General features: G+C 39.8%; 3 protein-coding genes and 1 long non-coding RNA gene across 10 annotated transcripts; 2 read left to right on the plus strand and 2 right to left on the minus strand.

The window, feature by feature from the left end:
• The first annotated feature begins 15835 nt into the window (after positions 1 to 15835).
• On the plus strand, positions 15836 to 22045 carry errfi1a (ERBB receptor feedback inhibitor 1a). Of its 4 annotated transcripts, none has more exons than XM_003459579.4 (4): positions 15836 to 16039; positions 18562 to 18746; positions 18915 to 18994; positions 19252 to 22045. In XM_003459579.4, the coding sequence occupies exons 2-4, from the start codon at positions 18610 to 18612 to the stop codon at positions 20244 to 20246; spliced, it is 1212 nt and encodes a 403-aa protein (XP_003459627.1). In that variant the 5' UTR covers positions 15836 to 16039; positions 18562 to 18609; the 3' UTR covers positions 20247 to 22045. The 4 variants fall into 4 exon arrangements, with proteins under 4 accessions (XP_003459627.1, XP_005469799.1, XP_005469800.1 ...); XM_005469742.4 differs by having other exon boundaries at positions 15837 to 16039; positions 18912 to 18994; XM_005469743.3 differs by lacking the exon at positions 15836 to 16039 and having other exon boundaries at positions 18703 to 18824; positions 18912 to 18994.
• A 2355-nt stretch (positions 22046 to 24400) lies between these two features.
• LOC102076431 (mucin-3A) lies at positions 24401 to 42908 on the minus strand. Of its 4 annotated transcripts, XM_019359276.1 has the most exons (12): positions 33520 to 33810; positions 31438 to 32922; positions 30229 to 31131; positions 27295 to 28743; positions 26522 to 26988; positions 26208 to 26326; positions 25989 to 26053; positions 25683 to 25885; positions 25389 to 25554; positions 25098 to 25262; positions 24913 to 24983; positions 24401 to 24773 (listed from the first exon to the last, which is right to left on the minus strand). In XM_019359276.1, exons 1-12 carry the CDS (start codon positions 33678 to 33680, stop codon positions 24724 to 24726), a joined length of 5304 nt encoding a protein of 1767 aa, XP_019214821.1. In that variant the 5' UTR covers positions 33681 to 33810; the 3' UTR covers positions 24401 to 24723. The 4 variants fall into 4 exon arrangements, with proteins under 4 accessions (XP_019214821.1, XP_025763028.1, XP_019214823.1 ...); XM_025907243.1 differs by having other exon boundaries at positions 31438 to 33810; XM_019359278.1 differs by lacking the exons at positions 30229 to 31131; positions 31438 to 32922; positions 33520 to 33810 and adding an exon at positions 42859 to 42908 and having other exon boundaries at positions 27295 to 29359.
• Positions 42909 to 47576: 4668 nt separating this feature from the next.
• On the minus strand, positions 47577 to 51570 carry mrps16 (mitochondrial ribosomal protein S16). The gene is made up of 4 exons (XM_003454523.4): positions 51407 to 51570; positions 51195 to 51225; positions 48658 to 48924; positions 47577 to 48136 (listed from the first exon to the last, which is right to left on the minus strand). The coding sequence occupies exons 2-4, from the start codon at positions 51205 to 51207 to the stop codon at positions 48009 to 48011; spliced, it is 408 nt and encodes a 135-aa protein (XP_003454571.1). The 5' UTR covers positions 51208 to 51225; positions 51407 to 51570; the 3' UTR covers positions 47577 to 48008.
• A 58-nt stretch (positions 51571 to 51628) lies between these two features.
• On the plus strand, positions 51629 to 60722 carry LOC112846981 (uncharacterized). The gene is made up of 3 exons (XR_003220235.1): positions 51629 to 51765; positions 58817 to 58890; positions 60236 to 60722. It is a non-coding gene; the product is annotated as an uncharacterized LOC112846981 (long non-coding RNA).
• The last annotated feature ends 4051 nt before the right edge of the window (positions 60723 to 64773 follow it).

The following is a 64773-nucleotide window of genomic DNA, read 5'->3' on the forward strand; positions in this document are numbered from 1 at the left end:
TGTGTGTGTGTGTGTGTGTGTGGGTGTGTGTGTGTGTGTGTGTGTGTGTGTGCGTGTGTGTGTGCGAAGGGTAAAGTGGATGGTTGACTCCACTGGAATGTGGCGCTGACTCAGTCCGTCTGTCAGCCACGGCCACGTTTGCTCTGTGGACTTATTCACACTCTACGACCCTTTCAGGGGGACAGCATGTTGCCTCATGTTGGATTTCCGGCAGGACTCTTGGAATTTCAGGGAAGTTCTGGAAAATGGGAATTGTTTTTGTTTAGATTTTCCCATCCTTTCATGAATACAACAGATCTATTGTTTTTATTTATGGGAGAAATACTTAAAGATCGGTGCTATGCGTCTTTTTCTGTTGGTTGGACAGTTTGCATCCTGGTAAATAGTTTTAAACGCTGCGTGTAGGATATAAGAGTGATTAAAATAGATCAGTGCATTGAAATCCAGCTGCTTCACACAAACATCATCTCCAAAGTGGTGATGGAAACACTGTCACTAGGATGTCCTTGCCTTTATAAATAGAACAGAGCTTCACTTTTTAACCAGTTGTTTGGTTTGGTTTTTACTTGATTAGCACACCACTGGAAATCCCGAGCTCCCAGAAAGCATGGCTGCTTTTATTTTAAGACCTACTCTAAAGATTTCACTAAATTTCCTGTGATGACAGATTTTTCTCCCAGTGGGACACTGTGCTAGTTTTGTACATGAGTAATGAAACACTAACAACAAGGTGAAATTTACTGTTGCCCAGACACAGAGTTTAAGACTTTAATAACTAGCTGAGACAAGTCTAATGTTTTTTCTATGCTTTCCAAAAACAAAAGCACAATACATATGAGTTGTTAAAAGGACAAAGTATGACAGTGAATGAGTATGAAGTTTAAAATGGTGACATTAACATGTTCCTAATATAAATTGCTATATGTTTCACACTGAACTATTATGCATGTTAGTGATAGGTATGTAGCAATGCTAAATGCTAAATTTTTAAAATGACATTTTCATTATAAATTAGCATGCATAATTGAAATAAATGTGACTTTAGTGGCAAAAATGAGTAAGTTGGGTTTCAACACTCATGTTTCACTCAATCTACCTGCATCAGTCGTACTTGAACACGTAAAATGATAAAAATTTAAATGGAAAATCACACCTTCAAAGTGGAATTGATGTCACTGATGAATAACTTGCACAGCTCATGGAATCAGAGGGAAAGGAGAAAATGTTTTGTGTTACAGGCCCACAAATCCCTGGTCTCACTCTCTCCAGGAAGGCAAAGATCTGATGCCCGTGTCTTCATCTGTGGGCTGATCAGACTGATCCAGCCTACTCTACATGCTGGTCAGGGAATACGATAAAACCAGCACAGGGTCTTATCTTCTCCTCAACTAATCTATTCAAAGAAACAGCCTGGAGGAAATACTCCTTTCTTATGCAATGTGCTTATCCAGTGTTACCTTTGAAGCTGTTTGGTTAAATTTTCATGTAAGTTTTTGCATTAGCAGTTTCTGGATTGTTGAAGCAGTGAAGTGCACTTGCTTAAGTTTTGTGTTGAACTATACTTTGTGAACTATTTTATAAAAGCTATTTTAAGTTTAATGATGTCTTATCAAATTGATTACTTTTAAAATTCACTTGATAAAAACATATACTTCTCTAGTCTGTTTTTCTCTGCCTCTGGTGGAGTTCAGCTGGATTTGTTTTACCAGCCAAACTGTGTTGAATTTCTCACACTATAGTGCTGAACTGACTGCCTTCACTTCCGCTGGTGTGCTCAAGTGTCAAGTGCACAGAGACTAAATCAACCAGATAGACTTAAAATATGTCCATCTGCAATTGATCCCGAGGGATCAGTGTCCACCCCCAAGCAAACAGCAGTTTCTCATAGCGCTCACTTCCACCAACAGCCAACCAGCACTGTTGATAGTATGCGCGGACACAGCCACATTAATCATGCTACTGTGTAACTTGTCCTTTTAAAGCTCTGTATATCACATACAGTGAAATACAGAGCTTTACAAATGTAAGGTGCACACTCACACACACATCTACACAGCTTGTGTGTGTGTGTGTGTGTGTGTGTGTGTGTGTGTGTGTGTGTGTGTGTGTGTGTGTGTGTGTGTGTGCGTGTGTGTGTGTGTGTACCTCTAGCTGTCGCCAGTACAGAACTATGTGGCAACAGTTCTCCTCTAACAGAATGTAGTTTGTGGCATGAAAGACAAACAGCTCACACACACACACACACACACACACACACACACACACACGCACACACGCACACACACACACACATACACACACACAGACACACACACAATTCAACACTACTTGAACCCTGGGGCAGAATGCCAAAGAGCTGGAGGAATGCGACCTGGTGACCTTGGCTTGCAGACTTCCACATGGAGACCGGACACTGGGATGGTGTGCATCGGAAGAGGTGTTCAGAATAGCTCCGGTGTCCAGTAACTAGAGGGAGACCTTGTTTGTAAACCGTGGCCATATGACATACTCACACACAAGGCTTCTTGCATATGCACAGACATGCAGGTGATGGAAACACATATACACATGTTATGATGGGTGTTGGGTGATGATGGGTGACATGAAGGGGTTGGGGCGATGGGGGTGCGTGGGGATGGGTTGAAATAATTTTGCATAATTTCTTTTGTACAACACTGGGTTAACCTTGCAGCCACACATTTTTCTGCTCTCATAAATCCTGACTTTCCTGTTTGACCTTTCAAGTTTTTTTTTTCTTTTTAATTTTCTTTAAAATCATACCGAGAGGCCAAGAGTGACTCATTAATACTTCAATCTCCAAAACTGACACTAAAACCAAATGTGAAACATGATGACACAAAAACACTAATGCACATACTGCACATGCATACTCGGTGCAGTCTTTACATATGGTTCTGCACACAGCTCCTTACACAACATGACGCACTCCACTCTCAGTGCCAAATAGTTGCACAATATGCTGACCTGTTTTTTTTTCTTCCTCCAGTGAGTGCATGCAGTGGGGATCCAAGTCATGCATCAAAAGATGGTGAAGATAAAGCGTACCACAGCTGTCAAAAATAAATCTGACACTCTTAATAAACTAAACACTGTGTATTGTCATAGCATCACAGTAAGAGTCAGACCACTATACAATTAATGAACTAAATGAAAGTAACTTATTCAATTTTTAAAACAATATGCTTTTATAGAGAAAGAGGAAAAAAGGAGAGCAATTGTTCAACTATATGGACAGAGGTGCTTAGTGCTATCCTTTTTTTTTTTTTTTAACTCTACATAGACAGGCCATTTTAAACCCCACCCTCTTTGCTCAACAAGAGGACAGAGATACATGTGACAGATCAGGTCCAACCAGTCACAGATGGCAAACCTTCAGCGTTGTTCCACTATTATCTGGCAAAGTGTTTGAGTTCTCTGCAAGTCATTGTCTTTGATTTCATGATAATGCAACCAACCTCTTTTTCAGTCTAAGAGTTTCTCCTTTTAATTTGAATCATATTAGATTCATGACTCGTTAATAAGACAGTTCCCTGCAAAATTCGTGAATCATTGTTTTAGAATCGAATGCAAGCGTTTGTAATTTCTTAATGAACTTCCTTGCAAACGTTTATGTTCATCTTGGGAGAACAATAGCGAGCTTACTGGTGTTTTAAAGGTGAGACTGCATTGTCTGGATTGATCCCATTCCCCACTTTGCACTTACTCATAAAGTACCTGGCTACTCTGACTCAGGAGACAGTCAGCTTTGAAGCTTAGGAGTCTGTCTGCAGACCTGTGTGTAGTTAGTGCCAGTCATATTGAACACACAGGTGCAGATCTGACCTGATGCAGACGGCCTGGTGCCAGTGGGTTGTAAAGCAATTATACGGCAGTAACATCCCTCCACCTATCAAACAGCTAACAAAGTTTTCAAAAAAACTAACAGTGCAGAAACAAACAGCATTCAACAACCACTCCTTCCCCGTTGGCCCAGGATGATCTGCTTTAGTCAGGCAGACTCGCATGATCCACTTGACACAGGGTAGATTTACCAATCAAACACTCAGCACTGGCATTGGCCTAATTGTGACCTTAATTATGGGAAAGGTCCTGCTGGAGACAAAGCTTTGTCAACAGCAGTGCTGAAAGTGTATATATGCAGCTGCCAGTAAATCTTAACAAAGATGACACTGTATACTTAGGCTACCAAGAGTAAACAAGCCCAGCAAGATTTATTTCTATAGTAGACTACATATCTGATTAATTAATAGTCCCATAAGTTTACAGAAGCAAAGAGAATAAAGCTGTGCCCCGTGCTGCCCTCACAACATTTATTCAGGCCAACTACTGAGGGATGCCACTATCACCAGGGCAACAAGTAAAACAAACAATGTGTGGGTTTTGTATGCGTATGAAATACTAGACTCAAATCAGTGAGCCACACAAAATGGAGTTAGTGGGAACAGAGGAAGGTCTGGGCCCTGCTCAAGCTGTATTTTCAACCACGTCCTGACTTTACGAGACAGTGTGGGTGGTGGGAGTTTAAAAGCTGTCTGACTTTTGTAAAAATCCGTGTTTACCGCAATGGGAAGCTCTGTAAACACGTGGGTTTGCCACAACATTATTCCAACAAGCCAGCACGCTTAGATCCATGGCTCACTGAGGTCTTTCCAAAGAGGAGCTGATTGGACTCTTGGATGAGCTGGCTCTGAACTGTTTAACTTTTCCCAGGCTTTTGGGGCACAGAACAATGACCTGGCATAATATTTTTGGGACAATGTTAGCGTAATCGTCTTAACGTTTCAGTCTTTTGAGCTTTTTGCTCAGGTGTTTAAACTGAAATGTCACTCTTGTATAGTTCTTGTTGATTTTATAGTTTCTGGCATCCAGCCAACTGTCTGAATACTAAAGCTTTTATCTGCTCTTATTTCAATATAGTGGTGGCAAACACTCGTTGATCTTCATGCTACTGAGAAACCATGTCAAACAGCCTGCACTCCAGGAAGGTTTTTACACTTCCTTTTTACACTTACAATTCCTTTGCAAACAAAGAAAAAAGAAAAATCTAAAAAAAAAAAAAAAAAAAAAAAAAAAAGAGCATATCGAATCAGGAAGCACCCTTAAGGCTCAGGAGAGCTGGTAATAACAGGTTTATACGTGCCACTGTTATGTACATAAAGAGTGCAGAGTAAGTATTCTACCTGTCATTATCACTGTCTCTTATCTCCCAGAGAAGGGAGGGTTTTATCAGCTTGGAAATACAAACTGGAGGGAGACAGAGTGTACACTGAAGGGCCAGGGACACTGTGACATGAAAACAGGAAAGAGAAGCAAGGAGCGAGGGAAAAAAACAAACAAATGAAACATCAGGTGTTACATGCAGCATGATTACAACCAGTCAGTTTTCTGCTTGCAAGAACAATAAATACTCAGAAGGCTGATTGCACCACAGTTTGCTCAAAACTTCTCTCTGAGTTCTTGGTGTTTGAAAGAAAGTGATATCCCTGTCTAGAATAACTTCTCACTCTGACCCTGTTATGCAACATGAAAATGAGAGATTGCAGGAAAAGAGTATTAACAAGAACACACAGTGCAAACAAACTATATAGTAGTTATATAAGACTACAAGACAACCAAAGAACAGCTGCGTGCAAGGAATAATGGTGAAAATCAATGCTGGATGCCCTTCGGGCACTCAGATGGCACTGCATTAAAAACAGACATGATTCTATCATGTAAATGACTGCATCGGCTCAGAAATGCTCCCAGAAATTACTGTAGGTGAAAACAGCTCACTGTGTCAAAGCTGTCTCATGCCAAGAAGAAGCCATATGTGAACATGGCTCAGAAACACTGATGTCTTCTCTGTGCCAGCAGACTCAGAGATTTATCCAGCAAAAAAGCTGCATCTCTGAAATGGCACCAGCAATGCCGATTTACAGGTTTTAGAGCAACATAATATGACAAGTTTTTCAGGGAAGGCTTTTATTATTTTATCAAGATGATGCTAAATAGCACTGTACTGCATCTACAAAAAAATCATTATTTCTTAGAAGAGTTTGGATACTCTTCTATGAAGAGTACCAAAAGGCATAGGTCCTTGGAGTAACATGTTATTCATCACTTTTTCAAATGTAAAGTACATTTTAGATGTGAAATGATCAGAAACAGAAGTATTGCAGAGCACATGTTCACTGGAATAATAGTATGGTCTGTGCAGGGTGAGGTGTTATAATTAAAGACAGTTAGCTGTTCTCTAATCAGCCAGCAGTTACTGTGGCTCCAAGGTAAACGGTCTGGGGCGCTCCCGTCTGCTCTCCCGCTCTGGCTCAGGGACAGGGAGGACATCCTGCAGAGGAGATCCACTATAACGTCCTTGTCCCACAGCCGTGTGCCCAGCAAAGCTCGTGAGTCAAGCCTTTGTGGTAAGTGTGGGTGGCTTCTCTCCTGTGACTACTCCCTGACCAAATTTCTCTCATACCCCCTCACACACTCTTCCTCTGTAACTCCCTCTTTCCATGTGAATCATCCAGCAAATTTGATGAAGTTTATCCCCACAAATGCCATTTCACTTCCTGACCACGGTTTGACTGAAGGTGCAAATATCACTAATACTACATCAGTTTGGGAAAAACATGACACAAGCTCTGTTTGCCAACTTGCTGCCCTGTCACATGAGGATTGTGTATTACATCATGTGGACGCAAGCCTGCGCAAACAGAAAAAGGCCAGCAGACTGCAAAGAGTAGTGCTCTCGCTCTTGTGCTAGTAAGGTGCTTGGAAAAGTTCAGCAGGTCCACCAGACTTAAGTCATTCCTATTAAAAAACCCATTCCCTTTCTGTGTCTGCTGTTGATGTGAGTAACAGTCGACTGGGGACTAGGAAAACACATCTAGTGTCATGTCTGCTTCTTCTCACGCCGAGTGCCAACATCAGCCTGCGCTCTGAGCTCTGCTCTTCATCCCATGATGACTGCATTTGTCCAACTCTTGCTTTCTGCGTTCACTGATGCAAGCCCAAGTGCATGTGAATATACCTGCATGTGAAAAGTCAACTCATAAACACAAAGTCAACATTCATAAATTTTCAAAACTTCCTCTTAGTTGTGTTTCCCAACACAGGAAACGAGCCGGAGGAAGCAGAGCCGTTCTTGTCTCTTTCGGCCGGGTGCTTCCTGTCCTGATAGAGGCCAAGTAGAGATATCCCTGAAAGGAGCTGTTGGAACAGGGGAGGAAGAGCTGGGTGTTTTGGCCCCTGTTCAATGACTCACAATCTTATCTGGCCTGAGTTTGGTATGCATCCACTAGTCAGAGCTGAGAAAGGTTTTGCAGAATGTGTTTCCCCTCTCTAGTACAAATAGTAAATAACTGGCAGGCTGCTGATAGCAGCACTTCACCGGACTCTCATATGAAAACACCTTTACATCCTGAATTCTATCCTACTTTCTCACCATACACACTCATTTAAACCAGTGCTTGTTTGACTCTTAATCTGAAAAGACAAGGACTGAAAGATTTAATTGGGATTTGTTTGGTCTTTCCAGCGTTCCAGACAGTCTTCAAAGGAGCTACTTTCAGCACTTTAATGAGCATGAACTTAATTAGCGGGTCCTGGTGGGAACTCTTTGCGAGCTCACATCAAAAACAGACAGCAGTCATGAAGGATAAGCTTAAAGCACGCTCTCATTGTACAGCAGCAAGTTGCTTTATACAAACAAGAGTCTGTAATTTCTACAGTCTTCATCTGCCTTAAAGTGTCTGCTTTTTCATAGAAACTATAATAATATAAAGTAGGTGATCACTTGTTGGCAAAGACAAACATTTTTGGGATGCTGACTTTCAATTCGAACGCAAATCTGAGTAATCATTTAAAGGCAAGCTGCTTCTCCATCTGCCTAGTCCCTTTCTCTCTGCGTGTTATTCTCCTGCGTGTTTATGACACCACAGTAGCCATAGAAGCTCAGTCTTTGGAAAAACACAATCATAAGTTTGTGGCGAGACTAATGTCAACAATAAGCTCCTCTTCCTCCTCATCCTGTCAGCAGATGAGGGTTACCGAAATACACACAAATAAATAATGAGCTGAGGAGGAAATGGTCCCCGGCTGACACTGCTGGCTAGAATAGCTGAGCTTATTCTTGTCAAGGAAACATGACTGGCAATTAGATGGTCAGATACTGTCACCTACAAATGAAGGACACAGGGACTCATGTCACTGAAGTCACATGCTCATGGAAAAGTCTCCACATTTTAATCTAAAGCTCTGTGCTCAAGTGTGTTCTGAGTTATTCCAGGGTATTAAAGCAGGGGAAGGCTTATTATCAGGCAGCAATTAGTCAAAGAGAGAGATAACTCTGATCTGCAGGAACCACATAATGGAAACTTTGTACGAGCTTTGGATGTTTTCTCTGTATTTCTCTGTTAAATTGTGTTCATTATGTGCATAAGTATAATTAAACATGGTATTAATAAGGGAAAACAAGCTTCAAAAATGACTTCTAAAGAAACACACCAGGGCTTGAATGAGACTTTGATACAAGCAGATGGTTACATGTGTCTTAAGCACTTTGACCTGGCCAAAGAATCTCTCTTCCTGTGCTGTGACCCTTCTTCAGTGAAGACGATTCAGAGACGACGCCAAATGATGGAGTAATTACGTCAGGAGCGTCTCAGTAAACACATTTTTAGTGGACGATTTGTGTGTAAAGGACTTCAAATACAGACTGTTGCTCTCAAGGTTTTGTTTGGAGTATAGAAAAAAATATGAAAATGTTTTGGTTAAGCACCAAATAAGAATGTCTGTTTCTCTGTCTGTTTGTCTGTTGCCCAAGTGTAAACTCGGATACGTGCAGACATCTTTCTATACTCAATTTTTTTTGCATGAGTCAATGTGAATTCATGTCCACATCTGTGAGTACAGCAAAGTCTGTTTTTTTACTCTCTTTACAAGGAAGTAACAAGCACAGTGTGCCCCATGAGCTCGGCGCACACCTCCCACACGCCTTCAGGCTCCAGAGGCCCTTGCAGTGTTTGGTCTGAGGCGGCTCCTCGGCTGATTTACTTCCTGTCAGGGACCACAGCGGTGTGGGGAGGACAGCGTCTTCAGGGTTAGCCGGAAGGTGGAACGAAGACATAAACTGACATGTTTGTTGAATGTTAAATCACAACAACTGTTAACTGTACATTTCATCCCCTCTTCAAAGAGAAGCTGTCTGTTTTACTGAATCCGTTACTGTATGCAGGAAAACTCCGGGACAAAGGATGATCTAGGTTTGAGATTCAGAGTCAGTCTGGCTTTTATTACACTGCTGTGGCAACCTCAAAAAACTCAAGCTTCACTTGTTACATGATTTAAAAATAAGTTGTGCAGTAGGGATAACCTATTATTTTTCTGCAGAGCTGAGAATAATCGGCTGGCTCCGAGATAATTACAGCCCTTATTTAAATAGACTTTGAATGTTCTTTCCATTCAGAGTTAAATATGCAACATGGTATAGAGACGCCATTGAAGCTCTGTTTTTGACTTCTGTTTTGCATTAGTCTCAGGATCATAGCAGAGAATAACCCATTTTCCATTGTTTTTATTGCTTTAGGAGTAAGTACACATTAGATATGAAATCTAAAGCATGATATAGCATTTGGGGTTTCAGCTTCATTGTAGCTTGTAAACTTTGAGTTCTGTCTATGAGTACATAGACATACCTAATTAATATGAGTGTATGAAAGATCCAATATAAATAAAGTCGAGACATTCATTTTCTTTTTGTTTCTACAATTCAAGGTTGCAAGGGAACTGTGGCCTGTCCCTGGTATCATAGGGCAAGAGGGATGCTACATCGTAGACAAGTCGCCACTCTATTGCAGGGATAAAGCAGTGAGACAGACAGCTATTCATACATGTAGTCAGTTTAGAAGCACAAGCTAACCTAACTTGCATGTCTTGGACTGCAGAAGAAAGCTGGGGTACCCATGCATGCATAGGGAGAATATGCAAACTGAACACAGAAAGGCCCTTATTGACCTGTGGATCCAAATCCAGGATTTTAACCATTATTGTACCTTTTTGTCATCAGAGGCAGAAACATGTCAGACTGCAATTTAATACATATGTTTTATATTTTAATCAAACTCTGCTCGTTCCCTTAAAGGGTATTTATTTTATTTTTCCTTCTTTCATGTATATAGTTACTGTATACCATTACAATGGTGCATTTTCATACTAAACATGCTGAAAGTCTGAAATAATGGGGTGTGTGCACAAGCTGTATGATTAGAACAAAACTGGCTTAAAAGGAGGCCGGGGGTTGGGGGGGGACTGTGAACCATGCAAACCTACTCTGGTAGCATTCATTAAAAACAAAAACTGGAAATAAGAATAATAGGCTTCCTTTAATGGAATCGAGTTTTGGTGACTGAAAAGCCTTGAAGAGAGTAAAAAACTCATATTTCCAGAGGGGACACATGCTGCAGTCTCTTGGTTGATAAACATGTATTTTAAACATAGGTTATATTCTAAAATTATAAAAAGGAAACATTTCTATACTATGTATGATGAGGAAGGTGTTAAAAGGTGTTGGTGAAGCTAGACCTGACCATAATCCCCTCTTTTCCAGTTTAATCCCAAAGTGTGACTTTGCATGAACCCTTAAGAAGGGGAACAATTGAATTTGTGCTTAAAATAAGACAGCAGTTTAGTTATTCATTTGGTTTAGTTTTCACCACATAGCCTCAAGGCTGTTATTGTGCCCTTACTGTTGAGTTTAGCACAAGACCGTACAAGGTTTTTTTCCCTGAAGCACTACATTTGGTCCCTAACATATGCGTCTGCACAGCCAACCTGCTTGTAATGTATGGAAAATGGGACATGGAGCTCAAATTTATTCTCCTGAACCCGATCATTAAGAGGCTTGTGTGAGCAGTGATCCAGAGCTCTACTGTTGTGAGGAATTAATGCGGCTGCTGCCCACAGCAGCTCAGGTAGTCTGGCTGATTTCATCAGGCATCCTAAATCCACATGTGAATGGAACAAAAGACACTCTCACAAAGCGCATACTCTGCCCTGAATGACTCAGTCCCTGTCATCCAGTTCTGTTATGCAGACATTCATACACAATCACTGACACACACACACACACACACACACACACACACACACACACACACACAAATGAAAAAATAGGCTTTATTGAGCTCAGTGACTGTAGCCCATGTTTGGACTGCATCCTTCATTGCACATGTGTTTTTCTGTCCTCTTGGTATACCTAGAGAGCAATGCTTTCTTAACCCTGTGGCTATAGATTTATGCCTCATTCATTACATGTGCCCGCCCTTTCATGGTAAACCTTCTGATCTCCTTGGTGGACGACATCTGAAATCTTTATCAGAAAACTGGGGAGCCTCAGGTCCCCCTGTGCACTGTGCTTCAATATTTCCCAAGAGTGAACCTGAAGCAGGAAATCATGGAAAGACAAAACTCCCCAAGCTATCAGTTGTTACTTAAGATTAATAGATTGCTACACCAAGTGAAGCTTAAACATTCTCCTCTTTACAGAAACACAGGAAACCTGGGATACTCGTCGGCTTAATGCCAGAAACGTCTGTTCAAAAGACAATACAGGTGTTACATTACAGGATACTGGTCATGTATTCCCTCGTAGGACCCTTGAGGATTCCCAAATACAGTCAGAGCAAAAAATGAAAATGTAGGAAAAAGATTGGTGATGTACAATGAGTGTTGGTTGTGATACATAAAACAGGGCGTACTGGGAGATACTTTCAATCTGTGTCAGCCAGTCCTGTTGAATTCCAGTGGAGGTGACTGTGAGCAGAATTGGCCTTGATTCAGTGGCTGGAGAGCAAGTCAAACTAGCGTGACATCCTCCATCATACCACAGCTGTCGTTTTCACAGCTTCTCCCTAAAACATCAGACACAAATCAGGCTGTTTGCGTGGGTTTTTGCGAATGAGATTATGTGTGAAAGCAGTCGAAAAGAATGTTCCCACATCTTAATACTGCCCAATATGTATATTTACCATAATAATTATTATTAACAGGACTTTGATTCAGTCATAGGACGAGCTTGCCAGCAACTCCCCCGGTCTCTGTCTAAATTGATCCTCAAATCCTGGAGACTAAACACACCCTGTCATCATCAAGGAGGCGGACTGGCTTGCTCCACCCATTAGTAACAGCAGGCTGTGGCTGCACTTGAACCACTCAACATAACAATGTTGAGGAGTGAGGCAATAATGACTCGTTATTGCTGCTTCAGATTACGTTGCACGCTGAAATAGAAAATACCTGTGAGTGACTCAATTGAAACAAAAAACCCTTTATTTCCCAGAAGTCTTTTTACCAATACAGGAAGTGATTAATGATGCAAGCAGCTGGATGACCCTCGGGAGTTTGGTACAGTTAATAACAAGAAGTGCTATAATATGGTTTTGTTTACATTGCAGTGATAAATGACAGCCTGTTGCCTTGGGATTTGTGTTTCGTTTCCACAGCATGAGCCAAGTGTGTGTGAGTCTGCCAGACCAAACCACGATCCAGCAGTATACACAGTGATGTGTCAGCCATGTGCTTTGGCTGTGGTGCTCACAGCTGCACTGACTGGAGGCACTTCTCATCTCCAGTATGAAAAGTGAGGGGACGATACAGTCAGGCTGAAATTAAAAGAGCATTTTTTCTCACTTTGCTCTGTGTACAATTAAGCATTAACTGAACTCATTAAAGCAAAAAAAAAACCCAAAAAACAATTAGCCTGAAAATGTGAAAAGAATTGTCCAAGATAATTCCCTTAACAACAAACAGGAACATTGTCAGGGATTTTATTTGTTTGCCTATGTTTTTATGATAAATATGATTAGTGATTAATGTTAAGATATATAACTGTGGTTAGAAGGTTTACATATACTCATCATAGGCATGACTCTCATGGCATTTTGGGGGCTTTTAAGTGTGTCTTAAAACTATTCTTTTTTCAGGCTGGACTTGTACAGCATAAATCTTTAATGACTGGGGCTTAACAGGTTAAAAGACAAAACTTGGGCCCGAAAAGACACAAAGTCAAAAATATACATACAGGTTCAAATATATAGATACAGTCCACTAATATTTAGTTAAATGTTCCTTATCAAGTTGCACCTCGATCAGATGCTTTTGGTAGCCATAAACACGGTTCTTCTAAATCTGGCTGTATATTTAGCCATTCTTCTTGGCAGAATTGGTAGAGTTCATTTAAATTGGTTTGTTTCTATGTTATCCATTCCCGAACCAGTTTTGATATATGCGTTGAGACACCCAACCGTGTCCAGGTTTCAGCAATCTAGCTGTTGATCTGAGGTGAAGTTGAAGAATTTGGAGATAGCTCTCCTTTTTCATTATTCCATCTACTTTGTGCAATATACCAGTACCACAAGAAGCAAAACAACCCCTTAGCATGATGCTGCCACCACCATGCTTGACAACTGGCTCAGTGTTCTTAGGTTTGAAAGCCTCATCTTTGCTTCTCTAAACATACAACTTGTTATTGAGGACAAATAGCTCAATTTTGTCTCATCTGACCATAAGGCTTTTCTCCAGAAGGCACTTTGCTTGTCTCTGTGGACAGTTTCAAATGAATATGGCAAACTCTTTGTAATCTGAAAGGCTCACAAATTACCACAGAAGTCAAAAGTTGCAGACCTTCCTTGCTTCTTCTTTAAAAGCTTGGTAAAGCTTGAATTTTAGTCTAGAGCAGCACCTGGAATCTACTACATGTTTACAAGCTTGATGTCACCACAACAATAAAGGTTGTTGCTCCTGTGTTTATATCAGTGTGAACTTTGGATTCTGTCTGGATATAGACGTAATTGAATTACCTCAGCAGGCAGGGGCAATCAATGCTGTGACCTCCACGCTGAATAAATCATTTACAGTAATATGCTTTTTATTTTTTTGTTGTTGTTTTTTTTACCTCATCTCCAACCACACTTAACTATCATAACTAACTAGCATAACTGACTTCTAAAGTATACCCTTGTACTGTAACTGAGCCACACAGGGAAATTCCTTTCTTTTACAAAAGCAGCTGAAAGGAAAATGAGCCAAAGGTGCTACTTTTTGAGGGGGAGATTACTGATTCCAGTGATTAAACTCAGTGTGAGTCATGGGGCTAAGTGAAAAGCTGTGTAATATTTCCTGAGAAGTATATTCTCTATGACACAAGTTCTTTCATTTGCTGTCTCTGCATGCTTATCTTCCACCCTGTCTTAGTTTTTTTTTTCCCTCTCCCTCTATAACTTTATATGGCACTTCCTGTGGGTGATGACATCATGATGTGGCTCACAGGCAGAGAGAGGAAGGAGGGCTGAAGTGGGAGGAGAGAAGTTTTCGGTGAAGTCTATTTATCCCAATGAATGTGTCTCTTTTGTGGAACATGGAAAGACAGATTGAGCGCACTCGAGCTGACATACACACAGACGCTTTTAACTTTGCTTGATTATTTTTATGCATCTTTCAACTCTTCATTTTTAGTTTTATCTTTTACATATGAGTATTTCCTGCAACATCTATCAATATATAGCTTGTATTTGAAATATTTTAATCCAAACTCTGGTGTTTAGGTAATTAATTCACCTTGCAAAACATTCTCTTTTCCCTGCTGGTCACAACTGGTCCGGAGGAATCCCAAAAATGTGCCTAAAATTCTAAAAGGGGGATTAGGGAGGGTCTGGTCCTTTCAAGGGGCAAATCTGTAACTAAAATCCTTTTGGGCCTCTCAGGCTGAAAGCAAGCAGTAAAGAATTCACAATTTCAAGCAAAAGAACAGTGTGTTCTCTCCACACACGCACACACCTCTGCTTTCTGTGACATACTGAGTCAACATACACGCTGTTTGTAGCTATTGTATCATTGTGTTTGGTTAGTGTGCATGTCAGTGTTGAGTTTGTTTAGCCCAGTTAGGTTTGGTCACAGTTAATGCAACACCACCTAAGGTTTAAATAGGCTAAGTAGCTGGTAATTGGAGGTGTGAGGGACAGCATATTCCAGATTACTCATGTATTTCCATAACAAGAAAAACAGTAGAATATTGAACTAGTTGCCTTTCCTCAGCGACTCCGCCTGATGTGAGCATTATCTCAGGTAAATAGAGAACAGGTCCTGCTGAACGAAAATGCCCAGGGTGATCTGATAAATGAGCAGCTAAACCATCTGAGCCCCATTCAGCTGGCAGGAGAATTACTGCAAAGATAAGAGGGGTTCTGGCTTTGTTTCTTTCCCCACTGTTTGTGTTATCCACTCTGAAGCCATCCCTATTAGTGCCTCTGTCTTTGTGCAGATCTGCACAGCTTACTTTTGGCGCAGTCTATTGTTTATGAAACAGCAAAGATGACACCTTTGTGTGCGGTATAACACAGGTCATAGAACGGAAAGTTTTAAAAGGCAGAACTTGCAGGATGGCATGTTAGTCCGGCACCAGTAAGTTTACGGCTTTAACTTTAGTTTATGCATACTTTTTCTAAAAGTTCTGGGGAAAATGTATCATTAACTGAACCATGATTGCATTTATTCATTGTGTGATAAATGTGTCCCAGTGGGACAGTTTATCACCTGACTGTGTCCTTGATTCCAGACCTGCCCTGTCCAGAGATATATGGAGCCCTGCAGACTTTCACTGCATCACATAAGTCAACCTATGTTAAGTCTTTTAAATCTATTCAAGGCTGACATGCAGTCCATATGCACTCAGTTTCTGTGCTTCATGCACACTGCAGACTGGTGGAAAGGAAGCCTGTGCCTTTAAGGAAGGCGGAGCCACTGGGTCGCCAGTGTAGTGAGCCTATAAGAGATAGCTCAATACAATAGACTAGTAGACTTATCTAGAAGTGTCACAGTAATGCCTGAGTGTCGCCAAGTCTTTGGCGACCTGTTCCTGATGCAACTGAAAACTGAAGATTACAGACTCAAATCAAACCCCGAAATAAACTGAGGGGCTGCATTTTACCAAAGAGGACTTTAGGGGTCAGTCAGCGGAGAGAACTGCGAAGTGAATTAGGTGAGTTCAAAATGTGAATTGAAATGTCTGTTTAGAGCCACTGTGTGGATCCATGTCTTGTCTGTCTGTTGTTTTGTATGTCGGTGCCAGCACTCAGACACAACTGCTTAATGCAACTTGAGATCTTATTCGGATTATTTTTTTAATTCATTTTATTTTTATTTCTATATCATATGGTGTGTTTTTGATTGTTTTTCACTGACAGAGCCATATACTAAGAGGAACAACGAGCCCTTTAGTCTAGAGCAAAATGATTTAAAAACTTCCAATATAATAATCTTAAAAAAAAACAGAGAGAAACGTGTGAATATGTATATATATATATTTGTCTATACTGATAACTATAAAGGGATACATGTTTTATATTCCTTATAGGTCTGCAATGGCACAAAAGTTATATAATCGTTTTCTTTAATTCTTATGCTGCAATATTAATGTAGGTCTTTTCCTCTTAAACAAAAGGGAAATGCAATTCAGTGTGTATCATCACTGCCAAATAGCTGACTTGTGTGTTGTGGTGTGAGTCACCTGCCCGCTGGAGGGCTTTTAACCATTATTATCTCAATCCGGTAAAGTGAGGGGGTGTGCGCGCTGTTTGCTTGCAGCACAGGTAGAGCGAGTATGGTTGCTCGGAAACCGCTGCAGGGGTGTCGTGAGCGGGGTGTGAACTCCTGTCAAGGTCTGAGCGTGACTGTCGTAAGCTTGAATTCAAGGCAAACCTGTGGTGTTTTACATCACTAGAAAGCTCAGCAGACCCCCTCCTTTCTCGAGCCCACTGCCACTGAGTTGTCTTCGTACTCAGCCTTGGCTTGTCTTCTTATTGTATAAACAGATAAGTCACATTTGACCATAAGAAGGCCCACATTCTCCAGTCGGATTATCTGAATTAACCGACTTGGAGATCTGCATGACTACATCATTTGTGTAATCCTGTTGCCTGTAAATGCTAATATGGTTAACTGCCAGGATGAACTGTCTTTGCACCTGTTGCAAGAGGAAGCACAAGCCCCTGGGGGTTCATTATCAAGGATCATGTTGCTTCCCGTCCCCGCCGAACCGAATCGATGGCCCTGGCCAGGGGGATTGCATGCCTTCTTGGGCAGTTTGGCTCAGACTGATGGCTCAGGCTTCCTGTTGTTTTAGAGCTTTGTTTCTCTCCAGCTGTCAGGCTAGCACATAAATATGGCTCATAAGAGACCAGGAACGAGGGAGCCGTGTTCTTTTCAGTCATCACTCCTACATTGTCAGGAAGACAGTGTGGCTCTAGCTGTGCACGCACCTCTTTAGTGGTTTCCAGAAGAGATGATTTGGAGGATGCATTGTAATCATGTAATAATGATGTCTAATTAAACTCAGCCATGCAACAAAAAGCAACTGCACTCACCCCTGATGCACTATTTTTTAAGGCTCATCTAAAACACATTTTATGACTTTCTAAGCTTTCTCCACTTGTGACTTAAACCCAGTTGAAACATTTAAACTCTGTTTGAGGCCATTTATTTTGCATTTACTCTATGTATGTCCCAGAAATATTAGATTTCTCCCCCTTTGAATAATGTACACATTGTTTATACAGCCCTGACACATAGTTGACATGACACGAGCATTCAGGTCATTTGGCGTGGGGGCGTTCTTGCAACATCAGGTATATCTGTGGTAACAGGAGGAGCCCCCTTGAACTTTCCCGTTCAAGAGGAACCGGATTGCAACACGCCAGCACAGCACAGTCCAGTTTTAAAATAAACTAAACTTATTAAGCGACGCAGTCTGTAGAAATTGAAATTCGAAAGTTGGTTACACAGTTCACACCCATGAATGCAATGCTGAACTCAAGCTCATGGAGTTTGCAAGACACAGGTGAAATGTAAAGCTCAGTACCTCTCTATAGGAAAAGAAAAAAAAATGGGTGTATTTTTTCTTCTTTTGTTTTCAGCTGACACAGCTACACCTTTGTACTAACACAGTAAATAAAATGTAAAACATGGAGGGTAATACAACTTTTTCATAGCATGTTTTGACACAATGTGTTAGCAATGACTTTAATGAAGGTCCTGTCCTATTATGATGCAAGATCTAAATTGTATGTTAGTAACACCTGTGTTTACCTTCGATTTCATGTCAGAATGCTTTTGTGATAAAGTAGTTCTACACTGGTTTTCCAAACCCACAGCAAGTGTGTTTACATGCCATTTAATTCAGGTCTACAAAAGCAGACATGACCAGTACTGACCTTTTTTTCCCACCATCTATTGGTTTCATGGTTTGAATGAGAAATACTGTGAATAGAACATTTTGAAAGGCACGTTCTCCAGGTGTGTTCGGACACCAGTGTCCCGAAGGCCATAGGAAATTGTTGTCACTCAAAAGCCATTATTAAATATCTGGTCTAATGAGAATCATCCTGGCTCTGCTTTTATAGTGTTTTTTAGTGTCCTATATGATGATCTGTTTCACTTGACCTACTTTTGATTTTATTTATTAATTTTTTTGCCAAATTCATTCATGGCTGTTTTTTAATATAGGTACACCAGAAGCAGCCAGCCGGGCGATCTGAGTGTTTCCTGGCTTTGATGCGACCCGAGGGTGTCTGGAGCATGTCCACAGTGGGCCTGACTGCCCAGGAGATCTCTTTTCCCATAGAAAAGCCCTTTCTCCGGGGCAGCTACTGTCACAGCATGGCTGGATCTAATCGCCATGTACTGGACAAGTGAGTGTTGTGGTGCACTTCATTAGAGAAAGATTTTAGAAAAGGATGTGTATGTCATGTTGAAGTTGCATGGTTCAGGTTAGTCTTACATTTTCTGTTAATTTCAAAATGTCACATTTCTGTGACGAAGCACTGCTGTTCTGAAATGTCATTCTTCTTCTCTAGCAGCTTCTACTTCAGTATGGACACGGCAAACATAGATCCCATCTATCGTGCCCAGCAAAAGGGGCCACTTCCAAGTTGTGAGAGTAAGTTAAATATCTTTATTTCCTTTTCTTTCTTTTTCGTACAGGATGTGCCTTTTAAACTACACAAATGCTGCATTGCATGAAATATCTTTCATTATTTGTTATTTCACATACTGGACATATTGTTGTAACCTGAATATTATAAAGTCAGTGTAGTATTATAGTATTAGATTTTTATTGTCTTTAATTTACTTTAATTATTAACAATCTGCCACTTGTCTGATGGTTATTATTTTTTCAACTTACTTTTTTGGCAGGACATAAACACAGTCCCAACTCACAGAGATTACACTCAAAGAAATCCCGGCCTTCCCAACTCTTCCTGTCCTCCAGCAATGAACCTTCCACCCCAAGTCCTGCTGATGATGACCAGGTGGTCCCCTCGTTCCAGATGCTGTCATTTAACGAGTTGAACAGCCCACCACAGACACCTAACAGATACTCTAAGCCTCTGCCCCCTATTCCCCCACAGACAGATATCTCCCATGAGCAGGCTATGGACAGTGAGGTAGAATTTTTCACAAGTTCAGACGACAGCTGCCGCCTGGTGTCTGATCAACTTTCTAAATCAGCTTTTAGAAATCGTCTATCTTGCCGACGGAGCGTCGAGAACGGTGGGCAGACTAACCCCGCTTACTACGATGGGCCATTAGGACCACAAAGCCAGCAGCAGCCCCAACAGCACCATCAGGCAAATCCTCCACAGGAAGTACGGGAACAGTATGAGCAGCAGCCACAGGAAAGACCCGCTCAGAGGAGGCTACGACGCTCTCTCTCTGGACCAGCTGGATCTTTACACAAGCTGCCACGACCCACATGCCCCAAAAGGCACCCCAACAGTGAGGATAAACCAGAGGTTCCCCCTCCTATACCTCCACGTAACGTCAAGACAGATTGCAGGCGCTGGTCAGCAGAAGTCTCATCTGGGGCTTACAGCGATGAGGACAAACCACCCAAACTGCCTCCAAGAGGCCATTTGTCGCACTCCCGCACTCCCAGCCCTAAGAGCCTCCCAACATACACTAACGGGGTGATGCCCCCAACCCAAAGCTTTGCACCAGATCCTAAGTATGTAAGCGGTCGGAGTTTACAGAGACAGAACAGTGAGGGCTCCCCATGTATCCTTCCTATTATGGAGAATGGCAAGAAGGCCAGCACCACACATTACTACCTTCTGCCTCAGCGGTCTCCTTTTGCAGACTCGCCTTGTGACTGCCACACCAGAAAGAAAGCACAGGTGGATTTTGTTTGAAAAGTTTTTGTGGAAGTAATAGAAGACTATACTGTACATGTGCAAAACCCACTTGACAAAATGGTGAAATTGGACACCAACAAACTTTTTAAATTGCTGCTTTTACCTTTTTTCTTTTTTCTTTTTGTAATACCCCTTATGTATTTTGAACACACAGGGTATTTGCGCACTGTGTACAGTTACTGGTAATATTGAAAAGATATTTTCTGTGAAAACCATGTCTAACTAAAGATTGTGGGCAAAGTTCAACAGTCTATAGCTTATTTTTTTTTAAATATATTTTAATTTTATGACATTCAATATTTTGCTCTGTTTTAGTAAAGATGTGGTACAGTCAGAAAGTACAAGCGGGCCTTGTACCTTGTGTGCTCAGTGTTTTGTGTCTGATGTGGTGTGGATGTTTTGTGAGATGCACTGGGGCTTTTTGATGGTGCTTTTGTATCTCACAAGGGACAAAAAGGTCAGTAATGTAACCATGTATCACTTAATATATGAAGTCTAAATACAAGCCCGATGAATTTATAACAAAATGAAGGATTCTAGCACGTGCCGATTCTGTTTGCTATTATATCAATACTGATATGGGTTTCGCGCCTTGATGTAATGTCAGTCTTACTCAGGCTGACTACTTCAAAGTAAATTTGTGTTGTGTTTTGTTTTGTTGTTTGTTTGTTTTTTCACCCCATATGGCACATTGTCATGGTACATTTTGTACTAGTAGGTGTGTTCATTACTAGTAGCTAACCATATTTCTTTTGGATTGTCCAGTGCAGCTGAGTATGGTGTAGCGTCTTGAGTGTATTTGTGTGTGTATGTGCAGTGGACGTGTTTGAGCATATGTGCATGTGAACAGCAGTTGGGAAAAGTGTTTAATTAGTAAAGAATTGTCAACAATGCTTGTTACTGTGCAACACTTGTTAGCAGTGCCCGCTTTTTAGTAGAGCCTTCTAAGAAGTGCACACATTTGATTTATTTCTGTCAGTCTCCAGATCTGTTTTATTGCACAGGAATTGGTCTGTTGACTGTCAGCGAATGTGTGCTGTTCTTCCAATTGAAGCTACTTCTTTTTCTTCTTTTTCTTTTCTGGTCAAGCTGTGAGTCATTGCTTGAAATAAATTTGCCTCAAGTACTACCTCACTTTGATATTATCCTTATACCTTTACAAACTCCCTGCTTTAAATTGTGTTCAAGGGTGAAATTTGAAATTGTAATCCATGAGCGATGAGGTAACGGCTCCATATGTGACCTAACACTTGTAGGAAAAGACAATGAATTTAAACGCAAAGTCTGTTCTAACCGGATATCCTAATATGGAGATTTTAGATGAAATAGATTTTAGATGAGAGATGTTTGGCTAATCTGTTAATACAAATGCATTACAAAGACAGTACAGGGTTTACCTACCTGACACAGACTTTCCTGTTCTGCACATGCATTCCTGCCTTACATGATTGCAGTGGGTGTGGTCTGAAAGACTTTGGCTGCTGGCAGCCTACAAAATGTATGATTTTTTTTTTTTTTTTTAATTGTTGTACATTATCCACAAGGCGTCAGGATGATATAGAAAATGTAGCACATGTATTGAAGTAACCCTTGGTATCAAACACGGTGTTCAGTTTGGGAAACAAATAACTGCTAAGGTCAATCGGTCATTGAAGTATCTTTTTTTTTCTCTTCCTTCTGTTCACAGATCTTACCAACACAATGTTGCTTTTGACTTAAATGTTTGGAAAAATGTTTACATCATACACAAAAAACAAACTATTTAATCTTAAGGTATTCATATGTCTTATTAGAAATGTTAAAACAGAATGAAGACTAGTTTATCAAGAGATAACACTCTGCTGTGGCGAAGACATGCACTGGGAGAGTTCAGTATGCTGTGTACAGTATTTAACAACTCCATTTGTTATTATGAATAGTTGATAAGTATATAGTCTTTAAAAAGAAAGCAATAATAAAGTGACTTATTTATAAGCTTGCTTCGTCCTGTGTCTTGAATCTGTCAAGAGTGAACTCTCAACTCAGCTGTTTGGCCTGTTTTATCACCCACACGCCCTCATGGTGTACTTTATTGTGACTGGCTTCGATCCAGAGAAAGAAGAGTGACAGGTGTACAGTAGAATGCCTTCCTCTTCCTGGTTACAACTAAATTTCCTCCTGCATGATTGCTTCATCGTTCCTTGGCAGCGGGCTTTGCACCCACTGCTTTTAAAGCCCTTTTAACAATGTTACAAGTGTTTTATTCTCGATTTGAATCCTTGTGGTAAGGCGTGGAGCCAAAACCACAGTGAACCCCATTAGAGGTCAAATAATTACTAAATAAGCCTCAGTTCAGCTCCAATTACAATACTGGCGGAGACCTTAGTGATTTGTATTTCTGCTGATTTGCTTAAGACAGTGACTTCTCTCAATGAAACAAAAGGTGACAGTTTAAGTTAAGTTGTCTAGACCACCTGAAAACCTTTTCACTTGGTTCTCGCTTAGGTGAGTTACTAAGCAACAGCATGGGTGTTGACTATAGCAACCACAGAAAGACACACTGCGCTTTTAAAATAATTGCTGGAGGCAAGAAAGGCAAAAAATGGGTAAATTAACTGGAAGACTGGTTTGCACTCAGATTAAACATAGTTTATTAATAATTTTTCTATCCTTTCCCTTTAGTGGCACTACAAGTCACAAATGCATTAAGTCATAATGGACACAAGACTTATGTTTCTCTCTATAGCCACAATTTCATAGAAACTGGAACAAAAGAGATCCTGAAAGTTCTATTTTTTTCACTCCATTAAATTTCGTCCCCTTTCTCCCCCTCAAACATACAATATGTATGGCTTACCTTTCAGTTTCTCATCAAATACATTTCCTGCCTCAATTAATTAAACTCTGGCACTCCGGAGGTATTAATGAGTGAAATAAACTAATTTCTGTGATAAAAATATTATGATTTTTGTAATTATTCCCTTAATTGCTATACAAATTCTACTTTGCTGGTTACGTTACAGTTCTTTGTGTTAAAGAGCCCATATATGTTTAGGTGTTTCTGTAGGACTTCATAGGTCTACACTATCGAAATAAAAAGTAGCAATGGTCATATTGGAGAAGTGCTGATGATGCAGTATATCTATAGCTAGACTATCCACAATCTCATATATTTTCAAGAGAGAATGGAGAAGTATGGATTGTGTGTCTTCCTCTACTCCATCACACAGAGGAACGCACATACACACACAAAACAAAAACCATGAAGCTAGACTAAAAAATAAGTTCCATTGTTTGCATTAACTTCTTGTTTAGGCGTAACTTTTCTTATCGTTTGCTGTGAAGTGATTTATAAATATTTAACTCAGGCTGCAGTGCTCCTGGTTAAATTTTATTCAGGTCACAGTACCTGTGTAGGAAATATAGAACATCGAGCAAAGGTAAAGAACTTGCTCAGTGTACCACCTCTATTGAGGCACTAGGTGGAGACAAAACCAAATCAAGGGCTTATGTCAAAAGAACCAAAGTTAAGTTTGTTTTTCTATTATGAATCAGCTGCAAATACATGCAAAAGTAGTTTGATTTCCTTTCTATGAAAAAAAAAAAAACATCTTAAAATTCCATTAAAGGCCATGGTCTGTGTGTCTTTCTCCTTTTACTTATATTCTTCAAAAGCGAAACACTTAAAATTAGCACATCTATGCCATCTAGTGGCAGGTGACTGTGGGCAGCAGTCCACAGTCACCTGCAGAGCCCTAGTCTGGATTATTTTCTTGTTGGGGTGTCAAAGTTTTTTTTAAAAATGGATAAAAATTAGATATGCTGTTTAAAAAACAAAAACGAGCAAAAAATAGAAGCACCTGTCTGATACAGTAAAACCATTACATAGATACTGTGTAACATTTTAACTGGACAGATGTTTACAAATGTACAAATGTGTGTATTTGAACGCTACAGTAAACATCTTTTGTGTTTCACTACGGTTAGATGTTAATCGTAACAAGCTCAATAGAGATATATCATAGAGTATAAGCAGTAGCTAGCCCATATTGCATACTGTTTAATAACACTAAAGACAAAATTAACTTGTTATTTAACAAAATTATCTATAGATAATACAGTGGGTTTCTCAGTTTGTGCATTCAGAAAATGTAGATTTTCCAGGCAAAAACTTCAGGTTAAAAGAGATTCATTATTATTTTTATTATTTGAACAGTGCTGAGAAAGATATGTCAAGACAGGATAAAAAGAGAAATGGTGCTTCATGATATGTGTGTGTGGTGGTGCATTTTGCACTCCCATGACATGAAAATATACGTGAAAAACATATACATTAAATTTAAGTTCTTATAAATAAATGATAAATATCACAACAACTTCAAAATGTTTTAAAATTAAAAGATGATAGTTCTTACTGATCTTTAAGCAAGATTATTAGCGATTAAAACAGTAACTAATTGCTTAATTTTATATAACATAGTGAATATATCAATTTCTAAATGTTTTCTGCTCTATAAGTGCCTGCCAGTCCCAAGTTGGGGATTCCTGAAAGACAAAGTCAAAAATCATATTTTTAATCATTGCTGAAAAATAGTTTAAAATAATTATTGCATTATTAATTACTAATCATAAATAATTATTATAATAAATCTCTGAATATGATAGTAATTAGAGTAAGACAAACCCGTATCAGTGAAGTCAAAGAAATCTTCCTCAAGAAAAGACAATCTTCTTCTCTGAGAGTTGCTCCTTTTCCTAAAAAAGAAAAGAACGATGTTTGTTTGTGTTTTTACTCAATGACTGAACACAAAAAACGATTTTTTTCCAGAGTACATTATAGGAAAATGCACAGAAAGCATCATAACCCACCAAGTATACATATTTCTCCTTTTGACAATGACAGCGATGACAATTATAATCAAGAGCAGGAGCGCTACTGCGAGTGAGCCAAACAGTGCTCCATAGAAACCTGGACCTCGGCGGAAAAGGTCACATTGTGGACCATAAAACTGCTCCAGGCTGGTTTCGTAGCACCTGGGTAAAATTCAAAATAGGTTTAATAAAAATAGTTTTGACAAAAAAAAAACTTGAGTCAAAAAACTATATATATATGTAGATAGATAGATAGATAGATAGATAGATAGATAGATATTTTATTACCTGCAGACTGCGCCTGTGTAAATGTCATTTAAACATTGTCCGTGTCCATTGCAGTAATCAGGGTTTTTTTTGCATGGTCCAACACACTGCCATTGACCATTAATAATCTCAGCAGTGTAATTAGCAAACCGAGAGCAGTTAATATAAGACCCCAACTCTGTGATATCTACAAGATTTCAAAACATATATATATTCAACATACTATAATGTAAAATAAACAGGAGAAATTCGAAAAAACTGGATAAAGAATGGCTGATTGTGCTTTACATTTAGAACAACATACAACACACTTACTAGTAATTGCAGGTGCCTCAAAGCTGAGATCATTTAACTGCACACTTTGATTACCAAAGGCCAAAGAAATTTTGTTGATATTATTTTCATTTTGTAGGATATTCCTCAAAACCACACTAAGATTAGTGTTAATAAACTCGATTTGAGTTTCATTGTTTTGATACTGATACTCCGCCACGCTCTTTGCAACAACACTTCCTTGACTACAAAAAAAGGTAGAAATGTTATAAGAAAACAGCTATCTCTTTCTTAAAAGGTAATAATAAATGTAACAAATAGTTTAATAAATGTTGAGGGAAAATTTACCTTAATTTGATGACTTTAACTGTTTGATAGGCCTGGGGATCTGCTTCTCTACACAGGCTTCTGAGCTGTAAAAAAAAAAAAAAAAAGGACAGAAGGGATTATGCAACATTTCAGATAAAAGATTTAAATAATTTTATATTTTTTGTATTACAAAATACTTTGTAATACTACTTAAAATTAATAACTCATAATATTAAATATGAAGAAAATTATCTGTACCTGTGCTTCTAATTTGTTGATGAATGTCTGTGATTCAGGTGAATTTAAATTAAGAAAAGCCTGGATAAAAGTGACGTTGAATTTGAAAGTAATGTTTACTTTACGGACGGGTGCAGTATCTGCAAAAAATTGAAAAATTTTAAAGGCCATTTATGCAAACATTTTACCTTGAACATGCAAAAGTGGGGGAGAAAACACAGTTATAACGCAAGAAGTCAAAGTATCAATGTATGTAAAAAGTATTCAAAAGACATTTTCAGGTAATGAAAATATATTATTTTTAAGAAAAACTATATGGAAATGAAAAACCTCACCAATGATTGGGACAGTGTTGTTTTCTCCATAAGAACATGAGTCTCCATAGGCATCATCTTGGCACACTATTGTTGTCAAAGAGGGTGTCAAATTTGAAGTGGGGAGAGTAATTGATGAAGAAAAACTAACTGTTGCTGACGATGTAGGACTGGTGACTGGGCCTACAATTGTTGTTGTTTCACTGGTGGATATATCAGTTAAATAGGACACAGATGTGGTTGAGGACGAGAAAGAAGAGGATGTATGACTGGGAACTGTAGGACTTGAGTTGGGCTGTACAACTGTAGCTTGTGAGTCAGGAAGTGCAGATGTCATTATCTCAGACGCCTGAGTAGTTGTTCCTTTGTTCTCTGTTGTACTAGAGCCTGTTACAAATGTTTGAGTACTTTGTTCAGTGGATGTTGGAGTAAAACTAGAGCTTTCTGAAGTGACTGTGGAAGGCGAACTGGAGGAAGTCTCTGAAGTTGTTGTGGAATGGTCAGTATTGGTAGTTAGAGTAATTTCATTGGTGGTGACTGGTGGGACAGACTCTGTAGATTGTGTTGTTCCTGGTTGTGCCATTGTTGTAATAAAAGTAGTTAGTGATTCGGTGTGTGCGGATGTCATTGTCTCAGAAGTCTCAGGAGTTGTTGCTTTGTTCTCTGTTGTACCAGTGCCTGTTACAGCTGTTTCAGTACTTTGTTCTGGGGATGATGGAGCAAAACTAGTGCTTTCTGAAGTGACTGTGGAAGGTGAACTGGAGGAAGACTCTGAAGTTGTCTCAAAAACAGATGTTGTGGAATGGTCAATGGTGGTAGTTAGAGTAATTTCATTGGTGGTGACTGGTGGGACAGACTCTGTAGATTGTGTTGTTCCTGTTTGTGCCATTGTTGTAATAGAAGTAGTTGGTGATTCAGGGTGTGCGGATGTCATTGTCTCAGAAGTCTCAGGAGTTGTTGCTTTGTTCTCTGTTGTACCAGTGCCTGTTACAGCTGTTTCAGTACTTTGTTCTGGGGCTGATGGAGCAAAACTAGTGCTTTCTAAAGTGACTGTGGAAGGCGAACTGGAGGAAGTCTCTGAAGTTGTCTCAAAAACAGTTGTTGTGGAATGGTCAATGGTGGTAGTTAGAGTTATTTCATTGGTGGGGACTGGTGGGACAGACTCTGTAGATTGTGTTGTTCCTGTTTGTGCCAGTGTTATAATAGAAGTAGTTTGTGATTCAGGGTGTGCGGATGTCATTGTCTCAGAAGTCTCAGGAGTTGTTGCTTTGTTCTCTGTTGTACCAGTGCCTGTTACAGCTGTTTCAGTACTTTGTTCTGGGGATGTTGGAGTAAAACTAGAGCTTTCTGAAGTGACTGTGGAAGGCGAACTGGAGGAAGTCTCTGAAGTTGTTGTGGAATGGTCAGTGTTGGTAGTTAGAGTAATTTCATTGGTGGTGACTGGTGGGACAGACTCTGTAGATTGTGTTGTTCCTGTTTGTGCCATTGTTGTAATAGAAGTAGTTGGTGATTCGGGGTGTGCGGATGTCATTGTCTCAGAAGTCTCAAGAGTTGTTGCTTTGTTCTCTGTTGTACCAGTGCCTGTTACAGCTGTTTCAGTACTTTGTTCTGGGGATGTTGGAGTAAAACTAGAGCTTTCTGAAGTGACTGTGGAAGGCCAACCGGAGGAAGTCTCTGAAGTTGTTGTGGAATGGTCAGGGTTGGTAGTTAGAGTAATTTCATTGGTGGTGACTGGTGGGACAGACTCTGTAGATTGTGTTGTTCCTGTTTGTGCCATTGTTGTAATAGAAGTAGTTGGTGATTCGGGGTGTGCGGATGTCATTGTCTCAGAAGTCTGAAGAGTTGTTGCTTTGTTCTCTGTTGTACCAGTGCCTGTTACAGCTGTTTCAGTACTTTGTTCTGGGGATGTTGGAGTAAAACTAGAGACTTCTGAAGTGACTGTGGAAGGCGAACTGGAGGAAGTCTCTGAAGTTGTTGTGGAATGGTCAGTGTTAGTAGTTAGAGTAATTTCATTGGTGGTGACTGGTGGGACAGACTCTGTAGATTGTGTTGTTCCTGTTTGTGCCATTGTTGTAATAGAAGTAGTTGGTGGTTCATGGTGTGCAGATGTCATTGTCTCAGAAGTCTGAAGAGTTGTTGCTTTGTTCTCTGTTGTACCAGTGCCTGTTACAGCTGTTTCAGTACTTTGTTCTGGGGATGTTGGAGTAAAACTAGAGCCTTCTGAAGTGACTGTGGAAGGCGAACTGGAGGAAGTCTCTGAAGTTGTCTCAAAAACAGTTGTTATGGAATGGTCAGTGGTGGTAGTTAGAGTAATTTCATTGGTGGTGACTGGTGGGACAGACTCTGTAGATTGTGTTGTTTCTGTTTGTGCCATTGTTGTAATAGAAGTAGTTGGTGATTCGCGGGGTGCGGATGTCATTGTCTCAGAAGTCTCAAGAGTTGTTGCTTTGTTCTCTGTTGTACCAGTGCCTGTTACAGCTGTTTCAGTACTTTGTTCTGGGGATGTTGGAGTAAAACTAGAGCCTTCTGAAGTGACTGTGGAAGGCGAACTGGAGGAAGTCTCTGAAGTTGTTGTGGAATGGTCAGTGTTGGTAGTTAGAGTAATTTCATTGGTGGTGACTGGTGGGACAGACTCTGTAGATTGTGTTGTTCCTGTTTGTGCCATTGTTGTAATAGAAGTAGTTGGTGATTCAGGGTGTGCGGATGTCATTGTCTCAGAAGTCTCAGGAGTTGTTGCTTTGTTCTCTGTTGTACCAGTGCCTGTTACAGCTGTTTCAGTACTTTGTTCTGGGGCTGATGGAGCAAAACTAGTGCTTTCTAAAGTGACTGTGGAAGGCGAACTGGAGGAAGTCTCTGAAGTTGTCTCAAAAACAGTTGTTGTGGAATGGTCAATGGTGGTAGTTAGAGTTATTTCATTGGTGGGGACTGGTGGGACAGACTCTGTAGATTGTGTTGTTCCTGTTTGTGCCAGTGTTATAATAGAAGTAGTTTGTGATTCAGGGTGTGCGGATGTCATTGTCTCAGAAGTCTCAGGAGTTGTTGCTTTGTTCTCTGTTGTACCAGTGCCTGTTACAGCTGTTTCAGTACTTTGTTCTGGGGATGTTGGAGTAAAACTAGAGCTTTCTGAAGTGACTGTGGAAGGCGAACTGGAGGAAGTCTCTGAAGTTGTTGTGGAATGGTCAGTGTTGGTAGTTAGAGTAATTTCATTGGTGGTGACTGGTGGGACAGACTCTGTAGATTGTGTTGTTCCTGTTTGTGCCATTGTTGTAATAGAAGTAGTTGGTGATTCGGGGTGTGCGGATGTCATTGTCTCAGAAGTCTCAAGAGTTGTTGCTTTGTTCTCTGTTGTACCAGTGCCTGTTACAGCTGTTTCAGTACTTTGTTCTGGGGATGTTGGAGTAAAACTAGAGCTTTCTGAAGTGACTGTGGAAGGCCAACCGGAGGAAGTCTCTGAAGTTGTTGTGGAATGGTCAGGGTTGGTAGTTAGAGTAATTTCATTGGTGGTGACTGGTGGGACAGACTCTGTAGATTGTGTTGTTCCTGTTTGTGCCATTGTTGTAATAGAAGTAGTTGGTGATTCGGGGTGTGCGGATGTCATTGTCTCAGAAGTCTGAAGAGTTGTTGCTTTGTTCTCTGTTGTACCAGTGCCTGTTACAGCTGTTTCAGTACTTTGTTCTGGGGATGTTGGAGTAAAACTAGAGACTTCTGAAGAGACTGTGGAAGGCGAACTGGAGGAAGTCTCTGAAGTTGTTGTGGAATGGTCAGTGTTAGTAGTTAGAGTAATTTCATTGGTGGTGACTGGTGGGACAGACTCTGTAGATTGTGTTGTTCCTGTTTGTGCCATTGTTGTAATAGAAGTAGTTGGTGGTTCATGGTGTGCAGATGTCATTGTCTCAGAAGTCTGAAGAGTTGTTGCTTTGTTCTCTGTTGTACCAGTGCCTGTTACAGCTGTTTCAGTACTTTGTTCTGGGGATGTTGGAGTAAAACTAGAGCCTTCTGAAGTGACTGTGGAAGGCGAACTGGAGGAAGTCTCTGAAGTTGTCTCAAAAACAGTTGTTATGGAATGGTCAGTGTTGGTAGTTAGAGTAATTTCATTGGTGGTGACTGGTGGGACAGACTCTGAAGATTGTGTTGTTCCTGTTTGTGCCATTGTTGTAATAGAAGTAGTTGGTGATTCGGTGTGTGCGGATGTCATTGTCTCAGAAGTCTCAGGAGTTGTTGCTTTGTTCTCTGTTGTACCAGTGCCTGTTACAGCTGTTTCAGTACTTTGTTCTGGGGATGTTGGAGTAAAACTAGAGCTTTCTGAAGTGACTGTGGAAGGCGAACTGGAGGAAGTCTCTGAAGTTGTCTCAAAAACAGTTGTTATGGAATGGTCAGTGGTGGTAGTTAGAGTAATTTCATTGGTGGTGACTGGTGGGACAGACTCTGTAGATTGTGTTGTTTCTGTTTGTGCCATTGTTGTAATAGAAGTAGTTGGTGATTCGCGGTGTGCGGATGTCATTGTCTCAGAAGTCTCAAGAGTTGTTGCTTTGTTCTCTGTTGTACTAGTGCCTGTTACAGCTGTTTCAGTACTTTGTTCTGGGGATGTTGGAGTAAAACTAGAGCTTTCTGAAGTGACTGTGGAAGGCGAACTGGAGGAAGTCTCTGAAGTTGTCTCAAAAACAGTTGTTATGGAATGGTCCATTTTGGTAGTTACAGTAATTTCATTGGTGGTGACTGGTGGGACAGACTCTGTAGATTGTGTTGTTCCTGTTTGTGCCATTGTTGTAATAGAAGTAGTTGGTGATTCGGTGTGTCCGGATGTCATTGTCTCAGAAGACTCAGGAGTTGTTGCTTTGTTCTCTGTTGTACCAGTGCCTGTTACAGCTGTTTCAGTACTTTGTTCTGGGGATGTTGGAGTAAAACTAGAGCTTTCTGAAGTGACTGTGGAAGGCGAACTGGAGGAAGTCTCTGAAGTTGTTGTGGAATGGTCAATGGTGGTAGTTAGAGTAATTTCATTGGTGGTGACTGGTGGGACAGACTCTGTAGATTGTGTTGTTCCTGTTTGTGCCATTGTTGTAATAGAAGTAGTTGGTGATTCGGGGTGTGCGGATGTCATTGTCTCAGAAGTCTGAAGAGTTGTTGCTTTGTTCTCTGTTGTACTAGTGCCTGTTACAGCTGTTTCAGTACTTTCTTCTGGGGATGTTGGAGTAAAACTAGAGCTTTCTGAAGTGACCGTGGAAGGCGAACTGGAGGAAGTCTCTGAAGTTGTCTCAAAAACAGTTGTTGTGGAATGGTCAATGGTGGTAGTTAGAGTAATTTCATTGGTGGTGACTGGTGGGACAGACTGTGTAGATTGTGTTGTTCCTGTTTGTGCCATTGTTGTAATAGAAGTAGTTGGTGATTCAGGGTGTGCGGATGTCATTGTCTCAGAAGTCTCAAGAGTTGTTGCTTTGTTCTCTGTTGTACTAGTGCCTGTTACAGCTGTTTCAGTACTTTGTTCTGGGGATGTTGGAGTAAAACTAGAGCTTTCTAAAGTGACTGTGGAAGGCGAACTGGAGGAAGTCTCTGAAGTTGTCTCAAAAACAGTTGTTGTGGAATGGTCAGTGGTGGTCGTTAGAGTTATTTCATTGGTGGGAACTGGTGGGACAGACTCTGTAGATTGTGTTGTTCCTGTTTGTGCCATTGTTGTAATAGAAGTAGTTGGTGATTCGGGGTGTGCAGATGTCATTGTCTCAGAAGTCTCAAGAGTTGTTGCTTTGTTCTCTGTTGTACTAGTGCCTGTTACAGCTGTTTCAGTACTTTGTTCTGGGGATGTTGGAGTAAAACTAGAGCTTTCTGAAGTGACTGTGGAAGGCGAACTGGAGGAAGTCTCTGAAGTTGTTGTGGAATGGTCAATGGTGGTAGTTAGAGTAATTCCATTGGTGGTGACTGGTGGGACAGACTGTGTAGATTGTGTTGTTCCTGTTTGTGCCATTGTTGTAATAGAAGTAGTTGGTGATTCGGGGTGTGCGGATGTCATTGTCTCAGAAGTCTCAAGAGTTGTTGCTTTGTTCTCTGTTGTACTAGTGCCTGTTACAGCTGTTTCAGTACTTTGTTCTGGGGATGTTGGAGTAAAACTAGAGCTTTCTGAAGCAACTGTGGAAGGCGAACTGGAGGAAGTCTCTGAAGTTGTTGTGGAATGGTAAATGGTGGTAGTTAGAGTAATTTCATTGGTGGTGACTGGTGGGACAGACTCTGTAGATTGTGTTGTTCCTGTTTGTGCCAATGTTATAATAGAAGTAGTTGGTGATTCAGGGTGTGCGGATGTCATTGTCTCAGAAGTCTCAGGAGTTGTTGCTTTGTTCTCTGTTGTACCACTGCCTGTTACAGCTCTTTCAGTACTTTGTTCTGGAGATGTTGGAGTAAAACTAGAGCTTTCTGAAGTGACTGTGGAAGGCGAACTGGAGGAAGTCTCTGAAGTTGTCTCAAAAACAGTTGTTATGGAATGGTCCATGTTGGTAGTTAGAGTAATTTCATTGGTGGTGACTGGTGGGACAGACTCTGTAGATTGTGTTGTTCCTGTTTGTGCCATTGTTGTAATAGAAGTAGTTGGTGATTCGGGGTGTGCGGATGTCATTGTCTCAGAAGTCTGAAGAGTTGTTGCTTTGTTCTCTGTTGTACCAGTGCCTGTTACAGCTGTTTCAGTACTTTGTTCTGGGGGTGTTGGAGTAAAACTAGAGACTTCTGAAGTGACTGTGGAAGGCGAACTGGAGGAAGTCTCTGAAGTTGTTGTGGAATGGTCAGTGTTAGTAGTTAGAGTAATTTCATTGGTGGTGACTGGTGGGACAGACTGTGTAGATTGTGTTGTTCCTGTTTGTGCCATTGTTGTAATAGAAGTAGTTGGTGGTTCATGGTGTGCAGATGTCATTGTCTCAGAAGTCTGAAGAGTTGTTGCTTTGTTCTCTGTTGTACCAGTGCCTGTTACAGCTGTTTCAGTACTTTGTTCTGGGGATGTTGGAGTAAAACTAGAGCCTTCTGAAGTAACTGTGGAAGGCGAACTGGAGGAAGTCTCTGAAGTTGTTGTGGAATGGTCAATGGTGGTAGTTAGAGTAATTTCATTGGTGGTGACTGGTGGGACAGACTCTGTAGATTGTGTTGTTCCTGTTTGTGCCATTGTTGTAATCGAAGTAGTTGGTGATTCGGGGTGTGCGGATGTCATTGTCTCAGAAGTCTCAAGAGTTGTTGCTTTGTTCTCTGTTGTACTAGTGCCTGTTACAGCTGTTTCAGTACTTTGTTCTGGGGATGTTGGAGTAAAACTAGAGCTTTCTGAAGTGACTGTGGAAGGCAACGGAGGAAGTCTCTGAAGTTGTTGTGGAATGGTCAGGGTTGGTAGTTAGAGTAATTTCATTGGTGGTGACTGGTGGGACAGACTCTGTAGATTGTGTTGTTCCTGTTTGTGCCATTGTTGTAATAGAAGTAGTTGGTGATTCGGGGTGTGCGGATGTCATTGTCTCAGAAGTCTGAAGAGTTGTTGCTTTGTTCTCTGTTGTACCAGTGCCTGTTACAGCTGTTTCAGTACTTTGTTCTGGGGATGTTGGAGTAAAACTAGAGACTTCTGAAGAGACTGTGGAAGGCGAACTGGAGGAAGTCTCTGAAGTTGTTGTGGAATGGTCAGTGTTGTAGTTAGAGTAATTTCATTGGTGGTGACTGGTGGGACAGACTCTGAAGATTGTGTTGTTCCTGTTTGTGCCATTGTTGTAATAGAAGTAGTTGGTGATTCGGTGTGTGCGGATGTCATTGTCTCAGAAGTCTCAGGAGTTGTTGCTTTGTTCTCTGTTGTACCAGTGCCTGTTACAACTGTTTCAGTACTTTGTTCTGGGGATGTTGGAGTAAAACTAGAGCTTTCTGAAGTGACTGTGGAAGGCGAACTGGAGGAAGTCTCTGAAGTTGTCTCAAAAACAGTTGTTATGGAATGGTCAGTGGTGGTAGTTAGAGTAATTTCATTGGTGGTGACTGGTGGGACAGACTCTGTAGATTGTGTTGTTTCTGTTTGTGCCATTGTTGTAATAGAAGTAGTTGGTGATTCGGGTGTGCGGATGTCATTGTCTCAGAAGTCTCAAGAGTTGTTGCTTTGTTCTCTGTTGTACTAGTGCCTGTTACAGCTGTTTCAGTACTTTGTTCTGGGGATGTTGGAGTAAAACTAGAGCTTTCTGAAGTGACTGTGGAAGGCGAACTGGAGGAAGTCTCTGAAGTTGTCTCAAAACAGTTGTTATGGAATGGTCATTTGGTAGTTACAGTAATTTCATTGGTGGTGACTGGTGGGACAGACTCTGTAGATTGTGTTGTTCCTGTTTGTGCCATTGTTGTAATAGAAGTAGTTGGTGATTCGGTGTGTCCGGATGTCATTGTCTCAGAAGACTCAGGAGTTGTTGCTTTGTTCTCTGTTGTACCAGTGCCTGTTACAGCTGTTTCAGTACTTTGTTCTGGGGATGTTGGAGTAAAACTAGAGCTTTCTGAAGTGACTGTGGAAGGCGAACTGGAGGAAGTCTCTGAAGTTGTTGTGGAATGGTCAATGGTGGTAGTTAGAGTAATTTCATTGGTGGTGACTGGTGGGACAGACTCTGTAGATTGTGTTGTTCCTGTTTGTGCCATTGTTGTAATAGAAGTAGTTGGTGATTCGGGTGTGCGGATGTCATTGTCTCAGAAGTCTGAAGAGTTGTTGCTTTGTTCTCTGTTGTACTAGTGCCTGTTACAGCTGTTTCAGTACTTTCTTCTGGGGATGTTGGAGTAAAACTAGAGCTTTCTGAAGTGACGTGGAAGGCGAACTGGAGGAAGTCTCTGAAGTTGTCTCAAAAACAGTTGTTGTGGAATGGTCAATGGTGGTAGTTAGAGTAATTTCATTGGTGGTGACTGGTGGGACAGACTGTGTAGATTGTGTTGTTCCTGTTTGTGCCATTGTTGTAATAGAAGTAGTTGGTGATTCAGGGTGTGCGGATGTCATTGTCTCAGAAGTCTCAAGAGTTGTTGCTTTGTTCTCTGTTGTACTAGTGCTGTTACAGCTGTTTCAGTACTTTGTTCTGGGATGTTGGAGTAAAACTAGAGCTTTCTAAGTGACTGTGGAAGGCGAACTGGAGGAAGTCTCTGAGTTGTTGTGGATGGTCAGGTGGTGTTAGAGTATTCATTGGTGGTGGTGGGACAGACTGTAGATGTGTTGTTCTGTTTGTGCATTGTTGTAATAGAAGTAGTTGTGATTCGGGTGTGCGATGTCATTGTCTCAGAAGTCTCAAGAGTTGTTGCTTTGTTCTCTGTTGTACTAGTGCCTGTTACAGCTGTTTCAGTACTTTGTTCTGGGGATGTTGAGTAAACTAGAGCTTCTGAAGTACTGTGGAAGGCGAACTGGAGGAAGTCTCTGAAGTTGTTGTGGAATGGTCAATGGTGGTAGTTAGAGTAATTCATTGGTGGTGACTGGTGGGACAGACTTGTAGATTGTGTTGTTCCTGTTTGTGCCATTGTTGTAATAGAAGTAGTTGGTGATTCGGGGTGTGCGGATGTCATTGTCTCAGAAGTCTCAAGAGTTGTTGCTTTGTTCTCTGTTGTACTAGTGCCTGTTACAGCTGTTTCAGTACTTTGTTCTGGGGATGTTGGAGTAAAACTAGAGCTTTCTGAAGTACTGTGGAAGGCGAACTGGAGGAAGTCTCTGAAGTTGTTGTGGAATGGTCAATGGTGGTAGTTAGAGTAATTTCATTGGTGGTGACTGGTGGGACAGACTCTGTAGATTGTGTTGTTCCTGTTTGTGCCATTGTTGTAATAGAAGTAGTTGGTGATTCGGGGTGTGCGGATGTCATTGTCTCAGAAGTCTCAAGAGTTGTTGCTTTGTTCTCTGTTGTACAGTGCCTGTTACAGCTGTTTCAGTACTTTGTTCTGGGGATGTTGGAGTAAAACTAGAGCTTTCTGAAGTGACTGTGGAAGGCGAACTGGAGGAAGTCTCTGAAGTTGTTGTGGAATGGTCATGGTGGTAGTTAGAGTAATTTCATTGGTGGTGACTGGTGGGACAGACTCTGTAGATTGTGTTGTTCTGTTTGTGCCATTGTTGTAATAGAAGTAGTTGGTGATTCGGGGTGTGCGGATGTCATTGTCTCAGAAGTCTGAAGAGTTGTTGCTTTGTTCTCTGTTGTACAGTGCCTGTTACAGCTGTTTCAGTACTTTGTTCTGGGGATGTTGGAGTAAAACTAGAGCTTTCTGAAGTGACTGTGGAAGGCGAACTGGAGGAAGTCTCTGAAGTTGTTGTGGAATGGTCATGTTGTAGTTAGAGTAATTTCATTGGTGGTGACTGGTGGGACAGACTCTGTAGATTGTGTTGTTCCTGTTTGTGCCATTGTTGTAATAGAAGTAGTTGGTGTTCAGGGTGTGCGGATGTCATTGTCTCAGAAGTCTGAAGAGTTGTTGCTTTGTTCTCTGTTGTACCAGTGCCTGTTACAGCTGTTTCAGTACTTTGTTCTGGGGATGTTGGAGTAAAACTAGAGCTTCTGAAGTGACTGTGGAAGGCGAACTGGAGGAAGTCTCTGAAGTTGTTGTGGAATGGTCATGGTGGTAGTTAGAGTAATTTCATTGGTGGTGACTGGTGGGACAGACTCTGTAGATTGTGTTGTTCCTGTTTGTGCCATTGTTGTAATAGAAGTAGTTGGTGATTCGGGTGTGCGATGTCATTGTCTCAGAAGTCTCAAGAGTTGTTGCTTTGTTCTCTGTTGTACTAGTGCCTGTTACAGCTGTTTCAGTACTTTGTTCTGGGGATGTTGGAGTAAACTAGAGTTTCTGAAGTAACTGTGGAAGGCGAACTGGAGGAAGTCTCTGAAGTTGTTGTGGAATGGTCAATGGTGGTAGTTAGAGTAATTTCATTGGTGGTGACTGGTGGGACAGACTCTGTAGATTGTGTTGTTCCTGTTTGTGCCATTGTTGTAATCGAAGTAGTTGGTGATTCGGGGTGTGCGGATGTCATTGTCTCAGAAGTCTCAAGAGTTGTTGCTTTGTTCTCTGTTGTACTAGTGCCTGTTACAGCTGTTTCAGTACTTTGTTCTGGGGATGTTGGAGTAAAACTAGAGCTTTCTGAAGTGACTGTGGAAGGCGAACTGGAGGAAGCTCTGAAGTTGTTGTGGAATGGTCAATGGTGGTAGTTAGAGTAATTTCATTGGTGGTGACTGGTGGGACAGACTCTGTAGATTGTGTTGTTCCTGTTTGTGCCATTGTTGTAATAGAAGTAGTTGTGATTCGGGTGTGCGGATGTCATTGTCTCAGAAGTCTCAAGAGTTGTTGCTTTGTTCTCTGTTGTACTAGTGCCTGTTACAGCTGTTTCAGTACTTTGTTCTGGGGATGTTGGAGTAAAACTAGAGCTTTCTGAAGTGACTGTGGAAGGCGAACTGGAGGAAGTCTCTGAAGTTGTCTCAAAACAGTTGTTGGAATGTCCATGTTGGTAGTTAGAGTAATTTCATTGGTGGTGACTGGTGGGACAGACTCTGTAGATTGTGTTTTTCCTGTTTGTGCCATTGTTGTAATAGAAGTAGTTGGTGATTCGGGTGTGCGGATGTCATTGTCTCAGAAGTCTCAGAGTTGTTGCTTTGTTCTCTGTTGTACAGTGCCTGTTACAGCTGTTTCAGTACTTTGTTCTGGGGATGTTGGAGTAAAACTAGAGCTTTCTGAAGTGACTGTGGAAGGCGAACTGGAGGAAGTCTCTGAAGTTGTTGTGGAATGGTCAATGGTGGTAGTTAGAGTAATTTCATTGGTGGTGACTGGTGGGACAGACTCTGTAGATTGTGTTGTTCCTGTTTGTGCATTGTTGTAATAGAAGTAGTTGGTGATTCGGGTGTGCGGATGTCATTGTCTCAGAAGTCTCAGAGTTGTTGCTTGTGTTCTCTGTTGTACTAGTGCCTGTTACAGCTGTTTCAGTACTTTGTTCTGGGGATGTTGGAGTAAAACTAGAGCTTTCTGAAGTGACTGTGGAAGGCGAACTGGAGGAAGTCTCTGAAGTTGTTGTGGAATGGTCAATGGTGGTAGTTAGAGTAATTTCATTGGTGGTGACTGGTGGGACAGACTCTGTAGATTGTGTTGTTCCTGTTTGTGCCATTGTTGTAATAGAAGTAGTTGGTGATTCGGGGTGTGCGGATGTCATTGTCTCAGAAGTCTCAAGAGTTGTTGCTTTGTTCTCTGTTGTACTAGTGCCTGTTACAGCTGTTTCAGTACTTTGTTCTGGGGATGTTGGAGTAAAACTAGAGCTTTCTGAAGTGACTGTGGAAGGCGAACTGGAGGAAGTCTCTGAAGTTGTTCAAAAAGTTTGTGGAATGGTCATGGTGGTAGTTAGAGTATTTCATTGGTGGTGACTGGTGGGACAGACTCTGTAGATTGTGTTGTTCCTGTTTGTGCCATTGTTGTAATAGAAGTAGTTGGTGATTCGGGTGTGCAGATGTCATTGTCTCAGAAGTCTCAAGAGTTGTTGCTTTGTTCTCTGTTGTACTAGTGCCTGTTACAGCTGTTTCAGTACTTTGTTCTGGGGATGTTGGAGTAAAACTAGAGCTTTCTGAAGTGACTGTGGAAGGCGAACTGGAGGAAGTCTCTGAAGTTGTTGTGGAATGGTCAATGGTGGTAGTTAGAGTAATTTCATTGGTGGTGACTGGTGGGACAGACTGTGTAGATTGTGTTGTTCCTGTTTGTGCCATTGTTGTAATAGAAGTAGTTGGTGATTCGGGTGTGCGGATGTCATTGTCTCAGAAGTCTCAGAGTTGTTGCTTTGTTCTCTGTTGTACAGTGCCTGTTACAGCTGTTTCAGTACTTTGTTCTGGGGATGTTGGAGTAAAACTAGAGCTTTCTGAAGTGACTGTGGAAGGCGAACTGGAGGAAGTCTCTGAAGTTGTTGTGGAATGGTCAATGGTGGTAGTTAGAGTAATTTCATTGGTGGTGACTGGTGGGACAGACTCTGTAGATTGTGTTGTTCCTGTTTGTGCCATTGTTGTAATAGAAGTAGTTGGTGATTCGGGGTGTGCGGATGTCATTGTCTCAGAAGTCTCAGAGTTGTTGCTTTGTTCTCTGTTGTACTAGTGCCTGTTACAGCTGTTTCAGTACTTTGTTCTGGGATGTTGGAGTAAAACTAGAGCTTTCTGAAGTGACTGTGGAAGGCGAACTGGAGGAAGTCTCTGAAGTTGTCTCAAAACAGTTGTTATGGAATGGTCATGGTGGTAGTTAGAGTAATTTCATTGGTGTGACTGGTGGGACAGACTCTGTAGATTGTGTTGTTCTGTTTGTGCCATTGTTGTAATAGAAGTAGTTGGTGATTCGGTGTGCGGATGTCATTGTCTCAGAATCTCAGAGTTGTTGCTTTGTTCTCTGTTGTACCAGTGCCTGTTACAGCTGTTTCAGTACTTTGTTCTGGGGATGTTGGAGTAAAACTAGAGCTTTCTGAAGTACTGTGGAAGGCGAACTGGAGGAAGTCTCTGAAGTTGTTGTGGAATGGTCATGTGGTAGTTAGAGTAATTTCATTGGTGGTGACTGGTGGGACAGACTCTGTAGATTGTGTTGTTCCTGTTTGTGCCATTGTTGTAATAGAAGTAGTTGGTGATTCGGGGTGTCCGGATGTCATTGTCTCAGAAGTCTGAAGAGTTTGCTTTGTTCTCTGTTGTACAGTGCCTGTTACAGCTGTTTCAGTACTTTGTTCTGGGGATGTTGGAGTAAAACTAGAGCTTTCTGAAGTGACTGTGGAAGGCGAACTGGAGGAAGTCTCTGAAGTTGTTGTGGAATGGTCAATGTGGTAGTTAGAGTAATTTCATTGGTGGTGACTGGTGGGACAGACTCTGTAGATTGTGTTGTTCCTGTTTGTGCCATTGTTGTAATAGAAGTAGTTGGTGATTCAGGGTGTGCGGATGTCATTGTCTCAGAAGTCTCAGAGTTGTTGCTTTGTTCTCTGTTGTACCAGTGCCTGTTACGCTGTTTCAGTACTTTGTTCTGGGGATGTTGGAGTAAAACTAGAGCTTTCTGAAGTAACTGTGGAAGGCGAACTGGAGGAAGTCTCTGAAGTTGTTGTGGAATGGTCAATGGTGGTAGTTAGAGTAATTTCATTGGTGGTGACTGGTGGGACAGACTCTGTAGATTGTGTTGTTCCTGTTTGTGCCATTGTTGTAATAGAAGTAGTTGGTGATTCGGGGTGTGCGGATGTCATTGTCTCAGAAGTCTCAAGAGTTGTTGCTTTGTTCTCTGTTGTACTAGTGCCTGTTACAGCTGTTTCAGTACTTTGTTCTGGGGATGTTGGAGTAAAACTAGAGCTTTCTGAAGTGACTGTGGAAGGCGAACTGGAGGAAGTCTCTGAAGTTGTTGTGGAATGGTCAATGGTGGTAGTTAGAGTAATTTCATTGGTGGTGACTGGTGGGACAGACTCTGTAGATTGTGTTGTTCCTGTTTGTGCCATTGTTGTAATAGAAGTAGTTGGTGATTCGGGTGTGCGGATGTCATTGTCTCAGAAGTCTCAAGAGTTGTTGCTTTGTTCTCTGTTGTACTAGTGCCTGTTACAGCTGTTTCAGTACTTTGTTCTGGGGATGTTGGAGTAAAACTAGAGCTTTCTGAAGTGACTGTGGAAGGCGAACTGGAGGAAGTCTCTGAAGTTGTTGTGGAATGGTCAATGGTGGTAGTTAGAGTAATTTCATTGGTGGTGACTGGTGGACAGACTTGTAGATTGTGTTGTTCCTGTTTGTGCCATTGTTGTAATAGAAGTAGTTGGTGATTCAGGGTGTGCGGATGTCATTGTCTCAGAAGTCTCAAGAGTTGTTGCTTTGTTCTCTGTTGTACTAGTGCCTGTTACAGCTGTTTCAGTACTTTGTTCTGGGGATGTTGGAGTAAAACTAGAGCTTTCTGAAGTGACTGTGGAAGGCGAACTGGAGGAAGTCTCTGAAGTTGTCTCAAAAACAGTTGTTGTGGAATGGTCAATGGTGGTAGTTAGAGTAATTTCATTGGTGGTGACTGGTGGGACAGACTGTGTAGATTGTGTTGTTCCTGTTTGTGCCATTGTTGTAATAGAAGTAGTTGGTGATTCAGGGTGTGCGGATGTCATTGTCTCAGAAGTCTCAGGAGTTGTTGCTTTGTTCTCTGTTGTACCAGTGCCTGTTACAGCTGTTTCAGTACTTTGTTCTGGGGATGTTGGAGTAAAACTAGAGCTTTCTGAAGTGACTGTGGAAGGCGAACTGGAGGAAGTCTCTGAAGTTGTTGTGGAATGGTCATGGTGGTAGTTAGAGTATTTCATTGGTGGTGACTGGTGGGACAGACTGTGTAGATTGTGTTGTTCCTGTTTGTGCCATTGTTGTAATGAAGTAGTTGGTGATTCGGGTGTGCGATGTCATGTCTCAGAAGTCTCAAGAGTTGTTGCTTTGTTCTCTGTTGTACTAGTGCCTGTTACAGCTGTTTCAGTACTTTGTTCTGGGGATGTTGGAGTAAAACTAGAGCTTTCTGAAGTGACTGTGGAAGGCGAACTGGAGGAAGTCTCTGAAGTTGTTGTGGAATGGTCATGTGGTAGTTAGAGTAATTTCATTGGTGGTGACTGGTGGGACAGACTCTGTAGATTGTGTTGTTCCTGTTTGTGCCGTTGTTGTAATAGAAGTAGTTGGTGATTCGGTGTGTGCGGATGTCATTGTCTCAGAAATCTCAGGAGTTGTTGCTTTGTTCTCTGTTGTACCAGTGCCTGTTACAGCTGTTTCAGTACTTTGTTCTGGGGATGTTGGAGTAAACTAGAGCTTTCTGAAGTACTGTGGAAGGCGAACTGGAGGAAGTCTCTGAAGTTGTTGTGGAATGGTCAATGGTGGTAGTTAGAGTAATTTCATTGGTGGTGACTGGTGGGACAGACTCTGTAGATTGTGTTGTTCCTGTTTGTGCCGTTGTTGTAATAGAAGTAGTTGGTGATTCGGGGTGTGCGGATGTCATTGTCTCAGAAGTCTCAGAGTTGTTGCTTTGTTCTCTGTTGTACAGTGCCTGTTACAGCTGTTTCAGTACTTTGTTCTGGGGATGTTGGAGTAAACTAGAGTTTCTGAAGTAACTGTGGAAGGCGAACTGGAGGAAGTCTCTGAAGTTGTTGTGGAATGGTCAATGGTGGTAGTTAGAGTAATTTCATTGGTGGTGACTGGTGGGACAGACTCTGTAGATTGTGTTGTTCCTGTTTGTGCCATTGTTGTAATAGAAGTAGTTGGTGATTCAGGACGTGCAGATGTCATTGTCTCAGATGTCTCAACAGTTGTTGCTTTGTTCTCTGTTGTACTAGTGCCTGTTACAGCTGTTTCAGTACTTTGTTCTGGGATGTTGGAGTAAACTAGTGCTTTCTGAAGTGACTGATGAAGGCGAACTGGAGGAAGTCTCTGAAGTTGCCTCAAAAACAGTTGTTGTGGAATGGTCCATGTTGGTAGTTAGAGTAATTTCATTGGTAGTGACCGTCCGGACAGACTCTGTAGATTGTGTCATTCCTGTTTGTGCCATTGTTGTAATAGAAGTAGTTGGGGATTCAACCAATCTGAATGGCACTGAAGACACTGAGCTTGAATTTTGTTGATTCACATTTATGCTATTAAGTTGAATATCTGGAACAATGCTTTTATTCCTTGCAAACGTAATGTTTAAGAGACTCTTCCTCTCATAGTTGTCCAGAATTTGTCGATGTGGCATTGTTTTATTTTCTTGATCTTTTTTATTTTGATATCCTGTTGAAGGAGACAGTGTTTAAAAAATATTTGTCAATGCACTTTAAAACAAATCCCATCACATTTGGAAATTCATGTCAACATTTATGACAACTGAGACAGCCATTGCTCAAATTGTGAGAAAGTTGTCCTTTGATTGTGTACTTGAAAATTTAATCTTCTGGCCCACAATGTAGCTATAAAGTTTAAATTCCAGTTAGTTTTGATGGTAGAGTGGCATCCAACATATCAACTCTGTTTTCTTTATCATTGGTGTCTGAATGTGTGAAGTTGAAACAACTTCTGAAGCACTTTTCAGATTCTAGCTGAGGTTAAAAACGTGATTCTTGAAGACAGACCATTTAGAATTCTAAAGAATATAGATATTGTTTTGTCATACATGTGAACCGTGCAATAGACTATAACCTATCCTGCTTCTTGTCCTATGACCACTGAAATTGGTTCCCCCATTGCAACCTTTCATTTGGTTAAGTGGATGGATAAGGTCATTCCACCATTAGACAAATTTTAAATAGGGGCAAATTCATGGCTACACCCAATTATATGAAACCTCACGGTAGTTGCCCATCAACTGATCATCAGCTAGCAATGCAGCAACACAAAAAATAAAGTAAACCTACTACAGAAGAGACGCAAACAGTGGAATTCTGCTGTTTACAGTGGCTGAGTCAGCCGTCATGTGGAACGACACATAATTCTTTAAAAGAATTATGTGTACAGAATTATGTGTACACACTCCAACGTTCTGCAGGTCTATTAAAAAGTAGCTTATATAACAAGGAAACATCGCTTATTTTTAGACATAGGGCTGCTAATGGCTAAGAGAGTGATTGCCATTACTTGGAAAGAGGTAAATAGACCGAGAAGAAGTAAATGGATTTCGGAGTTAACATCTACCCTGCCCTTGGAAAAGATCACCTACGCAATCAGGGGTAAGCGGCGATGCTTTGATAGCATCTGGGGCCCCTTCAAAAACTTCCTTGCTAATAAAGACTTGCCCCACTTGGTGGAAATTTTTGGGGAGGATTCATAGGTGGCCCTCTGCAGTCCATTTGGGAATATGTTTATTGCTTGACATTAAACAACTACTTTGTAATTTATATTTAACATATACCTGTGAGGGTGCATAATTTATGGGAGATGCACACAGTTATTCCCCCCTTTTCCTTTTTAATTTTTTTTTTCCTTGTTTGTTTGTTTTTCTTTTGTGTGTTGTTTTTGTTGTTTTGTCGTTGCTGGGGTTTTTTTTCTCATCCTCTCCTACATGGTGTTATGTGTATAAAGGCAGTATGTGTAGCTTGTAGTTTCTGTAAGTTTAGCTACTTGTTTTGTTACGCTTCATAGATGTGTACACTGCTATGTTCAAAATAAATAAAGACACTGTTGGAAAAATAAAAAAGTAGCTTGAAATTTTCTTGAAGGAAGTCCAACCAATTGGTGAATTCCATGATTTAATTTGTTTTTTCCATCATGATTACAACTGTTTATTGTGGTACAAATGAATAACTATTCTTCCAACACTGATTTGCGCAGAAATTACTTATCTCTGGTACATAATGTCCATACAATGCTTATATTCTCATCAGACATTTTCTTCAGTATTTAACTGAATATGCCAATCACTCTCTGGTCTGTTTCACTTGCTACCTTTTCTTTATTATATGAAATTTAAGTTTAACCCATGAAACCATACATTCCAGTCTGATTGATTTACAGTTATGCATCTGTAAATCTGCAAGTGTGGCATGGATTTTTTTGAATAATAGCTTCATCAAATGTATTTAATAAAATGTTCATTCAAATGACTTGAAATTTAAAGAAAAACACAAAAAACACAGAAATTATATTTTGGCTGTATTTCTTTCTTTAAAAATAAGAAATCAATTTATCTCATATTAGCTTTAACCACCATGAAAGGAGTAAAATATATGCTCACACCAAGAAGCAGTCATTCTATTTGCAGCTGTTTTAAATTATATTTACAGTTATTCCCGAGGAACTACCAATACTAAGATTAATTGTCACAAAATTTCAGTGGCAAATATGTATTTCCCATAAGCATGCCTAACAAGTAGTAAGTAATAGTAGTAAAGAACCAGGATTTGCAGTAATATAAATATATCTTTTTAAAAAAAAGTCACACTTACCTTTGTTTTGTGCAAAAAAAACACATAATGCAATGAGCACTATGACCACCAAAATAAATACTATAAGAAAGGTGGAATCCCTCCTCCGGTCATAGAATTGCAGCTGAGTCCACCTTGTCATTTTCCTGTGCATGCAGATGATAATTCCAAAAACGAAAATATGAGATATTTCAAGCTCTATAATGTCTTTTACTCCATAAATGCATGTAGGCAGACTGTTTTTACGTGCTGTGTAATTTTCAGATTGGCAGTATACTTCTTACAATATCCTGTCTAAATTGTCTATTATTTTATAGCTATGTTCCTGTCTGCACTTGCAAGCCCCATAAACACTTACCTGTTAGTACCGGATCCACTGTATGTCTCATCAGTGATCAACTGGTCAGCTTAGGCTGTTACTGATTGTCCCCTCCCTAAGCAAACTTTTTTATGTACTGTGGTATGGCATTACAATCATTTATGAAGTTCCTTGGAACTCACACCCTGTATATGATACTTACAAAAGTCCAGAAAAGTGACTCAAGTGAGGTCAACAAGGTGTAGGTGGGTGAGGCTGGGTTTGGATAGATGTGATTTTCTTTTCTTTTTTTTAAACCAGCATTGGGTATGTAGCCAATGCTACACTGCTAACCACTGTTTAGTGTCCTTGAATATACATTTATTGTTTTCAAATGAATGTTCCTATGTACTGTCAAAGGACAGAAAAATATTTAACAAGATAAATTCTTTTAAATTTGCTTTAAAAACCCACTTGTTTCGAGTTATGTGTTATGTACATAACACTATATCAGTGCATATACTGTATGTGTTCACATTTATTTAGCACCTTTATAGACTCACTGATCACTAAAAGCTTTAGACTTCTGTATGTTTAGTGTCTTCTAGAATAGCAAGTTTATATTCCCGCTGTTTATCCATCATGATTAAGGATTTTACAGAAAATCAACTGGTGGTAGTTACATCATGTAAATTTAAGTTATGAAGTGATTATTAAGAGAAATGGACTGTTGTATTAGAACAGCTATTAAAATTAGCTGTTTTTTTACTGCATTTGGCAACTAGTCTTATATAGTCCTTGTTTTTAAGATTTACTTTAACTCTCTTTTGACACTCAGCACATGATGGTGAGCATGACTAACTCTTTACTCTTTAGAAATGGGATAAATGAGACTTATAGATAGGATGTTTAAATGAAGGAATAAAGCCTTTTTAAAAATAGAAAGGTAAACATGATCCCTCGATTAAAAACGGATCTCAATAGCAGCAAGAATAAAAGAACTGCGATGAGATTGAACACAATAGTTTCTGAGTTTAACGCCATAAGACATTTAGTCCACACCTCTGTTTGCTTTTAGAAAATCATTTCTGAAACACTACTCAACAACAAATATTTTTGTTTGATATGTCATGAAAGACTGCACTTTGTTTCAACTGTTTTAATTAAGAACAATAATTCATAGTTACACAGGTTGCCCTGTGGCTCAACCAGGTCACTTTTATTCCACAGTCCCGAAGGAAGTCAAGCAATATCAAAAACCGCAATACTTTAAGTTGTGGAATTGTTTATGCTGTATTTTCAAATGGTCACCTGGGCGTTGTCAAGTGGGTATTAACTCACATCAGTATTCTTATCACTGCCTGACTGACGCATGCCATAGTGGTGGTGCGGTATTGACCTATCCAAGATAAGAAAAACATTAAAGTCTTAGCATGCGACACGCAGAATAAGCAGCTGTTTAAACATCCTGGTAAAAAAGTCACTGGCTTATTATGAACTGTATTTAAATTTGGTCCGGTTACATCATTAATGGCGGTCCTTTGATTTTTTTTTTTAAACAAAGATAGCGACTATATCTACAAATTGTAGTGTTTATGTCGCAAAAGATGATGAGCGTGGGCTTTGCTGTGCTCTGTAAGTAATAATACAAGTCAGTGTTGCACATATAAATCCAATGATATCTGAATTTGATCTGTAAATATTGAGTAAGAAACTGTTGCTATGCTGTTTAATTTAAAACAGAAAAAGGACTGCTGCAAAGTGGTTCCAAAAACAGAGCGTGGTTTTACGTGACATGTGTTCCAAACCATAAAGTGTCATGACACAGTCGGCAAACACAGGGGTGGGAACTCTGGCAGCAATCATGCTAACAAACGCACCCATTGTTTTATTACTTTCTATTTGACACAACTGATTGTGTGCACATTCAAATACACAAAGGATGAGAAAAGAAGAACGAACACTGACCAAAGAAGGAAGGAATGATTTCAACATTTATGAATCCATTTCAAAGTAAACAAAACAAACTGATTTTCATTAAAAATGCTTTGTTAGCGTGAATAAGCTATAAAGGTCTTTGTTAAGACACAGGATAATAAATACAATCTGTAACTAAACCCCAAACAGACGCAGTTATATTGAAATACTTTAATTAGTTCTCATAAAACACCATATGCAAACTGCTGCTGTCTAAAATAATATGGCTGTATTACAGAAAAAGATGCAATTTTATGAAGCATCTGATCAAAAATTAATCACATGAAGAAGCTACCGACAGAGTCAAAGCTACAATATGACATATTTTGAGTTTCCATGAACAGTTCACACAGCAAGTCAAATCAGTGAGTTATTTTTCTAAATAATTGTGGCAACAATTGGAACTGGATGGTCACGCAAAGTCCACAGCTTTAACTCTCAGCTTCAGCCTGCTTCTGTCCCTCTTTCGGAGATTCCTCTGTTTCTGTCTCCATTTGGGCTCTTTGACGCTCTGCCTCTGTTATTGTCATGGGGTGAAGAGGGAAAAATCCAGCCAACCCTACAGAAGATAGGTGAAGACGTCAACATTCACAATAAGCATTTCAAACAATACAGAGCAGACAGGTAAATGTCCTAACATCTTTTTTAACTTAAGGATAATGATTAAAAAAAAAAGGATAAAAAAGGGATAGTATTATCTAAATACTGACAATTTTCACTTGGTGTTTTCAGTAGGAATTTACTTTAGTCGAGTCGACGTTTGATGTTTCTTATAACCACAATATACCCTTGATGTGTGCAATTTGTGTTTCTACACTCTATTGATGCCAATGTCATCTGAGGGCACAGCAAACACATCACAGTGCAAAAGTCGTAATTTACAGTGTGTGCAAAGCAATTAAAGATTACAAATCCCTGTGAAGAAAAAGAAATAAAATGCTAAATAAATATTGCCTAATAGGTGTAGATGCCTTCAAAAAAATCAGGAGTAAACCAGTTCTCAGGAACAGAATGGCAATAAAAATTTCCCAGTGATTTTCAAAGACCTCAAAAGAACACGTTTATGCAGCAAATACACACCCAGGAGTTTGGCAACCGGCTTTGTAGGGTGTGCTCCACATCCAATCCAATACTTGATTCGGTCGAAATTGAAACTGACAAGTTTCTCGTTGTAGATGTTCGGAAGCGGGTCGTAGGAACCCAGCTGCTCGATATATTTACCATCTCTTGCCCTTTTGTTGTAAGCAGCCACAATGCGATAGAAGGGTCTGTTAGCCTGTTTGTGGCCCGCAAGAGCCAATCGAATCACAACGTGACCTCCATGGTACTTCTTTAGTAGGAGTGATGCTAAAGAAGAAAATAAGCATCAAAAGCATTGTCAAAGACAGGAAAACATGACTTTCTTTATTGTTACATAGCCACATATGTAAGTATATGTTATACTATTACAGGCGTTCACCCACCAAATGCAGAAACAAATTTAAATCTTACTTAGCACCCACTGTTGTCAACGCCTTTGCTGCCTTAAACAAAATTACTTTATTAAACAATCTGAAGCAATGGGAAGACTAAATTTGAAAAGTTCTCTTGCACTTTATTTTTATGTATTCAGGTTTTGTTGAATCCATTGCTTTTCCCCTTTTTCGTGAAACAATCTCTGCTCCTGCCCTGCACATAAACTCTACTTATACTAAATGTTCTAACTAAGATTAACCTGTTTTAGAGGCAAATATAGCCCAGTACTGCTTCTTATGTGAAAGGATTTAGTTCTTTATGCATTTTACGTTCATTTTAATTGCATAATTTCTGATTGTTCGAAGGAAAAAGAAGAAGAATTGAACAGTAAACCACGATTTCTTTTCTTAGTATTATTCATATTAATAAGCTTTGCATGACTTTGCTTGCATTTAATCAACCCCACTAAGTGCATGTCTTTGGACTGTGGGAGGAAGTCGGCGTACCCACTCAAACATGTGGAGAACATAGAAAGGCTCTGGTCAAACTTAGGACATTCTTGCTGTGAGACAACAGTGCTAACCACCACGACAGCATGCTGCCAACTAAAAAGTGTAATGTTCTCATATACTCTGACAATAAGAGTGATATTTAAAAAACAAACAAAAAAAGATACATACTGGTATGCTGTCAAAATAATTTTGAACATAAGCAATTGTGTTACACTAATTGCACTACTCAGTTTTGCAGTTGTAGTTTGTATAGTTTTTTAAGACTTTGTGTAACTTTTTCTTTCGTTACTTTTTATCTTTATTGCAGCTGATAAAACTGCAATCTATGACGCAAATCGCAAATTTGACTACAGTGAACTCATTGTCATGCTCAAGAAACTAGTTTGAGAGGATCTGAGCTTTGCCCCAAAGTGAGTCTGAGCAATCAGAAGATGGGTACACTGTGGTCTTAAAGGGATGGGCACGATCAACAACAATATTCAGGTTAGGGCTGCCACGATTAGTCGACTAGTCACGATTACGTCGACTATTAAAATCGTCGACGACTAATTTAATAGTCGACGCGTCGTTTGAAGCTTTGTAAGATCCCAAAAGACGCAGGAATAAGTAGTAGTATTTAAGAGTGTAATAACGGACTGAAACAGAAGATGGCAGCACTGCATGTACAAGGATGCCAGCTGCCGTTAAACCCCGAAGAAGAAGAAACTGTGTTCCAGAATTCATAGCGCGGCCCAGCGCAGTTGTCAACAATGGCGGCAGCTAGTTAGTTTTAATATTACAATTATTATTCTTTCTGGGTCACAAAATAAACGTTTAACATATTTTCAGGTGTACATTTTACGTCCAATGGATGCATGATCTGATTAGTCGACTAATCGCAAAAATAATCGGTGACTAGTCGACTATCAAAATAATCGTTTGTGGCAGCCCTAATTCAGGTACACTGGCATTTAAATGATGCTCAATTGGTACAAAGGGGCCTGAAAGTGAGCTGAGAAAATGTCTCCCACACAATTCCACCATCACCAACAGCCATTGATACAAGGCAGGATGGATCCATGTTTTCATGTTGTTTACAACAAATTCTAAACCCAAATCTTATATTTTCCAATTTTGGTGAGTCCGTGTGAAGTGTGGCTTCAGATTCCTGTTTTTAGCTAAGAGTAAATGGGAATCAGTGTGATCTGCTGCTGCTCTGGCCCATCTGCTTCAAGGTTCAATGTGTTTTACATTACACACATTCTTCTACACATTTTGGTTGTCGTGAGTGGTTGTTTGAGTTACTGTTGCCTTCCTACCAGCTCAAAGAAGTGTGGCCATTCTCCTCTGAATGCCATTCACTGGATATTTTCTCTTTCTCTGTAAACCCTGTGGATGGCTGTGTAGGAAAATCCCCCCCAAAATACTCAGACCAGCCCGTCTGGCACCAACACCCATGCCACATTCTTCCACATTCTGATGCTTGGTTTGAACAGGTCTATATGCCCACATGGATAGAGTTTCTGCCACGTGACTGGCATATTAGAGATTTGCATTAATAAGCTGTATACCTTAAAAAAAAGGTATGAGGGTGAGAATTATAGGGTCGAGTTCCTACTGACCACAACAATGGGGGGGGGGGGGGAAGCCTGTTAAGGCTTGGATACTCACATAAATGTACCATGGTGTCTGCGGAAATATCCTGCAATAGACAAAGAGTCACATTTAAAACAAAGTGTAAATAGCTATAAATAAATAACACATGAGCTGTTATTAATCCTGAAAAAAATCATTAAACGTACATCCGAAGATAACCTGACTTTGCACAGGCTCTCCCGTTTTAAGAGCGATGGGTTTGAAAAATAAAAATAAGCAAAACTTACCTCAGAGGATGCTGTAGGACGTAAAGACAAATCTTTTCAGATGCCGCCGCTTTTTAACTCCTTGCACAGACGATGTATTAAACGATAAGAAGCGTATGTTTTTCCCCGGAGAAACAGTGTGACTTTCCCTTAGGGCGCCGCCATGTTTTAACAGGAAGTTACGTACGGCGGCGTAATTTCATCCCCGGGACGCTAGATGGCGGAGTTGCATTGCTGTCTGCTGAACCACCGTCTACAGAAGGCCCGCACCAGCTGTGCAAGAAAACTAAAGATAGTAGGGGAGTTCATGTATCAGACTGCAGTATTTCCTGAGTCTTCTGGGGAAACGACAGCCTGTAAAGTGCCTCTAGAACGGCAATGTAAGTAATTATACATCCATGAATGTTTTTAATGCAAGTCATTTACGACCGGTCACTTAAGGGAGAGGCAGAAGTCGTAATAATCTTTATGACAGTAAAAGTAGACATCAGACATAAAACATCATACATACATACATCACATTGCTTATTCAAGCTAATATATATTTATTTTTTAACAATTACTTTCTAAACATTGTCCATTTTGCATCTTACAACTTTCAAACAGTATGCAGTATTACTCTCACAGGATATTAAATACCACCTTGCTCGTTAATTGCAGTAGATGGTATTGTGTTAATTATTTTATGTATATTTTTTACCTTTTTTCTCTTCCTTATAGTCATATTCATTTTTTGTCTTTTTTTTGTTTGTTTGTTCTTTTCAATGCCGCAGGACTGGCACATAATTTCTACAATAAAGATATTATGATTCTGATTCTGAATTATAGGGACTACAAATGTAAAGTGTAATTCAATGGAACCAAAAAATGACCACAAAATTGTACTCAGGGAAAGTACTCAAATTCTCAATGCTTTTGCTGCTTTTATCAATAAATAAAACACAGATTTTAGAGCTTCGTGCTCTGTATTAATTATATTCATTCTATTCAGGGGATGAATAGGCCTACATCAACTGTGAATACACCTAAATGAATAGCCAATTGAACCTGAATGAATATTGACAATACCAGCCATTTCATTTATGATTATGAGTTGGTAAATATTATCATCTATCACTCAAAGTAACGCTCTCTGGGTGCAACGTCATTGCGAGTCATGTAATTCTTCTCATCCTGCCTGTAATTTCCACTTAACACGTCTTGCATGAGCAGCACTTTGAGTTTCAAATGAGTTTTGTACTGCTGACCTCATGGCAGAGTTCCTGAGAGTGATCATGAATTTGGGGGGGTCGTTGCTTTGCCTGACGTGTCCCAAGTTTTCTGGCTACCCGTCGCCCAACTGCTCCCCCGCCACTGCTGGTCTCGGAACATGGTGATTTCACACTCCTGTTGTGTAAGGCTTGTTTTTCTGCGAGTGTGTGTGACACACATGTGAGGAGAGGTCACCGAAGACACACAAAAAGAGATGGGCCCTTGTTTCTAATTCTGCAAATGTCCAACTATCGCTGCAACACTCAGAGCCCGCAATCGGTTAAAAGAGACGTTACTCAAGAATATGTTTTTCGTTTGCTTGTTTTTTAAATTTTTTATATGCCACATTTTGCTCTCAAAAATCCTACGTACAAGAATGAATCAAACTAGGTATCATTCATGCATGAAGCATTACATCTGTGTATGCTGCAAAATATTTTACAAGTAAATGAAGACAATGCTCTCCAGAGTTCCAAAAATGAAAACCATTTAATGGTATACTGTGTTGAAAACGTATATAACTATCTAACTGACTTAATTTATCATCATCATCATAACCCCTAATTCTTTAATTTGACAGAATAACAATATTACAAGCATATTAGTTTAAAAAGATTTGAAATTTTTGTGATTTTGGTTTGTCACAGAAATAATTTCAACACTTAAAACCCTTTCTCGTCAACACCCATCATTGGAATTTGTATCATTACTGAATGACCATGTTTTTTTCCTTCTGTGTAAAAATCTGAAAATGAATAGAGGCTTTACACAGTTAGGCAGCAAACAAAATGCATCTTACATGGTGAATCGGCAATGCATGATTATCTGAACGGTGACATTGATTCTAGTTGTGGCTCACTCTCTCGTGAGGACCCCATGCTCTTTGGGATACCAAGACGAGTTGTTCGTTCTCTAATCATCTGTGACAGTTCAGTTAGAGACGCTCAGATGACCAGATATTTTACTAGGAAGAAAGCAAGAGGAGTCTGCTTTAAATGAAAGAGGCTGCTCCAGTTGTTTAAGCCATACATGTCTGGATTTAATTTGATTATAAAGAAGACCCTACTAGTGTACTCAAAACTTAGCTTTCACGTTGAGCCCTTACAAAAGCGCCTGCCTTTATGTACAATGTATAGGCAATATTTACATTAGAATTGCAAAAAGAAAAAAAACATGCTTTTTCTATGCAATATAACCATAAGTTGAGTTAAAATTCATATTATTTGCATCAAGAACAGGATACATCTTTTGGCATAATTGTTTACATGAGTAGAAAAATTAGAAAAATCGATCTTAATTCATAACCTTAGACTAGAATGTTTTTGACTATTTGAAACACTACAGTACTAGATGATTTTTACATTTCAACTTTATTCACTAAATGTCTCACACTCAAAGACAAATTTCCAGTATTGGACTGGATAGACACTCACCCACCACTGAAATAGACACACTTCAATGCTTGTTAATGCAAATAGCCAGTCACATGGCAGAAAAACCTGCTGAAATTCAAATTGAGTTGGAAGAAAGGTGATTTAAGTGACTTTGAACATGATGGCATTTGTCAATGCCAGATGGGCTGGTCTGAGTATTCCATAAATTACTGATCTGCTGGGATTTTCCCACACAAACCATCTTTAGGGTTTACAGAGAACTGTCCTTAAAAAGAGAAATTATCCAGTGATGGCTGGTGAGTTTTCTTGAACATGACATTGAGTTCACTGCACTCAAATGGCCTCCACAGTCACCAGATCTCAGTCTAATAGAGCACCTTTGGGATGTGGTAGAATGGGAGATTCACATGATGGAGCAACTGTGTGATGTTATCATTTCAATATTAAGGTTGTTTGATATAGCGATATAAAAATGTCATATCATGACATCATTGCTATATCTGATATATACCATCCCTAACTTAAACAAATATTGCATGTTAATAGAAAGAAAAATATTTTTTAGAACAAAATATAGCTGGATAGACGTGTTTTAATCAATAAGCATGACTTAATCCTACCGTCTAGGATACCTCATAGGTCCTTTATTTTCCTGACTTTGTGTCAGGTTTCTTTTTAAGACTTCTAATGTGCTGGAGGGACATTCAAAGACACTTAGTTCCCTCTTTGTTCCCTAGTTGGTGTTTGACATAGTTCGTAATTTAAAGTATGGAGTATTATCTTGAGGTGGAGGTATTTTGAAGGAGACAGATGGAGATGCAGCAGTTTCTCGTATTAAAGCAAATTAATAGTGTGCATGTTATGCTGTCCCTACTGAGCATTAAAGAAAATGTGCATGTAACTTAAGATTAAGAATGATATTTTAAACTTGGCAGCTTTACGTTCATATTCATAAGATTGATCAGTGTGGTTAGTCAGAATAATGGACCTTTTGAATCACATGCACCGTGTGACTTCTAGACTGTCAGCTCTTTGTGATTTCCTCTGCTTTTTTAAGCATCTGTGTCCTTCTTGAGCGGAGATAGATGTTATGGTTGCAGAGAGCACCTAATGGAAAGACATGATTTTGTCACAGATGGGGGGTCAAGTGATCTCCTTTTTCCAGAAGGATCTTTCAGATGGTTGTACTGAGACTAATTGTGATTGCATGCAAAAAGGACGCATTGCTTATATCTTCACTAACAAAGAGACCTTTTCATTTTCTGTTTCTTTTTTCTAATATTTGTCAACTCTCACAGCCACAGATTAAAGAAAAGATGTTCTGTGTTCTTTGAAATCGGGGGGAATGTGTTTGTCTGCCTAAGTCAATAAAGTATTGAATGTTCTAACTTGTTTCTTGTGAAAAATAGGGTGTAACCCTAATTCTTGCATTTATCGTTCATTTTTGTTCTCACTAAATGTTTTCTATTACAATTACATTCGCTCCAAAATAATGCCCTGGCCTTTTTCAAGCAAAGCAAAGAAGAGTGTAAAACATATTTTGACTTGGACTTTATTGCAATCATTTTGATTTGGCCCAACACAAGCCCAACACTTTAAAACTATTATGTAGATTAAGTTATGTAAATGTTAAAAATTGTACTAGCCAGAACGTTTTGAGATTCTGGCTCTTTCCTGTTTTGGATTATTATTTTTTTTATTGTTATTTTATTAACATACGTTTTCACTGCATAAATTTCTTATGCTTTATGATTGGTTTCCATCTGATATCCATACTATAAAATGAAATAGACTGCTGGATTATTTGTGGTTTATAGGGTTTCTAAAGTAAAATGGGAGGCAGAGCTTTCAGCTATAAGGCCTCTCTTCTATGGAACCAGTTCCCATTTTGAATTTGGGAGACAGAGACTCTCTTTACTTTTAAGATTAGGCTTAAATCTTTCCTTTTTGATAAAGCTTATACTTTGGGCTGGATCAGGTGACCCTGAATCATCCCTTAGTTACACTGCAATAGCCTAGGCTGCTGGGAGCTTCCCATGATGTACTCTTTCTCTCTGCACTCTTCTGTTTCCTCTCACCCCCAGCCAGTCACAACAGATGGCTGCTTCTCCCTAAGTCAGGTTCTGCTGGAGGTTTCTTCCTGAAAAAAGGGAGTTTTTCCTTCCGAATGAGAAGCTTTTTCAGTTTTAATGCTAAAGATGCTTCTCGGGTGAGAGGTGAAACATTTCCAAGAAACTTAAAGAAGTCCAATCGCTTTCTTTTCAAGATCCTGAAATTAAAGAGTTTATATGAGGAGAGTCAAGCACCTGATGGTGTAGAACTTGTCTGTAGGTGCTACGTAGAGCATTGTAGACCCACCTGTGCATGTTGGATGTGTGTGTTGTCAAACACGGGCTATTCTGTTTGGTTTGGTGTTGCAGGCATTTTTGGTGCTTCTTGTCTGTCACTTTTATCTTAGTTTTTATTGCTACCTACTCTTTGTGGGGACCAACCAATCAGCATTCCATCTACGTGTAGCATCAGCAGTGTCAGCGCTTTGTGCTGGGTCACACAAGTGCATCTCTGTCATTGGTTGTTGTTCATTGCTCATTTAGAATGAATTTACGCAATCCCCTTCTCTGAATAGGCAAATAGCTAAGCAAACCGACACTAAGATTCGACCATAAATCCCCAATCAGGCTCAGGAGACAGTTACAAGTTGGTCACAGAAAATACGAGGATGGGGATGATAGCCAACAACTGATTGTTTGCTATTTTGTTCAGTTGTCTGTTACTATTGCAACAAGCTTGGTGGACGTATCAGTGAGATTTGAAGTTTTTAGGAGAAAACTATATGAACATTAGCTGAAATATGATGTGTATTTCCTCAGACTGAGAGTTCTTGGTGCAGTTGTTCAGTTTGTGTTTCATTTACGTTTATGTAAATCTGCAACAAACCTGTGACAAGCCTGTGACACTATGAGTGCAGTGGGTTGCGTGTAGTCTATGTTCACATAGACATACAGATGGAGAGAAAACTTTGGTTGGAAATTCAAGCTAATAACATTAATTTATTCACTATAGAGGTTTAGCACAAGGTAAAAGACAAAGTTTTTTTTAAAATCAGTAATTGTACTACTGAATTTGTGAAGGTAACTAGTTGCTTGTTACAACCTAAAATGGCAGCGTGACACTATACTTATAAATGTAATTTTAAAAAATAAATAATGTGCAATAAGAAGACACTAACGCTGATTCGGAGTTCAGTTAACATATTGCATGTTTATGTAATTTTCTTTAGAAGTGAATTAATGTTTAACTGATACAGCATGAGTAGAATTATTACCACTTTAATACCACCTTAACTGAAATCAAAAGGGACATGTAGCATTATTTCTCATATTTAAAGTCTAAAAACCTCTAAAAAAAAATCTGACTTTTTGTTACATGAACTAATAAAAATGGGGCGTCTGTCTTTATGGAGTTTTCTTGTTTTCCCCGTGTTTCTCACTGGGTTCTCTCTCACTTCCTCCCAAAGTCCAAAAACATGCAGTCAGGGTAACTGGTGATTCTAAAAGATTTTGTCTCCCTAACAGACTGACTGGCGACCTGTCCAGCATGTATCCCGCCTCTTACCCTATAGTAGCTATAGGCTCCATCCCCTCTGTGACCCTTAATTGGATAATGTGGAAAGAAAGTGGGTAGATGGACTAAAAAAAATCATGTAAAATAAGGTGATATGTTAACTCATTTGGGCACTGATAACACCAGTTTCGATCAATAAGCTACAGATTGAGACTTCGAGATTTAACACATTTTTATTTCCTATTTATTCTTTTAAAAAAACAGAATTGAAGACATTTTACAAACAGAAAAATCGCAGGATAATCATATACCATCCAGTGTATGCCTGCATGATCAGCTCATTGTAAACATCCGCTTTCACCAAGACAATTTCTCAAAGATTATTTCTCATAGGCAGTCTTGTGCAAAATAAAAATAAACTTTGGCCTTGTGGCCATGTAGAAGAAATATGAATAGACAAAAACATTTTCAGTTTCCAGTGAGAAAATTGCTTTTTGATGGCCTTAACAACATATTTAGACCAAGTGGCTCTGTCAGAGTAAACACTGATTGTAGAAAAGTAGCGCATAAGATATTGTTTGTTTTACCCTATAACAAATATAGTTGCAGTAGAGAATCGGATTATGTATATATACTGCATATGAGGGATTGTTACAGACTAAACATTCGGTATGCATTATATATTTATAATTAGATTCATCTTAAATTGCTATAATACTAAAACATTTTATTTATGAAAGTGTGATGACTACAAACTAATTTGATATCACATAATATATTTTCCTAACAGTTTTACTGTTAAGAATTTTTACATTTACATTATATGGTTTTATTTCAGTAAAGAAAGTCAATAATCCTGCAGCACAGACCTGATCCAGCAAGCACATCTGGAGCATACAGCCCCAAATCTCTGAGAGTACTTCTTTAATTAACATTTTTGCTTCCTTTTTTTAAACTTTCTGTGGTCATATCTTGGAAAAACACACATATTTTTGGCTACTTGTCTTTTGTAGCGTTCTATTGTGCATGCACATTGGCGTCAGGGTAAAAACTGTGAACATTTACTTTAATAGATATGCTTTAGCTTATTAAGAAACAAAAAGACGACTTAATCAACGGTTATAGTTACATTATAAAAAAGCCACTAGAAATGGATACGGCTGATTGAAGATAATATTACATATTCAGTCAGCGCATCACATTGTGATTTCTGCTATAACAGGTCATGACCTGCTTCCTGTGCTGCTGCTCTCCCCGGACCTCTGTTGGCAGAGCTGAAACGGCAGAGCCACACTGGTAGGTTGTGTGAGAGGACAAGTGGATTTGGCATGCACATCAGAGCGTGATACCCAAGCTTTTTGGTCCTATCACATGCCACACACACACACACTCACACACACACACACAGAAGTACAACACACACAGAGCATTTCTGGTCGTGTAAAATGGATTGTAACACTGGCCACTGTAATGAAATGATGCCAGCAACCCACAGTATTCCTTTACAGCAAACTCACTGAAGGTTTAAGAGTACTTTTCCTGTCCAGTGTTGTTATTACAACATGAAAAGAGAGCTGTAGCACCTTTTTAGTGTCTGCATTTCTTGTTTTTACATTTTTAACCATCTGTCTGTTGGGATCGGTCGAACAGTAGTTCTTATGAGATTTCCCTTACATTTAATGTGCTGGACAGATCACAAATTAATTTAGTTTCAGCTCGAAAAAGTGAATTTTAGTTTAATTAGATCAATAAACAACTTTCTAATCAATAGAAAAGCCCCTCTGGATGTGTTCTAGTCAAACCTTTGAAGGGATTTTGAGGCAAGTGACGAATATCATCAAGGACAAATTCTTCCAAAATGCCAGTTGACTGATTTAGTAGCAGACATGTTCACGCATGCTTCAGGGAAATCTGTTCGTCTGTGATCTTCCACATTTAGGTGTTTGTGTAACCTGTTTATTGAACACCCAGTAGCAACGCAGAGATTTCTCAGTGTGCAACTGTAAAAATGCCCTTCTCCGAGGATACTGACACTAAACCAAGAGCAGCCTTATCTTAGGGACATCGTAGGCGGCCATGACAAGTTATACACCATTTAAAATGTTGCATTATCTCAATGCGTTTGTGCAGGTCTGAGGCAAATGATCAAAGACATGAGATCAGCGGTTGGCTATGACATGGTACCTTGTTTATGCAAAACTCAGAGTAGCAGGCATCGCATTAAACTCTCACAACATCCTTACATAAACAGATGTTAAAGAAACGGGTGTATTCGAAATGGAAGTGTGATTTCGTTTGACAGTAAAACAGAGAGGACTCCTTTATTGGCTGTCTGTTACGTTAAACAGAAGAGGGCAGGTGGGCTCTGCTGTGGGGCGATAAGAGCCTCGGGATATGAAGACAACAGGTCTCCTAACATATTGTTTAAGGGGGATAAAGGAGCACTGTTGAACTTTCTGAGGGTTTGAGGAGACAACAGTCATCATCAGCGCTTCATCATGTGCCTTGTATTTTATGCTTATTTGTCTCCAGTTGCTTCCTGGTTGTGAGATTCCTCTTATTTCATCACTTTGTATTGTGTGTCTTTGTGCACTATCTCCACCCATCAGACTAGTTTTGGACTCATTTCTCTCTATTCCAGACCTCTATCTACTGTGTCACATCACTAGATTTGCTGTTGGTGCCAAGTGAAGGTGTTACTGAAGATAAACAGAATTCACACTATAATGAGCAGTGACAGGATGTCACCCACTCTGCCACAGATCAAACCCCAGCCCGCTGCTTCTACCCTTGCACCCACCTGCACCCATCCAGCTGAGACCGCCCGTTTGTGTGATGTCACCTGCAAACCTCACTAATTTCCGCAGAACCAATCAGCCGGCTGATTCTGCTGCAACAAGACGGCAACACGCACTTTCAGTTCTTCAAAACTTGGTCAAATCTGATTGCGTTGCCTCGTTTTTACCAAGGGTGGACCGTCTTTTGTTTCTCACTTGCCAAGTCCTCTGATCTCTGTAAATCCACAGAGAGTTGCCCCCTCTAAGTGGCCTTTAGCCGTGTTTGATCATCAGTTGAGTTATAGATTTCTCCATGACTCATAATTCAGGCACCAGACTTAGATGTCAACGTAACACATGTCGTTTTTCCTCTGGCCCTGCCACACATTGTGTGTGAGCGCTGAGTGAGTGCATGGGGAGGAACAAGGAAGGGAAAGGATGTTGTTTGATATCTTTTTGCTCTAAAGCAGCACATAGCAACTTTTTTTTGGCTTGCCCCAAAAGGAGGCTGGTTATTGGAACAGATAAGAGACAGATCAACTAAAGACTGATTTTGTAGAGAAGCGAAGCAAAAATTTTTCAGCTTTAACAGATTTTTTTCCCCTTGTTCTTATCACTAAAATCTTCTTAACCTCCAAAGATGGGAGTCAATTTTTCTTTAAAAGACTATTTCCAAAAGACAAAAGGCTTCTGCACACTATAGCTATTTCATGATTGTACATTTATTTCTGTTTTTCTTTTGCAAGTTTGTTTTTCCAGACTCACTGGATTACTTTTTACCTTTCACTATTTCACCATGTCTCTGTATTTTCTATACACACTATGTACTGTTTGCATCGAGCCAGGATGAGACCGAGTTCACATGTTGGCTAATTTGTTCTGAATGAGTTTAAAGAATCGCTGCCTCCTTGCTCTCCTTATTAACCAAATGTCACCTTGTCAGACCCTACATGCCTGTTCACAGCTCCTCCCCGTGCCACACATAATGAGATGCATATCTCACATCAGCTGTCTTTAATTACAGTTACAACACATCGTAAGCTTTTCACCAGTCTCCTCCTTAGAAGGCATTTTATACTCTCTCTATCCTGATAAAATAATTCCCATAAGGAAGTGATTACACATTTGGATAACTCTGCTGTGAAAATGTTTCAAGTTAACAAGGCAGTAGTGGAAGTGTAGCTCTCTCAAAGCAGCACGCTGTTTCATTAGGAACCCCCCCCCCAGAGCCTTGAGCCTCACAGTGGAAGTGAACCATGAATTGAAGACATGGTGGTAGTAAAAATATTCAATATTAATGCAATGAACAACTTCCTTTTTGTATGTTATGGGTTGCAGTTTATTTAATATTCAGGAAGATTTTGCATGAAATACATTAAAGTGGAATGCAAGTGAGACAAGTGAGTTCATGTACTGACTATTTGTACAGATGTAAGGTTATTAAAAAAAAAAGAACAAAATATAAGGAAGCTTGTTCACGCCACTAAAAACATTTTTTTGTGAGGCATCAAAGGTTTGGGTTATTATCTCAAAATTTTGACTTTCAATTTACCAGATGTCTGAGAACAATCATTCAATATTGAGAAAATATTGTGAAAATGTGTATTACTAAGTAAAAATTGTGAGATAATAACCCAAATTTTATATTTATGAATGGCAACAAATGTTTGTTTTTTTTTAATAAGTGGATATTTGATTTATCTTACTTTATATATATTTTATTAAAAATTCAGATTACTTTTCTAAAACTTTATGTTTTGTGTGTGAAATGTAAATCTATGAATCGTTACTTATTTAGTTTCCAAATTTTGAGTCTTGAGTTTCTTTTGTTCCTTATAAACAGGGACATAATTTTAAAAAAACAAAAGAATGAGCAGCAGATATTGAAAAAAACATCTAAATCTAAATATATTCAGCACACCGTTTGCTGTGTTCAGCACACTCCACACTCACCTAATGGAAGATAAAAGAACTGTTAAAATCTAAATAACAATAATGTTTATATCGACTTTGTTCAGCTCAGGAACAGATAAAGCCTAAATTGGCGATGCCTCTCATCAAAGGTGTTTTCTCTTTTGTGTGCCTCAATGTGAAACCTAAATGCCGTGTGTTGAGAGAATACATGTAGATAGGAAAGGGGGAGGGGGGGGGGAGTCTTCACCTACAAGCAAAAAAGAAACTTTGGTAATTGCCATAACACAAATAATGAGAGGCTATGTAGGAAAGTGTTTGAAGAGTGGTCCTGATCAAGATAAGATTGGAGACGATATCATGAGAGAGAGGAAGTGTTTTTCTGTCTGCTGCCGCTGAAAGGAAACTTAAGTGACAGAGTTACTTATATGAGCTGTGCTAAACCCTGCAGAAACAACCAGGCTAAATGAAGTTTAGGGTGTGACAAGGACAAGCATGAGTCAGACTCCACTTGTGCTCAGACACATAATGCATGCATGCATTAGGGCTACAAAATTGTTGTTTGGAGCAACGTGACGCTCTCAGGAAATTGCTTTTGTCCCTTTTTTGATCATAAATCATTTGTTAGAAATAGTGAAGCGGCAGTCGCCCACTAGTGGACATGCTACCGCCATATTTATGGCAGCTGATAATAATTTTAAACTAATATGAAAATCAGTATTAAAAATACTCAAAAGAGTGTGACAGAGTTTCTGTATCACCAGAGGTCAAATTAAATCAAAGCTGCCATAAACATATATATATGTATATATGTGTATATATAATAAATAAATATAAATCAGTATCTTTCCTCAACACCTCTGATTCTGTTCATATGATTCACAGCTCTTCTTGTGCAATACAGAATTAAACCTGCTTCTTTCACTTTTTTATTCACCTCTAAAGTTGTGTGTTATTTTTCAAGCTTGTCGTGTTCCTTTTGCACAAATAAACCTGGCAAGCTATCAATGCATAAGGCAGTGTAACTTTTAACTGGGTGGAAATTGTAACTGTGAGCCTGCAAATTGTGACATTAAAAAAAATGTGAGGATATAACCCAGAGGGGGGAAAAAACACCTGTATAGTTAAAAATAAATAAACAAATAAAACCTGAACATCATCTCACATAAATGCATGATAATGTAAATTTTTCTGCACACTGCTACAGCTTTTCTTTTGGGTGTAATTATAAACAGTTGCATAGCAAATTATTATCAGGCTTGTAATAATTATCATAACAGAGGCAAGACTTGGTGGTGGTGAACCAATGATATTTGGAATGCGGGATTATTAGCTTTATTCGCGTGTCTGTGTGATTTCAGAAACACAGTGAAGCCTACCTGTTGTGGCTTCGGAGAGAGAAACGGAGAGGTGGAAATGTTTGTGAAAGAGCACGCTTTCCGTAGCAGAAATGTGCTGTTGTTTGGATTTCACATGATTGATGCTTGACTTAATCCAGTGCTCTTTGCGACTTCCCAGGAGGGTGAGGCGGTCTCTTTGTGCTTTTCTGTCCCATGTGAAGCAAACCAAAGCGGGAGAGTGAGGGTCATAGCTATTCGGCAGGATACCAGATCCCTTCCCACCGGCACATCTGCATGTGAAATCGCCATTTCACCCCTCCACACTCCCTAATTGTTGCTAAAATTATTTGTGAAATTGCCTTCCACCAGGAGTGTTTTCCACGGCAATTGTCACACAATTTTATATGCACGGTGGGCCCACAGAGTTGACACATGCACCTCTTCTTTCCTGCCATATGTGCTCTTTCTATTCCACTTTAATAGTCATAGCCCATTATTTTTTAAACAATTACCTTTTGAGCAATTACGCTTGTGCGTACTCCAGCGGGTCAAGTCAACCTGTTGTCGTCAATAGCGGGTCGATCCAAATGTTGTAATTACCACAAAGGCTATATAGGAGCGTTTTAGATGTTCATGTTGCGCACATTTACTTAATTGAAAGGTTAAAAAGCCAAAAGCATCTCACACTCAAACCCTCGCTAAGCTGTAGCGCACTTTGTCCATTCAGAAAACACACCTTCAGTCCTTAACTCCGTTATTTTGGGCCCGACTTTTTTTCCTGTCTTTTTTTTTTCTTTTTTAATTCAAACCAGCGCATTAATGGAAGACTAACTTTTGCATATGGATACCTCTATCGAACACATGGTTTTACTAAATTCATTTAGATATTTTTAATGATGATTTGATGTGATTTTCCATATTTTTTATTTGTAATATGTAATAATAGCCGATTGTTTACAGGTAAATATTATGATAACATGGTAAATATTTCAAAGGCTTCAATTTATTTTATTCACGTAACAATCGTAATTTTTCTATGTGGGAAATTCTATCTTTGCCTTCCGTGTGTTTTAAAATGTATATATATTTTATATATGGAAAGAAAGAAGGAAAGAAAGAAAGAAGGAAGGAAAGTTGTAATTTAAAAAAAA

Source organism: Oreochromis niloticus, linkage group LG5 (assembly GCF_001858045.2).
Source record: "Oreochromis niloticus isolate F11D_XX linkage group LG5, O_niloticus_UMD_NMBU, whole genome shotgun sequence".
NCBI classification, from domain to species: Eukaryota; Metazoa; Chordata; class Actinopteri; order Cichliformes; family Cichlidae; genus Oreochromis; species Oreochromis niloticus.

Bases quoted from the DNA above. Each gene is read 5' to 3' on its own strand.
- LOC102076431 (XM_025907243.1), bottom strand. From the start codon at position 33,680: ATGACATCCGCACACCCCGAATCACCAACTACTTCGATTACAACAATG. The intron at 25,555-25,682 runs GTAAGTGTGTTG...GAAATCTTGTAG, and splicing joins TGAGGCACCTGCAATTACTA to ATATCACAGAGTTGGGGTCT. The intron at 25,263-25,388 runs GTAATAAAATAT...AATTTTACCCAG, and splicing joins TACACAGGCGCAGTCTGCAG to GTGCTACGAAACCAGCCTGG.
- errfi1a (XM_005469742.4), top strand. From the start codon at position 18,610: ATGCGACCCGAGGGTGTCTGGAGCATGTCCACAGTGGGCCTGACTGCC. The intron at 18,747-18,911 runs GTGAGTGTTGTG...CTTCTTCTCTAG, and splicing joins AATCGCCATGTACTGGACAA to CAGCTTCTACTTCAGTATGG. The intron at 18,995-19,251 runs GTAAGTTAAATA...CTTTTTTGGCAG, and splicing joins GCCACTTCCAAGTTGTGAGA to GACATAAACACAGTCCCAAC.
- mrps16 (XM_003454523.4), bottom strand. The intron at 48,137-48,657 runs GTGTGTATTTGC...TATCTTCTGTAG, and splicing joins GCCGGTTGCCAAACTCCTGG to GGTTGGCTGGATTTTTCCCT.